The sequence below is a fragment of the Mobula hypostoma genome, chromosome 27 (genome assembly GCF_963921235.1).
Source record: "Mobula hypostoma chromosome 27, sMobHyp1.1, whole genome shotgun sequence".
NCBI lineage: Eukaryota > Metazoa > Chordata > Chondrichthyes > Myliobatiformes > Myliobatidae > Mobula > Mobula hypostoma.
Genome location: NC_086123.1, coordinates 32,806,512 through 32,867,459, shown reverse-complemented (window position 1 = coordinate 32,867,459; position 60,948 = coordinate 32,806,512). Strand labels below are relative to the sequence as shown.

At 44.3% G+C, this 60,948-nt stretch overlaps 1 protein-coding gene and 1 long non-coding RNA gene across 3 annotated transcripts; both read right to left on the bottom strand.

The window, feature by feature from the left end:
* Positions 1–19,999: 19,999 nt before the first annotated feature.
* LOC134338387 (uncharacterized) lies at positions 20,000–31,435 on the bottom strand. Its single transcript, XR_010016218.1, has 3 exons — positions 29,489–31,435; positions 25,843–25,979; positions 20,000–21,100 (listed from the first exon to the last, which is right to left on the bottom strand). It is a non-coding gene; the product is annotated as an uncharacterized LOC134338387 (long non-coding RNA).
* A 5,230-nt stretch (positions 31,436–36,665) lies between these two features.
* Positions 36,666–40,673, bottom strand: aplnra (apelin receptor a). 2 transcript variants are annotated; one of them, XR_010016217.1, is made up of 2 exons: positions 39,322–40,671; positions 36,666–38,836 (listed from the first exon to the last, which is right to left on the bottom strand). XR_010016217.1 is itself a non-coding variant. In XM_063034179.1 (2 exons), exons 1-2 carry the CDS (start codon positions 40,622–40,624, stop codon positions 38,806–38,808), a joined length of 1,029 nt encoding a protein of 342 aa, XP_062890249.1. In that variant the 5' UTR covers positions 40,625–40,673; the 3' UTR covers positions 36,666–38,805. The 2 variants fall into 2 exon arrangements, 1 of the variants encoding a protein (XP_062890249.1); XM_063034179.1 differs by having other exon boundaries at positions 39,627–40,673.
* Between the last annotated feature and the right edge of the window lie 20,275 nt (positions 40,674–60,948).

The window sequence follows — 60,948 nt, the reverse complement described above, 5'->3', positions numbered from 1 at the left end:
TGTCTCAAACTTTTAACCTTTCCTTTCAACCTAACAGGAACATAAAGATTCTGAACCCTCAAAATTTCACCTTTAAATGACCTCCATTTCACTGTTACATCCTTCCCATAAAACAAATTGTCCCAATCCACTCCTTCTACGTCCTTTCAAAGTTAGCCTTTCTCCAATCAAAACTCTCAATCCTAGGGCCAGTCCTATCCTTCCCCATAATTACACTGAAACTAATGGTATTGTATACGGTTATATCAAGTCCATAAGCCCTGGAGATTCACCCGCTAATGACATACAACTCCTAGACTCTGCTTTTGCCAGCATGGAAGACGGCGATGAATTATTTGCCAAATTCAGGTACACCGTACAGACCACGGGTGAAAAACCGTCCGACTACCTACAACGGCTGTAGGTAGCATTGACACTGACTGCAAAAAGCTGTGAAGTGGCTAACAAGCAACTCTTAAAGCAGTTTTGTAGGGGATGTTGGGACCGCTCCCCTATGTTAGAGCAGCAACTGGAACAGGAAAACAAAACCCTCCATCGTTTACCCAGCTAGTCACATTTCTACCAGAACCGCACACATGAAACAGCATTTAGGAACAGTCAAACAACGCGCTGTTATACAGTCTCAGACCTCAGGTGCCTGTAAAGAAGATGTAGCACAGCCAACTACAATTACTTCTCAACTTACTAAACAAATCGCTGAGCTTCAAAGTCAGCTAGCTACGCCAACCACAAAACAGCAGAAGGTAAAAGCGAGCTCTAAGGTAGCAAGTGATAAGCCATTAAAAGGAAAGGCTGACACAAAAGATAAACAAGAGTCCACTGACAAAACAAAACCTTGGTACTGTTTTAAATGTGGCAAAGATGGGCTCATAGCCAACTCTTGCTGGTATGAACCCAACCCTGCATCAGCGGCAGAAAAGAGAAGACAGTTTGAAAAGAGACGGAGTGAGAGGGAGTCGCGTTATGTTACTCTTAAACCTCATTTTTAAACTAAAGTAGCTACTGATGCTGGACAACCAGGGGCTGATGTTGACAAAGCATGTCCCAAAATCCCCAAGAATTTGCTTGGTGAAACAAAGTTCCCAGAAAGAGCGAAAACACGTCTTGAAGTTTACTGTAAGTTATCTGGTGAACTCAGGTGTTGTGGTTGAAGTTAGCGCTGTCGTTGGGCAAGCTATATATGAGAGTCGTCCTGTCCAACAGACAGACCCTGCCACAGATGTCGCCATTGCATATGTTCGATCTTTAAGGATGCATTCAAATGCTATACCTGACAGTTACGTGTAAGGAGTTCACTGTGGGGGATTACCAGCCATTTCTCATCTCTGATGCTGAGGTTACAGATTCCCAGTTAGCAGATCCTTGTGTTAGGGAAGTCATCAAGCAGAAACATCCCCTTCTGTGAGAAACGCAATCCCTAGACAGCCCTACCTTCTCGGAGAATGGGACCGTCTATAGCTAAAAGATAGAATTCTTTACAGGAAAATAATTATCCACAGGTAAAACAATATACCAGCTTATTTTACCTGAAAAGTTCCAATCTGATGACTTTGGTCACATGCATATTGACCATATCCTGGATTTAGTCAGCAGCCGATTCTATTGATCCAAGATGGCTGCTGAGGAGGATCACAAGATTAAAACATGCGGTCGATGCGTAAGAAGAAAGACCTTGCCTGAGAAAGCTGCTCCTAGTGCATACTGTGACTACTTGATCCTTGCAGCACGTATGTATGGACTTTCTGGATGTGTTAGTAATGACTGATCATTTCACTACGCCTAACCAAAAAGCCAGGATGGTTGTAAAGTGCCAGTGGGAGCATTTCATCCCGCATTATAGTTATCTCGAGCGCCTACACAGCGATAGAGGGCCCGACTTCGAATCCCATTTGATTAAAGGATTGGGTGAGATAGCTGGAATTCAAAAAGTCAGAACTACGCCATATCATCCCAGAAGAAACCCTGTTGAACAGTTTAACAGGACCCTCCTAAAGGAGGAGGGGAGGAGAAGATGGCGCGTGACGCAGTGCACGCGGCCGCTCCGAAATGATACCGTATTTGTTAAGTAGGTTCCGTGCACAATCCTGATTTGATGGAGGCGGACGTGAGAAGCACAGAGGAACATCTGGAGAAACTTCTGAAATGCCCGCTTCGCTGCCGCTGCTACTGTGCGATCGAGAATCTCCGGAGGGGAAGGCCCCAAATCCTCGGCTTTGCCGGTTGCTTGGCAGCCGGGGCCGGGGTCGAAGTGCTCGGCAGAGATGATACTCAGTGCTCAGTGTCAGAGGGCTGGTTGGAGGCTCGAAGTTTTCGGACGGACTCCAGAGTCGGCTGTGGTCGGGTGCTTCCAGGAAGCTGCATCGGCAAGTTTGCGGCGCTGGAGGTTCATGGCAGGGAGAGTTTTTTTTTCTTCCTTCTACCGTCTGCGTGAGATGATGGGACTTTTGAGAGACTTTGAGACTTTTTTTACCGTGCCCATGGTCTGTTCTTTATCAAATTACAGTATTGCTTTGCACTGTTGTAACTATATGTTATAATTATGTGGTTTTTGTCAGTTTTTTTAGCCTTGGTTTGTCTTCTGTTTCTGTGATATCATTCTGGAGGAACATTGTATCATTTCTTAATGCATGCATTACTAAATGACAATAAAAGAGGACTGCCTGTCCTCATAATCTAATCTAATGATGTGTTGGGAACCCTGGAGACCCTGGCGAGAATTTGTGAAACCCCTAGTCCTTGCTTATAATTGTACTAGGAATGAGAGGACTGACTTTAATCGGTATGAACTGATGTTCGGATGCTAAACCAGACTTCCTGTTGACTTAGCTTTCAGACTACCCTTGAAAGACAAAACATGGTACATTACGCTCTCAGTATGTACAAAATTTGAAATCTCATCTTGAAGAAAGCTTCAAGATAGCCATGGGGAGCCCACAGAAAATGGCAGACCGAAACAAGACCAGGTATGACAAACATATGACGGCTTCCGAGTTGAAAGGAGGAGACGAGTGCTCGTAAGGAATCCGCGCCTATGAAGTGAAAACAAATTTACTGATAAATGGGAAGAAATAGTCTCTGTAGTGGCGAGCCAAGCTGGTGATCTGCTGGTCTGCAAGCTACGTCCTGAGAATCAGTCTGAGCCAATAAGAACATTACTAAGGGATCTATTCCTCCCTTGTGGATTTCTTCCTTCTCAAGATGATGAACAACTTTCTTCCGTCCCTGTTCCCAAGTACACAACTGGCAGGAGTACTAAGAATGAACAGTCGGTTGAAGAGGAAGAAACTCCAATTGACTCTGAAGAAGATGAGGATGAGGTTTATTACCTCAGACCAAAACTTGACATTGTAGAAGAACCTTCTAAGGGTCAAGAAACCCGTGAACAGTCACACAAAGGAATAGTGGGCTCCAAAGCAGCCATTTACAACCACTCCAGTTGCAGACCCAGTGCTGGAACCCCAAAGAAATGCAAGTTACACACCTGAGGTAGAGGAATCCACAGTAGAAAGTAACTGGCCTGCCAGTTCTGAAGAAAACCCTGTGGAAGAAACAACAAACGAAGAAATGCATAATCAGTGTATCCCACCTGACAACAGAAGTCTGGAAATGTACTCAATCGCAAGTGAGTTTGAGCTTCGACAAGAAAAAGGGACATGATGAAGTGTTGACTAGAAGAGACAGGACAAATGAGAATTCTCACAAAGTGGAGCCCGAACTCAGGAGGTCTTCTAGACACAGAAAAACCTAGAAGTCTAGCATATCCTGAGCTAGGAAAGCTTATAGTGACAATAGCTCAGTCCCTTTTCCAGGCTCTGAGCTCAGTATCGTAGAGTCTCTTCCGGATTTCGCAAATGAAGAACACCCCAAGCCCATTACAGTGGAACCTGTGGCCATATGCAAAGGGACTTGCATAAATTGAAAGGGAGACTGTGTAATCTGGGTTAATTAAACCCAAAGATGTAATATTAGAAAGCTCCACCTGTGGAGAGATGAAAACAAGGTTTACCGAATTTATAAAAAAGAGCTTGGGGAGAAAAAGCTATGCGAGAACAAGGCGCGGCTGACGCATGTGTGGACAAGCCAGAGAAACGCAGCTAACTGTTAGAAACTAACTAAAGATATAAACTGTTAAAAGTGGAATTAGTAGTGAGTATCTTTACCCTACTTACTTGGAAACCTCAGGGCAAAACCCCTGGAGGAGAGACAATATTGATTAAAGGTTTATTGAAGTTATGTCTATAACAAGCAGCAGCTATAGCGAGACAATATCGGCGGAGACGAGGGTCCAAGATCTCTTCTGCGTCACCAGGAATTAGATTGTTAAATCATACCAAGGGATTTGGTCAAGTTTTTTTTGTATAAGTTTTGTGAATCGACTTTCCGTGGATGATCCACTATTTCATCCAATGAACCAAAAACAAAGATGGTGAACCACACGACTGAAGAACCATCATGAGAATGAATTGTTTCAAGATGTAGGGGATTTAATACCATTGGGTGGTTAAGTTTATTTCTCATTTGAAGGATCTGAATTTGATTTTCCGCAGGAACTGATTATTTTTGCAAAGACTTTAATATGTTATTGAATGAGATTTACTTTGTTTAAAAGTTGTGATGTAGGAGAATTTGTCGTGAAAGGAGTTGAGTTGTATATATGGCCTTATAGTCTTATATATTTTTTGGGGTTAAATTTGAACTTGTAGACATACTGATCCTGAACTGAAGCTGAAGTTAACCGTAATACTCAAGAATAGGATTTCAATTAGTCTTCTAACTAACTAGGGATAAATAGAAAGGCAATTGTTGATCTGTAAACCTTTAAATAGGGAATAACACAAGATCTAATTAGGGAAATTGGAGTAACAAAGGTCATTCTAATAAAACTCCCTGATTCTAACTGAAAAGGAACCTGGTTTTTGTTTGATATCTGACATTTGGAATCTAAGCAGAATGTTGGAATTTTGAATTGTTCATACTCATGTAAATATTTTGTATATATTGCTATTTTTTATAAACAAACTTGCCTCCAGATGTGTGTTTTCTATTCACTGCCTCCCTTTGATTCCAAGAGCTTCTGATCTAGTGCACTACTACACAATTTGATTTTCTCATAAAGACCGCACCGACCAGTCACACGTGATAAAGACAAGCGCTCTACAGATGTTACACTGATGGATGAAGGGTAGTAACAGTTTCCTGAACCTGGTGGTGTGAGTCCTGAGGCTCCTGTACCCTCTTCCTGATGACAGCAGCAAGAAGGGATTTGACCAGTGGGCATACCTGATGATGGATGCTACTTTCCTGAATGGGAAATCCTATAAGAAGTAGTGGGTAATGCCCTCCCCACCATTCAGCACATCTACACGGAGTGCTGTCGCAGGAAAGCAGCGTCCACTATCATGGATCCCCACCACACAGGTCATGCTCTCTTCTCACTGCTGCCATCAGGAAGGAGGTACAGGAGCCTCAGGGCTCACACCACCAGGTTCAGGAACAGTTATTACCCCTCAACCATCAGGCTCTTGAACCAAAGGGGATAACTTCACTTCAACTTTTCTTGCCCCATCATTGAAATGTTCCCACAACCTATGGACTCACTTTCAAGGACTCTTCATCTCATGTTCTCGATATTAATTCTTATTTATTTATTATTATTTCTTCCTTTTTATATTTGCACAGTGTTGTCTTTTGCACGCTAGCTGAACACCCAAGTTGGTGCAGTCTTTGATTGATTCTGTTATAGTTGTCATTCTATAGATTTATTGAGTATGCCCACAAGAAAATTAATCTCAGGGTTGTGTATGGAGACATATTTGTTCTTTGATAATAAAATTACTTTGAACTTTGAACATCTCAAGAGAGCTTAGGAGTTCGATGACGCCTAACGGCAACTCTTTTGCTTGCATCTTCAGAAACAGCTCTATTTCCATCTTTAATATCTCTATCTTGCCCTTTCAGGGTTCTTTTGAAGACCCTGACCTGGAGTTACACGCTGACTTCGGTTCTTTGTGGGAATGGGACTCGTTCTCGGGGTCTCGCGACTGGCTGCTATTCGACATGCCAAGGATGCAGCCCAGAAGACTAGCGCACCTTCAGGGTTCCGTGATTTTGTGGCTCTGGATGTGGGTTGTCTTGAGGTTGGTGTCACCGCAGGAATCCGGTGTGTCGTGGGAGATGGAAGATCGAAAGCAGCAAGCTGGCTGCTGGCTATATGCCCAGAGACCCCAGCTCTTTGGGCACAGAGCTCGGAAGGAGCAACACATCAGACTTTTAACATCGTAAATCAGCGAGTTGTTTGTTATGTCTCACCTCTCGCTGTGAAATAGGGACACTTCTTTTTCCCTTATTAGGGAGAGAGAGAGAGCCTGTGGTATGTTGACTACCGGGTGAATGAGTAGTCTTTGGGGTACTGCAAGTCTGTGTCTTTACTGATGCTTTGCTGCATGCTTGAGTGCCCGGTGGGGGGCACTGATGCTTTTTTGCTGGTGGGGGACGGGGAGGGTCGTTGCTTTGCTGCTGCTTGTGCATGGGAGGGGGGAGCTGGGGGGGGCTTTGGGGTTCTAATGTTGAACTATCATTTATTCTTTGGGGCACTCTGTTTTCATGGATGTTTGCAAAGAAAAAGAACTTCAGGATGTATACTGTATACATTTCTCTGACAATAATTGTACCCTTGAAACCCTTTCAGTGTTGGCAGTAAAGAACTGGATGCTCACAAGCTCTGGACAACTAATCCAATAGAGTCTTGGCCAGCTTCCCTCACTCTACTCTCATCATTTAGGTCGTCCAGAACTGCTGCCTGTATTTCAGCTCACTCATCTACATCAGCCCTATAAACAACGACCTACAGTGGTTCCCAGTCAAGCAATAGCTCCATTTTGACATTCTCGAAGGCCTCTTCTGATCTCTGTATTCCCCTCCAGCCATACAACCTTCTCCTTGTATAATAACTCCTTTCAGTGGCCTGACATCAGCTATTGCTCCTGTGAGGTGCCTCAGAGACCTAACAGCGCCTTTACAAATCTATGGTTGAATTGAGCAAAGTTGAGACATCGGGGCCAGACACTAGAGGGTGCTCCGAGACTGCGAGAACAGTGCGGATTTTGCATTGAATCTGAGGTGTTTAATTCTTCTACCTCATAATTCAGAGACATTCTTTTGCTTCAGGAAATATAATTACCTGTTGATGTGCATGAAACAATTTTAATGAAACTAAAGTTTAGGAGCAGACAAGGAGAACATACAGAGCCATCGCATCTGTGTGGGCACAGATTCAGTAACATCATTGAATCAGAGTCAGAATCAGGTTTATTATCACTGAGAAGATTAAACAGAATAAAGCACCTGGTCCAGATGACATACCAGCAGAACTACTGAAAGCAACAGGCACCTCAGTGGCCCACATTTTGCACCGCATTGTCCGTGCCATCTGGAAGACTGGCAAATGGCCAACAGACTGGTGCAAATTGTCTACATTCCAATTCCCAAGAAAGGAGACCTCCTGCAGTGCAGTAATTACAGAACAATTTCATTGATATCACACGCCAGCAAGGTTCTTCTCATAATCATTCTGAGAGACTAAAGAACTATGTAGATAGAGAAATTGCACTCTAACAGGCTGGCTTCAGGAGTGGCTGAGATACCAGGGACCAGCTCTTCAACATGCGCCTAATAATGGAGAAAATGAAAGAGTCAATACCACCCGTACATCTGCTTTATAGACTACTCAAAGGCGTTTCACTGTGTTCAATACACCAAACTGTGGACGTCAATGATTCAACTGGGCATGGCACCACACCTAGTGGCTCTTCTAGAAACACCGTATGCTACGCAATCCTCCAGCCTTCGGACCACATCTGGCAAGACTGAATCATTCTGCAATGGGAAAGGAGTCCGCCAAGGCTGCATCCTTTCTCCACACCTCTTTAACATCTAAACTGAGATGATCATGAGACTGGCAATTCCAGACAACACTGGCATTAAAACAGGAGGAAGAACCACCAGTAATTTGAGATATGCAGGTGACACAGCCCAGCTAGACACAACAGAAGAAGACCTACAAGCACTACTCAATAATGTTGCAAGAGTCTCCGCAGAATTTGGATTGCTGATGAATGACAAAAAGACCAAAGTTATGGTGATGAGCAAAACTGCAAATCAAGCTGACATCTGCATCGGAAGTGACAAGATCGAACAAGTGTCCTCCTTTATATACCTCGGTGCAGAACTAAATGACACAAACGAATGCAGCGAGGAAATAAGGCGAAGGCTAGCAACGGCAAACACAAGCACTACCAAACTCTGGAACATCTGGAAAGATAGATCTGTGAGCACTGACACCACGATACTCCTCCTCAGGAGTCTTGTCTGGCCAGTAACCCTGTATGGCTGTGAAACATGGACCCAAAAAGCAGCTGATGAAGAGAAGTTGACAGCATTTGAGATGTGGACATACAGACCGATCCTCAGGGTATCATACATTGAAAGGAGATCCAACAATTTCATTCCTAGAAAGGACTGGCACAAAACCAATACTTCTGGAAACCATTATCCAAAGGAAACAGCGCTATTTTGGACACATCTCAAGAACTGACGACACACTGGAGCGCACTGTGTGCTTGACGGCAGAGCAGAAGGAAGCCGCTCCCGAGGCAGACTGAGGACAACCTGGATCGACAACATCAAGAAGTGGACCAGCCTCACCGCCAGAGATGCAGGAGGCTTGACTGCCGACAGACCGCAGTGGAAGAAAGCGGTCTCCGAGACTCTGGCAGGGTATGGCACCTGATGATAATGATGATCACCGGCATGTGACGTGAAATTTGTTAATTTAGCAGCGGCAGTTCAATGCAATCTAGCAGAGAGAGAGAAAATAATAACAAATAAAATAAAACACAATAAATAAACAAGTAAATAAATTATGTATATTTAATAGATTTTAAAATATGTATATTAATAAACAGAAATACTGTATATTAAAAAAAGTGAGGTAGTGTCCAAAGTTTCAATGTCCATTTAGGAATCCGATGGCAGAGGGGAAGAAGCTGTTCCTGAATCGCTGAGTGTGTGCCTTCAGGCTTCTGTATCTCCTACCTGATGGTAACAGTGAGAAAAGGGCATGTCCTGGGTGCTGGAGGTCCTTAACAATGGACACTGCCTTTTTGAGACACCGCTCCCTGAAGATGTCCTGGGTACTTTGTAGGCTAGTACCCAAGATAGAGCTGACTAGATCTACAACCTTCCACAGCTTCTTTCGGTCCTGTGCAGTAGTCCCTCCGTATCAGACTGTGATGCAGCCTGTCAGAATGCTCTCCACAGTACATCTATAGAAGTTTTTGAGTGTATTTGTTGACATGCCAAATCTCTTCAAACTCCTAGTAAAGTATAGCCGCTGTCTTGCCTTCTTTATAACTACATCGATGTGTTGGGACCAGGTTAGATCTTCAGTGATCTTGACACCCAGGAACTTGAAACTGCTCACTCTCTCCACTTCTGATCCCTCTATGAGGATTGGTATGTGTTCCTTCGTCTTACCCTTCCTGAAGTCCACAATCAGCTCTTTCATCTTACTGACATTGAGTGCCAGGTTGTTGCTGCGACACCACTCCACTAGTTGGCATATCTCGCTCCTGTACGCCCTCTCGTCACCACCTGAGATTGTACCAACAATGGTTGTATCGTCAGCAAATTTGTAGTTGGTATTTGAGCTATGCCTAGCCATACAGTCATGTGTATATAGAGAGTAGAGCAGTGGGCTAAGCACACACCCCTGAGGTGAGCCAGTGCTGATCGTCAGCGAGGAGGATATGTTATCACCAATCTGCACAGACTGTGGTTTTCCAGTTAGGGAGTTGAGGATCCAATTGCAGAGGGAGGTACAGAAGCCCAGGTTCTGCAACTTCTCAATCAGGATTGTGGGAATGATGGTATTAAATGCTGAGCTATAGTCGATGAACAGCATCCTGACATAGGTTTTTGTGTTATCTAAAGCTGGGTGGAGAGCCATTGAGATTGTGTCTGCTGTTGACCTATTGTGGCGATAGGCAAATTGCAATGGGTCCAGGTCCTTGCTGAGGCAGGAGTTCAGTCTATTCATAACCAACCTCTCAAATCATTTCATCACCGTCGATGTGAGTGCTACTGGGCGATAGTCATTAAGGCAGCTCACATTATTCTTCTTAGGCACTGGTATTATTGTCGCCCTTTGGAAGCAAGTGGGAACTTCTGCCCGTAGCAGTGAGAAGTTGAAAATGTCCTTGAATACTCCCGCTAGTTGGTTGACACAGGCTCTCAGAGCCTTACCAGGTACTCCATCGGGACCTTCCGCCTTACGAGGGGAGCAGTTTGCTATGCTTGACTGATCCATGTCAGCGTGTATGGCCCTTACAGGCCTCCTTACACTCCTTGTACTTATACCCCATCCATGTAAGTTGTTCTGCTTTGTTTTACGTGGAGAGGCTGCGCAGTAATAGAACCTTTTGGCCTAAGGAGCCCATGCTGCCCAATTGCTTTTACTGCTAATAGATAGTTCTTTCATAATGATGAGATCAGTTTATCGACCCTGGTACTATCGAAAATGGATCTCAGGGTGGAGATTCGTCTCTACCAAAGGAGGTGTAAGGCACTCCTTCCCTCGGTGAGCCTGCAGGTCACCCTTGGGTGAGGTGGGGCACCTGCTTAGCCCCTGATCAGGGTCACGTGAAGCCATGGGAGCAGGTGGTGGATGGTCGTACGAGCAGCTGGTGCACATCACAAGTCCTGGTTATGTGACCACTGACACCGGGCTGACAATCTCTGAAGAGTCTTGTGGTCAGGGCTCTGGGCTCACCCATCTTGTAAAGACACTGCCCAGAAGAAGACAATGGCAAACCACTTCTGCAGAAAAAAAACAATCATGGTCATGGAAAGGCCATGGTTGCTCATGTCATACAACATGGCACATAGGGATAATGATTGGTACCGAAAAATATCCTGGTGCTAGCCTAGGCTTTGGAGAAGTGTTCCTGCGATGTATGGCTGAATAAGCTTGAGGAGTGGGGTACGAACATCTTGAGGGCGAGGCCAAAAACCAGTTCAAAATGAATGGGTATCATCCGTGACTTACAGCCTGGACTACCATTCGTTATTATGCTGACCGGTGGTGTAGCGGCATCAGCATTGGGTTTCAAGGCGAGTGGTCCCCGGTTCAAATCCAGCCGGATCCTTTCACACTTTCTATCTGTGCTGGATTGAGCGATCAATGCTGAAGAAATGGCAGGGTTGTCACCGGCTGTGCCGCAGGGTGCAGAGACGAATAACAAAACCTTTCATTAAGATAGTCGCAAACATGAGAGATTCAGCAGACGCTGGAGACCCAAAGCAACACACACACAGACACACACACATAATGCTGGAGGAACTCAGCAGGTCAGGCAGCATCTATAGAAATGAATAAACAGTCGACATCTTGGGCCGAGACGCTTCTTCAGGACTTATGATAGTGCTTGATTTTCTCACTCATGATTTCCAGTACAATCTCCACATCACTTAATGCCCCAGGATCTGTCCGTCTCTATTCTGAGTGAACCAAACTGAGATTCACCACTCTCTAACTGACCCAACCCTGAGTTTTATATATATAAAAAATCTCCTCTTATCGTAAATGGCCTACCTGTATTCTTAAACAGTGCACTCTGGTCACAGACAACCGTCAGGGAATTCAGCTTAACGATATCTAAACTGGGTGCCATGGTAACGTAGCGGTTAGTGCAATGCTATTACAGCTTGGGACATCGGAGTCCGCGTTTAATTCTGGCACCGTCTGTAAGGAGTCTCTGTTCGTCCTCCCTGTGGAATGCGTGGGTCCCCACCAATTGTCCAAAGACGTAGAGGGTGGGTAAACGGGTCAGTGTAAATTGCCCTGTGATTAGTTTAGGCTTAACCAGGTCTGTCAAAGCCTGGCTCGAAGGGCTGGAAGGATGTGGATGCGACAGCTAGCATTCCAGCGACCCAGGTTCAATTTTGCTGCTGTTTATAAGGAATCTGTCTGTTTGCCCATGGCCTCTGGGTGCTCCAGTTTCCTGCCTCTATCCAGAGACGTGCGGGTTAGTAGGTTAATTGGCCACCTGAGTGTAATTGGGCAGTGCGGGCTCGTTAGGCTGGAAGGGCCTGTGCCATGCTGTATCTCTAAATAAAAATAAAAACAATAAATAAACAGTCAAACCATCAGAATCGGGATGTTTCAATGAGACTCTAATTGAAATTCCAACCTGGTGAAGATTTCCAATGATTTTGTTATGGTTATTATTCTATAGATTTATTGAGTATGCCTGCAAGAAAATGAATCTAGGATTGTATATGGTGGTGTATATGTACTCTGATAATATATTTACTTTGCACTTTTGAACTTCAAAACCTCTTCTCATTCATCTAAACTTGAGAGAACATAGTCCCAGTATATTCAATCTCTTCTGATACAACAAACCCACCTTCTCTAGAACTAGTCGAGTGAGCTGTTGCTGTCCTCTCTCAACAGCATGTCTCCTCTTTCCTAAGTCTTGAGCTCTGAACTGTACACCAGGCTTCAGGTACGTAATTATCCAGACCCTATATAATTGCAATTAGAGTTCCTCACACCTGATTTCAAACACTCTTTGTATAGTAACTATGATCACATCCCAAACAGCTGCTATATCAGTTGGTAATACTCTTTCCACAGCAGTTATTTAATCAAAGCATCATGAAGATTAGATGCAGAAAATTCAAAGAATTTGGTGTTGCAGGAATATTTGCAGCAGCAACATTTTGTACCAATTATTCCTAAGGCTGTTTCATCAATCATACCCACATCAACTTACTATTCCAGGCTCGAAACATCGACTGTTTACTCGTTTCCATACACGCTGCCTGACCTGCTGTGTTCCTCCAGCATTTTATGTATGCTGCTTTGAATTTCCAGCACCTGCAGCCTTCCTCATGCTAGTGAGACTGTTAGTCTTGTTCCTTATTCTATTAGGCACCAGTTGTTTCATAAATGCCGAGTCCATTATCGCAACACATTTATGAGACTGGAATAATACCAGAAGAGATGAAAAAATCAGTATTTATCACTCTTCCTAAGAAATCTGGGGCAATAGAATGTGAATTACATAGACCCGTAAGTTTAATGAGTCATATCACCAAGATACTTCTAAGAATCTTGATGACAAGAGCTAAAAGTAAGATACAAGCTGAAATAGGTAAAGAACAATGTGGTTTTGTGAAAGACAAAGGTACAAGAAATGCGATAGTGATGTTAAGGATACTATCGGAACGAGCTATTCAAGTGCAAAAAGATTTGTTTGTTTGTTTTATTGACTACACAAAAGCATTTGATAAAGTGAAGCACAATAAGTTATTTGACATATTACAGGAAACTCTAGATCTAGATTCGAAAGACCTCCGCCTAATCAGAAATCTGTACTGGGAACAAACTGCCGCTGTAAGAATAGATGGAGACGTGAGTCAGCTTATGAAAATCAAGAGAGGAGTTAAAGGGTGTGTTTTCTCCCCTGATTTGTTTAATGTGTCAGGGAAACAATATTACAACAAATAAGAGACATCTAGGGAATCAAAGTTGGTGGTGAAAGCATCAATAATTTCAGATATGTGGATTACACAGTGTTAATTGCAAGAACGGAGGAAGAATTACAAAACTTAATTGATACAGTTGTTGAAGAAAGTGCAAAAATCGGTCTATCTATCAATTGCAAACAGACAGAATGTATGGTGATATCCAAAAAGAAGGAGAATCCTATCTACAGGCTGAGAATAAATGGGGAAGACATACAACAAGTACAGAACTTTTTCTACTGGAAGCTGGGTGACATCAGGTGCGACATGGACGTTAAAAGAAGAATAGAAATGGCAAAAGACACCTTTACGAGAATGAAGAGTATACTGACCAATACTAAACTAGGCATGACAACCCACCTCAGAGTACTGAAGTGTTACGTTTATCCAGTTATGTTATATGGCTTAGAATGTTGGACAATATCTAGTAACATGAGGAAACAAATTGTAGCAGCAGAGATGTGGTTTTTGAGGAGGATGCAAAGAATATCATCGATGAAATGAATATCTAATGAGGATGTCATGAATAGAGCAAACACAAAAAGAGAAATGATGTATGAGATCAAGAAAAGGCAATGTAACTTCATTGGACATGTGATTAGGAAAGAGGAGTTAGAATGCATGGTAATTATGGGAAAGATTGAAGGGAAGAAAGCAAGAGGAAGACAAAGACAAATGATGATGGAGACAGCAGCCAGAGAACTGGAAATGAATACCAATGAATTACAGGAAACTCTAGATCTAGATTCGAAAGACCACTTGATCCACTTGACCCGAAACAGGAGTGTGTGGGCCATGGCAGTCAAAGCTCAAACTGGGCATGACACCTGATGATGATGATGATGATGATGATGCGTGGCTGAGGGATTGGAGCAGGGGGCAGGAATTCAAGTTTTTGGATCATTGGGACCTCTTTTGGCACAGGCGGGACCTGTACAAAAAGGACAGGTTACACTTGAATCCTAAGGGGACCAATATCCTGGCAGGGAGATTAGCGAGGGCTACTGAGGTGACTTTAAACTAGAATGGTTGGGGGGTGGGAATCAAATTAAAGAGGCTAGGCGAGAGGAGGTTAGTTCACAACAGGGGATGGGAATGAGTGCAGATAGACAGAGGGGTGTAAAGTGAGGGTAGAAGCAAAAAGTAGTAAGGAGAAAAGTAAAAGTGGCAGGCCGACAAATCCAGGGCAAGCATCAAAAAGGGCCACTTTTCAACATAATTGTATAAGGGCTAGGAGAGTCGTAAAAGAGCGCCTGAAGGCTTTGCGTGTCAATGCAAGGAGCATTCGTAACAAGGTGGATGAATTGAAAGTGCAGATTGTTATTAATGATTATGATATAGTTGGGATCACAGAGACAAGGCTCCAGGGTGACCAAGGATGGGAGCTCAACGTTCAGGGTTATTCAATATTCAGGAGGGATAGACATGAAAGAAAAGGAGGTGGGGTGGCGTTGCTGGTTAGAGAGGAGATTAACGCAATAGAAAGGAAGGACATAAGCTGGGAAGATGTGGAATCGATATGGGTAGAGCTGCGTAACACTAAGGGGCAGAAGACGCTGGTGGGAGTTGTGTGCAGGCCACCTAACAGTAGTAGTGAGGTCGGAGATGGTATTAAACAGGAAATTAGAAATGTGTGCAATAAAGGAACAGCAGTTATAATGGGTGACTTCAATCTACATGTAGATTGGGTGAACCAAATTGGTAAAGGTGCTGAGGAAGAGGATTTCTTGGAATGTATGCGGGATGGTTTTTTGAACCAACATGTCGAGGAACCAACTAGAGAGCAGGCTATTCTGGACTGGGTTTTGAGCAATGAGGAAGGGTTAATTAGCAATCTTGTCGTGAGAGGCCCCTTGGGTAAGAGTGACCATAATATGGTGGAATTCTTCATTAAGATGGAGAGTGACATAGTTAATTCAGAAACAAAGGTTCTGAACTTAAAGAGGGGTAACTTTGAAGGTATGAGACGTGAATTAGCTAAGATAGACTGGCAAATGACACTTAAAGGATTGATGGTGGATATGCAATGGCAAGCATTTAAAGATTGCATGGATGAACTACAACAATTGTTTATTCCAGTTTGGCAAAAGAATAAATCAAGGAAGGTAGTGCACCCGTGGCTGACAAGAGAAATTAGGGATAGTATCAATTCCAAAGAAGAAGCATACAAATTAGCCAGAAAAAGTGGCTCACCTGAGGACTGGGAGAAATTCAGAGTTCAGCAGAGGAGGACAAAGGGCTTAATTAGGAAGGGGAAAAAAGATTATGAGAGAAAACTGGCAGGGAACATAAAAACTGACTGTAAAAGCTTTTATAGATATGTAAAAAGGAAAAGACTGGTAAAGACAAATGTAGGTCCCCTGCAGACAGAAACAGGTGAATTGATTATGGGGAGCAAGGACATGGCAGACCAATTGAATAATTACTTTGGTTCTGTCTTCACTAAGGAGGACATAAATAATCTTCCAGAAATAGTAGGGGACAGAGGGTCCAGTGAGATGGAGGAACTGAGCGAAATACATGTTAGTAGGGAAGTGGTGTTAGGTAAATTGAAGGGATTAAAGACAGATAAATCCCCAGGGCCGGATGGTCTGCATCCCAGAGTGCTTAAGGAAGTAGCTCAAGAAATAGTGGATGCATTAGTGATGATTTTTCAAAACTCGTTAGATTCTGGACTAGTTCCTGAGGATTGGAGGGTGGCTAATGTAACCCTACTTTTTAAAAAAGGAGGGAGAGAGAAACCGGGGAATTATAGACCGGTTAGCCTAACGTCGGTGGTGGGGAAACTGCTGGAGTCAGTTATCAAAGATGTGATAACAGCACATTTGGAAAGCGGTGAAATCATCGGACAAAGTCAGCATGGATTTGTGAAAGGAAAATCATGTCTGACGAATCTCATAGAATTTTTTGAGGATGTAACTAGTAGAGTGGATAGGGGAGAAACAGTGGATGTGGTATATTTGGATTTTCAAAAGGCTTTTGACAAGATCCCACGCAGGAGATTAGTGTGCAAGCTTAAAGCACACAGTATTGGGGGTAAGGTATTGGTGTGGGTGGAGAATTGGTTAGCAGACAGGAAGCAAAGAGTGGGAATAAACGGGACCTTTTCAGAATGGCAGGCAGTGACTAGTGGGGTACCGCAAGGCTCAGTGCTGGGACCCCAGTTGTTTACAATATATATTAATGACTTGGATGAGGGAATTAAATGCAGCATCTCCAAGTTTGCGGATGACACGAAGCTGGGTGGCAGTGTTAGCTATGAGGAGGATGCTAAGAGGATGCAGTGTGACTTGAATAGGTTGGGTGAGTGGGCAAATTCATGGCAGATGCAATTTAATGTGGATAAATGTGAAGTTATCCACTTTGGTGGCAAAAATAGGAAAACAGATTATTATCTGAATGGTGGCCGATTAGGAAAAGGGGAGGTGCAACGAGACCTGGGTGTCATTATACACCAGTCATTGAAAGTGGGCATGCAGGTACAGCAGGCGGTGAAAAAGGCGAATGGTATGCTGGCATTTATAGCGAGAGGATTCGAGTACAGGAACAGGGAGGTACTACTGCAGTTGTACAAAGCCTTGGTGAGACCACACCTGGAGTATTGTGTACAGTTTTGGTTCCCTAATCTGAGGAAAGACATCCTTGCCATAGAGGGAGTACAAAGAAGGTTCACCAGATTGATTCCTGGGATGGCAGGACTTTCATATGAAGAAAGACTGGATGAACTGGGCTTGTACTCGTTGGAATTTAGAAGATTGAGGGGGGATCTGATTGAAACGTATAAAATTCTGAAGGGATTGGACAGGCTAGATGCAGGAAGATTATTCCCGATGTTGGGGAAGTCCAGAACGAGGGGTCACAGTTTGAGGATAAAGGGGAAGCCTTTTAGGACCGAGATTAGGAAAAACTTCTTCACACAGAGAGTGGTGAATCTGTGGAATTCTCTGCCACAGGAAACTGTTGAGGCCAGTTCATTGGCTATATTTAAGAGGGAGTTAGATATGGCCCTTGTGGCTACGGGGATCAGGGGGTATGGAGGGAAGGCTGGTGCAGGGTTCTGAGTTGGATGATCAGCCATGATCATAATAAATGGCGGTGCAGGCTCGAAGGGCCGAATGGCCTACTCCTGCACCTATTTCCTATGTTTCTATGATGACTATCAGAACAATAATTCCTCATCACACACAAAATGCTGGAGGAGCTCCTCAGGTCGGGCAACATCTATGGAAATGGGTAAACAGTCGAGGTTTCAGACCAAGGCCCTTCTTCAGGACTTCAGGAAGGGGAAAGACACTGGAATAAAAAGGCCGGAGGGGGGGGAAGGAGGATAGCTGGAAGGTGATGGGTGAAGCTGGGTGGCTAGGACAGGTGAAGGGCTGGAGAAGAAGGTATCTGAGAGGAGATGAGAGTGGACCATAGGAGAAAGGGAAGGAGGAGGGCAACGGGGGAGGTGATAGGCAGATACGAAAAGATAAGTAGAAGACGGGAGGGGGAGGGATATTTTTATCGGAAGGAGAAGTCGATGTTCATGCCATCAGGTTGGAGGCTAACCAGACGGAATATAAGGTGTTGCTCCTCCACCTTGATGGAGACCTCATCCTTTTTTTAAACATAAAATGCCCTGAACTTCAGCAAGAACAATCCAACAAATCTCAGAACAAAGGCCGTCTTTAAATGGACTTTATTCTTTAATAACCTAACAAAACAAAGGATATCATATTAAAATAGATGATGACACTCCTAGATGTCCACTAAGATCTCAACACCTGGCACCAAAGTCCCAGACCATTACAAGGGAGAGCATGTGCTCTGTTTCCTGGGCAGAGAGAAGTTAGCAGAAGAGAGGGAGATGGAGAGATGGCAGCACCAGACAAGGTCACCCTCCACCATCAAACACAATCCCAGTACGTCCGTCCTGTGGCTCTGGCTCCTGTTTCAAACATCACACTGAAACAAGGCTTAACACGAAGTGCTGGATGTGCCCTGTAACATCTATGCCTGGTCCAATCAAAACAAGGACATTTTAAGAAAACCTATATTTGTGATTCCAATATATTGTAATCCATATATATCATATATCCTACTGTAGTCTGTATTCTTTTATGTAAGAAATCAATAAAAATATTGAAAAAGAAAGCAAAAAAAACCTCCATCCCTTCATCTATGTTAGAACTTGTCTAGTTCAGGAGAAAACTATCAGGAGGCCCCTGGTTTACATACACCACCGTGTCCAATGAACGTAGGGTATGTCAGATGCCCCTGAGTTGCAGGTTAGAAAGAGCAGAAAAGGCAGGGAACAGTACTGGGCATTCAGTCTCCTGAGTACAGATTCAGAGAGAGGACAGTGGAAAGAGAAAGGTCAAAGGTAATTTATTATCAAAGTTAATTTATGTTATACAACTGTGAGATTCGTCTCCTTACAGGCAGCCACTGAACAAAGAAACCAGGTAGAACTCATTAAAAATAGAAGACCAATGAACAGGGAGAAAAAAAACAAACAAACCGTGTAGACGACAGAAGTAAGCCAATAACTGAAGTTGAGTTTGGAGCCGTGGAGCCTTGGGAGAAAGGAAAGTGTAGGCACAAGAGATTCTGCAGTTGCTGGAAATCCAGAGCAACAAAATGCCGGAGGAACTCAGCAGGTCAGACAGCATCTGTGGAGGGGAGTCAGAACGGGTGAGGTTTCGGGCCGAGACCCCTCATGTGTGTGGAGGGCTGTAGAAAGCAGTGTAAGCTTGTGATCAGATGGTGGAGAACTGCAGTCAGCACGTCTGAAACAAGAGCAGCCATTCGTGCCTGCTCCCACACATAGAAAGTACGTGACACACCTTTTACCTCAGCTTCACCTCCCTTTTAACAGCTGATTCCTTTGATATCCAAAGACTTACTAATCTCTGCCTTGCATGAGTCAGTAAGTGAGTTGAATCCCCTGTGTAAAGGAATTTTTCTCCTTCTCTGTCCTGAGTGGCCTTTCCCTGTGTTTTGAGAACGTGACCCCTGGTTCGAGCCTCCCCACCCAGGGTCGACATCGTCCTCCCCACGGCTGTGGAAGGTGTGAATGTGAAGTTTGCTGTTAGGCTGCCAAAGGTTGGTATTTTGAGTCACACTCACCGGCGTCCACCAGCCAGCTGCTGAACCCCTCTGCCAATAAAACAGGGAGGAAGGGAAGGATTTCTGTATTCATTACAGGATGGAGAGAGAAAATCAGGTAAAGCTAAACAGAGTCTCAGTTTACATGGAGAGCATGAGCAAAGTTAGACATTACTTCACCTACATGGCAACTCTGAGTATTTTTACCTGGCTGCGTTTCAAAGATTCAAATTCAAAGACTCAATGTACATTTATTGTCAAAGTGTGCATGCAGTATACAACCCTGAAATTCATTTTCCTGCAGACAGTCGTGGGAACAAAGAAACACCATGGACCCCATTCAAAGAAAGCATCAAACACCCGACGTGCAAAAAAAAGAACAAATCGCGCAAATGACAAAAAATGACAAATAACACATGGAATATTAAACATCAAACTGCGGAGTCCTTGCAACAGTCTGGGAATGGTCAGTTTAGTTCAGTTCAGTTAGATTTAGCGCTGCGTCGTTAGTTGACTGCAGGACCAGAGCCCGTCCGCCCCGTTCGATGTCACGCAAAATAGCAACAAATAACAGAGTAACCAAAAACCAGAAACACACATAGCATCAGGTGTTTGCTTGAGTGGTTTATTTTTCACTGGCTGAGAGCAGAGATTGGTCCAAAGAATTGGATCAGACTGAGTCGGATGTAGGTTGCTGATAGGTCTGCTCGGATCATCTAGAAAACAATGGATGTACAGTTGGATCTTGGTAAGTGCTAGAAACAATCAAAGAGACAGATAGAATTCTCTTTGGTTTGCTGACATCACTTACGTTTTCCTCTTCTGAAGCCACTTAAATAATGGCTAGGATGCATTACATATACCTCACTATGAAAATACTGTACTAAAATAATTTATACCAAACACAATAAAAATATGGTGGGAAAGAGAGAATTACTTGAACCAGCAGATCAATAATTTAGTTAATAGACACCTCCCCAGATTAATGAAGAGATTATATTTCTAAAGAACCTTTATCATGTGAAAATTTGTTAGGCAGGAGGTCACTTTCCATTGTGGAAAAAGTTTAGTTAGGTGCCTGATGCTAAGATGGTTGTGGTGGTGGGTTGGAGAAGAAGATAGAGGCAGGTTACTGGCTAGCCGGTGCAGAGAGGACCCAGTTCGTGACTCACAACAGCTGGTCGGATCTGTTCTGCCTTTCTGTGTGGGTGAGTTTGCTGACTGCTCCGCTGGCGTTCTTCTCTGCCAGCTGATTGCTCATCCCCTGGCGGTGGCATGGGTACTTGACGAAGATGGTGGCTTGGTGGCATAGTGCATGGCAGCTCATTCCCCTGGTCGCATGGTGCCTCATGACTTTATGGGGTCTCGTTGTATTCCAGAAAGGTGAAATGAGTTCCTCCGCATTTGACAGGTATCTTCACTAAAAAAGAAATCAGATTAAATTTTTAAAAGTTAAGATAGATTCTGAGTGATTTAGATTCAGAGATACAGCACAGTAATAGGCCCTTCCGGTCTAACACGCCTGTGCTGCCTAATTACACCCATGTGACTAATTAAACTACTAACCAGTATGTCTTTGGACTTTGGGAGGAAACCAGAGCACCCGGAGGAAACTACATGGTCATGGGGAGAACGTACAAACTCCTTACAGACAGCTTTGGAATTGAACCAGGGTGACTGGCACTCAAATAGTGTCACGTAAACGGCTATGCTACCCTGCTATTTGTTACACAGAGATCTGAGCAAGGGTTTTTTTTAATTTCAAAAATAAATTTTATTCATAAAAAGCTATTTGTAAGAAATACAAAATCAGTCCATGCCTTTCTTTACATTCAGGACGTCCCCCAGTATACGCATTCACAATGTTATCGGGGCGATACGTTTGTACTGTTAGTGCAAGGTGCCACTGGTCAGCAAGTACTTGTCACCAGAGTAGCTCCTTCCTGCAGGCCGGGCAGCATCTGTGGAAAAAAGTACAGTCGACATTTCGTGCTGAGACCTTTCGGCAGGACTGGACTTCCTCCAGCGTTCTGTGTGTGTCACTCATTAACCAGAGGTGATCTGCACCGAGTCCTAATGCAAAGGCATGATGAAGATCACACTGTGAGAGGACACCTTGATCTGATTGTAAACGTTTGCTCCAAAATATTTCAGTTTCGCAACTTCCTCACCGAAATATGTGTAACACTTCCTAGGCACAGCTAAGTTTGGCTTCAAAGGCAATTTGAAAAACTCCAAAAGGCCAGATGATGCACAGACAATAGACTTAAATGATCAACACTTTTAATTATCTTCAAAGTAACTGACTCGACAGTTTGTTGTCATAACCACTACTGGTAATTCTAGGACCTAGAATGGTATTTCAAACAATGGCAGCCTCTATGATACAAAAGTGATACATTTTGCCAGGAAAACCCGATCTTACAATTGATCATTGTTCATGAAAACAATATGTAAATACTGACACTATTCAGATCAATGGATGAATCTTCTGATAGAGGTTATGAACGGTCAATTTTCACTCAGCAACTTCCATTCGAGGATTTCCCAGTTACAGCCATTCATGTTGCTTGGGAAACACAGCAAAATGCACCACAGAAATGAATCTACAAACGCACTTTGAGAGAATGGTCCAGTCTGGGCAAGAGTCCAGATGAAAGTTTACTGCCTTTCCAAGCAGAATGTTTGGATTGTCAGATGACCAGTGCAGTTTAAAAACATGGACCAAGAGCATTTATGCCAAGGATTCTTCGAAATGCAGTCTAGCCAAGCGACAAACAGAATTGGCAGCATCTGGCCAAAGCTGAAAGATGTGAAAATATGCAGGCAACAGTGGAAATCAGCAACTTGACCTCTCATACCGGTGCGGGTCCATCTTCACCAAGCAGAGAATAACAGTTCTCTCGTTCTCAAAATGGACAGACATCAAACCACACTTGAAAGCTAACAGGACACGCCATTGAAGAACTCAGTTGGGTATTTGCTATACATGGTACGCTGGCAGAATTTGTGTCTAGCAACAGATCATTGTTTACCACATTTATCAGATAATGGAATGGCATCAAATATTCATTCATCCTGCATTCATTGCTGCTAAGAACTCATGAGTCACCTCCTCCTCCAGGCAGAGTGAGGCCAAATTTACTCTCAGGAGTCAGACAGGATTTGGGATCTTTCAAACTTCTGTGAAGCTGCAGAGCAAAGCACACGAGTCTCTCGGGGGGATATAACCTTTCAGGGAATTCAAACCTATCCCCATCTCCACCAGCCAGGCAAGTATTCCAGAACGGCCATTGTCTGCTTTGTGTCTACTGGCTTGGACTCACTAAATGCTGTAAGGATTCTGTAGCCTCTGTCCGATGGTAGTCGTGAGAAGAAGGCATGGTCCAGATGGTGGGAGGCTTTGATGATGGATGCTGCTTTCAAAGTTCAAAGTCAATTTATTATCAAAGCCCATATATGTCACCATATACAACTCACAGATTCATTTTCTTGCAGGCATACTCAATAAATCCATAGAATAATAACTATAACAGAATCAATGAAAGACCACACCAAATTAGACGTTCAAGTGGTGTGCAAAAGACAACAAACTGCAAATCCAAAAAGAAAGAAATAATAATAATAAATAAATAAGCAATAAATATCAAGAAATGAAGAGTCCTTGAAAGTGAGTCTATAGGTTGTGGGAACATTTACTTACTTTACTTTATTGTTGCCAAACAATTGATACTAGAGCATACAATCATCACAGCGATATTTGATTCTGCGCTTCGCACTCCCTGGAGTACAAATCGATAGTAAATATTAAAAATTTAAATTATAAATCATAAATAGAAAATAGAAAAGGGAAGGTAAGGTAGTGCAAAAATAACTGAGAGGCAAGTCCGGATATTTGGAGGGTACGGCCCAGATCCGGGTCAGGATCCGTTCATCAGTCTTATCACAGTTGGAAAGAAGCTGTTCCCAAATCTGGCCGTACGAGTCTTCAAGCTCCTGAGCCTTCTCCCGAAGGGAAGAGGGACAAAAAGTGTGTTGGCTGGGTGGGTTGTGTCCTTGATTATCCTGACAGCACTGCTCCGACAGCGTGCGGTGTAAAGTGAGTCCAAGGACAGAAGATTGGTTCGTGTGATGTGCTGCGCCGTGTTCAGTGATGGGGCAAGTGAAGTTATCCCCTTTGGTTCAAGAGCCTGATGATTGAGGGGTAGTAACAGTTCCTGAACCTGGTGGGGTGAGTCCTGAGGCTCCTGTACCTTCCACCTGATGGCAACAGTGAGAAGAGAGCATGTCCTGGGTGGTGGGGGTCCCTGATGAGGGATGCTGTTTTCCTGTGACAGTGCCCCTGCAGATGTGCTCAGTGATGGGGAGGGCTTTTCCTGTGATGGACTGGGCTGTATTCTCATGCGCTCGAGTTTTCTCTCACATCCCAAAGGTAAGCCGAAGTGATTGAGTGGAGTAGTTGGGTAGTAGCAGAATTGAGAAGAGTCGGTGAACAAACAAGAGAACAGGTTGCACAGAACTGCTGTGGAATTCATTATCACAGGCTCCTGTGGAGACCAGGGCACTGTGTGTGTTTAGGGAGGAGGTTGACAGGTTCTTGATTAATCAGGGTGTGAAAGCTTACAGGGAGAAGGCAGGAGAAAGGAGTTGGCAGGGAAATGGATCTGCCATGATGAAATGGCGGAGCGGACTGGATGGGCTGAATGGCCTAATTCTGCTCCTATTTCTTATGGTCTAATTGAATATGTCCCTGTTGATTTCATTATCACTGTTGGAGAAATATCTGGAGGTACTGGAACGATATGTGTGAAGATGAATCTTTTCCGGATGTCGAGGTGGGTGTCAGCTGCTGTTGAACAAGCATTCTGTTTGGTTTTGTGGCTTCCGTGACCTGCAGATATTCTTCTTTTCATTTAGAGCAGGGGTTACCAATCTTTTTTGATGCCATGGCCTCCTTCCATTAACCGAGGGGTCTGTGGATCTTAAGCTGGGAACCCGTGGAGTAGAGACTGCCTTAGGTCAGATTGGGAACAGGAATTGGGTTCTATTATTTCCGTGGATGACTGGGGGCAGATTTTACAATTAGTCAATACTTCCTCTATCTGTGCTAAACATTCCCTAATTCAATTTAAAGTTGTACATAGAGCACATATGTCCAAAGATAAATTAGCTCGCATTCATTCTCACATTAATCCTTTTTGTGATAGATGTCCGGGGCAGATAGCCTCTTTAACTCATATGTTTTGGTCTTGTCCTACTCTGGAAACTTTTTGGAGAGACATTTTTAATATTATCTCAAAGGTATTGAATATAGATATCTCTCCTCACCCTATTACTGCTATCTTTGGACTACCTAAAATTTCCAGTAATCTTTCCCCTTCAGCCCGTAGAATGATTGCATTTCTTACTTTAATGGCGAAAAGATGTATCTTACAACATTGGAAAGAGCCTAATGCTCCAACTACCTTTTTTTGGTTTTCCCAGATGATATTATGCTTAAATTTGGAGAAAATTAGAAGTAATCTTTATGATTCCTCACTTAAATTTGAACAGACCTGGAGATCTTTTATTCAATATTTTCATTTAATGTAATTTTTTTTCTCTTTTGTTCCATATTTATATTCCCTTCTTGCCTTTTTTTTTAACTGTTTTTAATGGAGGTCGGGTTTGAGGACGTGATTTTAAGTTCTTTAACTCTACTTGGTTCTGAGTTAGCCCATTGCTTTGCTTTGCTTTTAGTTAGTTGCATGGTGGGGTTTTTTTGGGGTTTTTTTTCCTTTTCTCTATTGATATATATATAAATTAGTATACTATTATTTTACCATATTATTTTATGTTTAAATTGCACTGTTTGTATCAATTTTTTCTTCTGTATTAATATCTCCTGTAATTTCTAACAGTGTATTAGTGCCTTTATGGTTTACCCTTAGTATATTTATCCAATAAAAAGATTTTAAAAGAAAGAAAGAAGGAGACTGCCAGCCCTCCTGCCATAATCCAAACTTCACTCAAAACAGTCCACGGCCATCATCACTCTCATCCCAATCACCTCTCTCCTTTCACGGGATAAGGTAGTTAAAAATAAGGGCTGTTGGAGCCCAAAAAAAGGCCTCTTTATTGATGCTGTGGGTATAATAAGCAACTATGAATTCTGAATCTTACCATCATTTAGGCTTTGGAACATTGGTGAAGTGCTGCAGTTTATCAGATAATCCCACTCACAGTTTAACGTCAGTGGCCAGTCACCTGAATGTGAATCGAGAGACTGCCCAGCCACTGGAAAGGGTGGGCTCCAATCCCTATGGAAACAAGGTGAAAAACAATCAAAATGGGGTCTGAGGATAGAGGTCAGAAACAAAAACCTGTGCCGAACATGTACTTACTTTAGGAATTACCTGGGATTACCAACGGCCCTCTATTTTTCTAAGCTCCTTGTACCTATCCAGGAGTCACTTAAAAGACCCCATTGTATTTGCCACCACCACCATTGCTGGCAACCCATTCCACGCACTCATCACTCTCTGCATAAAAAACTTACTCCTGACATCTCCTCTGTACCTACTTCTAAGCACCTTAAAACTGTGCCCTCTCATGCTAGCCATTTCAGCCCTGGGAAAAAGCCTCCAACTATCCACATGATCATTGCATCTTATTATCTTATACATAATAATAAAAAAACTGTAATTACAGTAAGAAGTGTATATATTCATCATCATTATGTGCCGTGTCATATGACGTGGGTGATCGTGGTCTTTCCATGACCACGATTGTTCCTGGGAAATTTTTCTACAGAAGTGTTTGCCATTGCCTCCTTCTGGGCAGTGTCCTTACAAGATGGGTGACCCCAGCCATTATCAATACTTTTCAGAGATTGTCTGCCTGGCGTCAGTGGTCGCATAACCAGGACTTGTGATGTGCACCAGCTGCTCATACGACCATCCACCACCTGCTCCCATGGCTTCATGTGACCATGATCGGGGCGGGGGGTGTCTAGGCAGGGGCTACACCTTGCCCGAGGGTGAGCTGCAGGCTAGTGAAAGGAAGGAGCACCTTACACCTCCTTTGCTGAAGATGCATCTCCACGCCACCACCTGATATATATATATATATATATATATAAAGAAAGTTAAATTAAGTAAGTAGTGTCAAAAGAGAGAAAAAAGTAGAGAGGTGGTGTTCATGGGTTCAATGTCCATTCAGAATTCTGATGGCAGAGGGGAAGAAGCTGTTCCTGAATCACTGAGCGTGTGCTTTACCTCCTTCCTAATGGTAGCAATGAGAAGAAGGCATGTCCTGGGTGATGGGGTTCCTTAACGATGGATGTCATCTTTCTGAGGCATCGCTCCTTGGGGATGCTGGGGAGGCTAGTCCCATGATGGAGCCAACTGAGTTTACAATTTTCTGCAGCTTACCACGATCCTGTGCAGTAGCCCCCTCCACCCATACCAGACGGTGGTTCAGCCAGTCAGAATGCTCTCCACAGAACATCTGTAGAAATTTGCGAGTATCTTTGGTGACGTACCAAATCTCCTCAAACTCCTAATGAAATATGTTGTGCCTTCTTTATAGCTGCATCGATATGTTGGGCCCAGGATTGATCCTCAGAGATGTTGACACCCAGGAACTTAAAATTCCTCACCCTTTCCACTTCTGATCCCTCGATGAGGACTACTGGATGCAGGAGAGGCTAGTGCCCATGATAGAGCTAACTGAACTTACAGCTTACTTTGATCTTGTGCAGTCTTCCAGGTGAAATGCTGAAGCAAAGTCCAAACTACTCTCAGAGTTGGATGTAAAAGATCTCATGGCATGATATCAAATAATACCACTGGATCTATCCCAAGTGTTCGAGTCCATATTAATCCCTCCTCAACATCAATGGAAAAGATCATCTGATTATTATCAAACAGTTGTTTAGGGGACAATGAAAACTCTGCTGGAGGAAGTCAGCAGGTCGAACAACGTCGACCCAAAACGTGGGCCTTCCCTTCCCCCCACTCCCCCACAGATGCTGCTCGACCTGCTGAACTTGTTCAGCACTTTGCCTGTTGCTCCGGATTCCAGCATCTGCGGTTGCTTGCGTCTCCAGCTGTTTGTGGGAGCATGCTTTGTGTAAATTAGCTGTGGTGTTTCCTGCCTTAACAGTAACTACACGTAATTATAAAATACTTTGTGATGTGATGAAAGACATTTTATAAACACAAGTCTTTCTTTGCCTGGCTCCTCTAATGAGGTCTTTCAGATCTCTGGTTCCCTCCACCCTCTTTTCCCTTTGGAAAGTTTTCCAAGCCTTCCCTTATGAGTGGAGTGTTATACGTTTGAAAATGATGGCTGGGATTGTTTTCAGACCTGGTAATGTGTTGCATTATGGGTTTAACATTTCCCTATCCCTCCCCCTTTCCACAATTTACACTCTTTAATAAATCTGAGCCCATTTACTAAAGCAAATGTTGGTTCTTTCAGGAACAGCTTCTGACAGGAGTGTGTTCAAACCCTTTGAAAGAAGCCTCCTTGAACAAGTCAACATTGTGTGTTTTTCCCTTCCAAAGCCAAAATAAACGAATGAAGCAGGGCCTAAAACCGTGTCTCCAAGGATACGCGGTTCTCAGGAAATCCCTGACAGCTGGCTCGCTTTGGAATAAAAGTCTTTATCTTTGAGCGGTGAGACTGGCCATTTTTTTTTCAAATCTCGCTCCATTCTGTTTAGATTCCAGTCCCTTCCTGAGGACAAGGAGGAAAGTGGCAGAGGGCCGAGTTCTAGGCACAGAGACAACCCAATGCACACAGGTCCCTTTTATGAGGGGAAATCAACAAGCACAAGTCAGAAATAGTGGCTCAGGGGAAGAGGAAGCCACTTGTCAACGCAGACCAGATATCCCTGATTTTCTTTTTGTAGGAGTCAGCAGATTTCCAAACAAACTTTGCTGAGCTTTTATCAGTGATTATTCCCACTTCAATGAGCCAGAGGTAGAATGTGAGGGGCCTGTTTGAAGGCGTGTGATGGTGAAAGGAGCTAAAAACAGACTCTGGTTGCAATAAACTGAGTGTTTCGTGGCCAAATTCTTTACCATCTGTCTCTGGAAAGGAAATGGCCTGATTTTATGTCGTTGCCATTTTTTTAAAGCACTAGTGATTATTTGGGACTCTGCACAGGGAAAGCCCCACGCAATTTAGATTCAGAATCAGAATCAAGTTTAATATCACCCGCATGTGTCGTGAAATTCGTTGTTATGTGGCAGCAGTACGTTGTAATACATAATAATAAAACTGTAAATTAGAGCAAAACTGTGAATTATATATATATATGTTAAATTAATTAAGTAGTGCGAAAAAAAAGTAGTGAGGTAGTATTCATGGGTTCAATGTTCATTCAGAAATCAGATGGCAGAGGGCAAGAAGCTGTTCCTGAATCACTGAGTGTGTGCCTTCAGGCTCCTGTACCTCCTCCCTGATGGCAGCAATGAGAAGAGGGCATGTCCTGGGTGATGGGGGTCCTTAATGATGGACGCCACCTTTTTGAGGCCTCACTCCTTAGAGGTGTCCTGGATGCTGGGCAGGCTACTGCCCATGATGGAGCTGACTGAGTTTTCAACTCTCTGCAGCTTATTTTGATCCTGTGCGGGATTCTCTACGCAAATAATTTTGAAATCATTTTTTAATATCCTCTCTCCTTTGGGGTTGAGGATGACTTGCCCCCACTCCAGCTTTATGGATTCTGGTGAGACTGATCTCGTCTATTTCCCACACCCCCGCTTTCACCCCTTCCTCCTCCTGGACACAACAGGATCAGATTTCCCCAGGTCCTTACCTTCCTCCCGATCATTCTCGTGGACCGTCTTCACAACTTCTGCCAGCTCCAACAAGATTCCAGCACCGGACGTCTCACATACTCTCAGCATTGCAATCTGTATACTATGTTCAATGTCTCCTCTGCACTGGAGAAGCCAAACACACGTGGGGCAATCTCTCTGCAGAACACCTGTGCTCAGTCCGTGGGAGTGACCCTGAGCTTCCACTTAAAGATTCAAACTGATTAAAGAAGAAAGATTAGCTTTATTTGTAGTTTTATCTGCAGATATGGAACTAGACTGAACTGAATATGCCCGGACTCTTGTAAATTTTTGAGTTTTATATTGTGTGTTTTACTCTCTTTTTTCATTGCTGTTTATGCATTTCTGTGTATTTTTTGTGCAGGGGGAGGGTTGAAGTTCATCTTTGAATGGTTTCCATGGTTTTTTTGTTTTATGGCTGTCTATGGGGAATCTCAGGGTCATATACTGTGTACGTACTTTGAATCTTTGAACGTACGTTGTAACATTGGGTGGCGGGGTGGAGATAAGTCTCTCTCTCTACCAAAGGAGGTGTAAGGTGCTCCTTCCCTCCGCTAGCCTGCAGGACACCCTGGGCAAGGCGTAGCACCTGCTCAGCACCCCCCCCCCCCACCCCCTGATCAGGGTCAGGTGAAGCCATGGGAGCAGGCCTTCTCAAAGGCAACTGTGTCTCCAACTGAGCTCCCAAAAGAAGGACTCTTGTTATTGAAATTCAGTTAATTTCTCTTTCTTGATGCTCCAAAAAACTAAATACTTTGAAATGTGGTACTTTGAAAAGCATGGGAAATACAATCATCAGCAAGCAAGCTCCCACAAATCAATAAAATGTTCATGACCTGAGGGCCTTTACTTTAAACAATGCTTACTGAGTGATAAATAATGGGTGAGACGCCAGGGATAACTCCCATCCTTCCCTGCAAGCTCTGGAATGGGACATTTTACATCCACCTGTGGGAGCAGATAGGGTTTCATTTGATGGTCCCAACCAAAAAGACTTGACTGCTTCTTGGACAAGAAGCAACTAGTTGTTCAGTGAAAGGTCAAGAGTATAAAATTCTAATTTAACAACAGGAGACAGTTGGTGAGCAGTTTATTGCTGCAGGTTTTACCCACTTGGACACAAGTAACATAGCTTTCCTTCTTTTCTCCTCCATCCAGTTTTCATATGCAGTCCTTAAGCCTGCATGAATATTTCTTCCATGTGCTCATCTTTATCCTTCAGTCCTCAACCAAGGGTCTTTTAGTCAATGGCCATTTGGTCTTTCATTTCGTGAGCTTTGTTGTTGTTCCTTTCCGTGCCTTGTGGCACGTCCGGCGGCAACGTTACTGTTTCTTTAGCATTTATCTGAAGTGCTCGCTCGATGCTCAATCCCAGCGTGCAAGGAGTTGGCCGTATTCGAACCTGGGGCCATTTACCTCGAAGGGCCGGAGCTGATCCCACTACACCACTGGCCGGCTTCACTTTCATTAGCTTCAGTGGACAAAGGAGCCATCCCGGGTCAGACCTCATGGTGGACGGGGCACGAGCTACCACTCCACCCTCACAGAGATCATTCACACAGGCTCCTAGGCTGTTCTTCCTGCGGACCTCTGAGCTTGTACACAGGACTTCAAATACCCTTCTCTCTGCCAGCTCAATGGCAGTGGAAGTTTCACCTGGGTTGGCTTTGTTAGCGATGTTTGTAAGCGACAAGCTGGCAGCTGGTATTCATCGACCGTCACTGCACAGAGAGGCCATCTCAACAAAGGAGTATTTACAACGGGTCCAGGTCTGCTGCATCTCCTTGGGTAATAACAAAAACAAAGAAGCTTATCACAGATAACAGTAACACCGGCCCAGGAATGGTTTACACATTAACTTCTGTTTTTAGCCCTTTGCATCATGCCTCAGAAAGGCATTGTCCATCATTAAGGACCCCACAACCCTGGACATGCCTTGTTCTCACTGTTACCATCAGGGAGCAGGTACAAAACCTGAAGGCACACACTCAGTGATTCAGGAACAGTTTCTTTCCCTCTGCCATCTGATCTCTGAATAGACATTGAACCCATGAACACTACCTCACTACTTTTTTAAATTTATGTTTTTGCACTAACTTAATTTAACTATTTGATATACATATATATTCTTACTGTAACTAACAGTTTTTCCCTCTCTATTGCTGCAAAGTTAATAAATTTCACAACATTAAACCTGATTCTGATTTTGATTCTATCAATCATAATTATATGACTAATCACAAATAGGAGATCAAGGGATGTGTTGAATACTAATGGTAGAATTCCCTCAATTCAGCAGAGACATATGTTTACGGTCAGATTTGTAGAATAAGATTAGGAACTTTCCAAAGCAGGCAAACCCAATCACCGAGATCAAGAAGAGGTTGCTGGATTTTAAAAATTCCATTGATAATGATGTCAGAAGGTGAACAGGATTTGCTAAGGGTTATTTATGAGCAATGCCTGAATGCATGTGGTATTAATGCTATTTGTTACTTATCTAATGATGCTGTCTCAGGCAGAGGCTGTTTTGTGACTTGATGAATTGTAAATTGAACGGACACTGTGCAGGTAAAAGCGAGAAGCTCATTAGCAAAGTTAACGGAGGGAATGTTGTAGGTGTGGAAGTTTAATCCCGGTCCTAGACTGAGATCATTACCCTTCAACAAGCACAACCATGTTTCTTTGAGCCAGGAGTGACTTCAGCAACTGGAATTGCTTTGTCCTGTGACCTCCGCTAACATCAGACGTATTTCAGTGCTGCTTTCATCTCAATGACAGTCACTCTTACGTCAGCGTGGAAACCAACTATTCCAGCACTGATTGCACCAAGGCTTAATACAGTCCAGACGAGTTGTCATGGTGAAATCACGTCTTTCCCCTTCCTGTCCAGTCCTGAAGAAGTGTCTCGGTCCAAAACGTCGACTGTTTATTCATTTCCATAGTTGCAGCCTGACCTTCTGAGTTCCTCCAGCACTTTCTGTGTGTTGCTCTAAGAAGTGTTGTGCTTATCATTGGTTAGGACACACTTTATGAGAAATGCTTGAAATGCCTAGATGGAGTGGACATGAAGAAGATGTCTTCCAATAGTGCGGGAGTCTGCGACCAATGGGCACACCTCAGAATTCAAGGTCATCTCTTTAGAACAGAGATGAGGGTGAATTTCTTTACAGAGGGTGGTGAATCTGTGGAATTCATTGCCACAGATATATGTGGAAGTAAAATCATTGGCTATATTTAAAATGGAGGTTGATAGGTTCTTGATTAGTTGAAGGTTATAGGAGAAGGTAGGGAAAATATCTCATTGATGATCCAGTGCAGAGCAGACTCACTGGGTTGAGTGGTCTCACTCTGCTCCTATATCTTATGGAGAACATTTCTGATAACTCCATCTGTCACGTTGCTGATAATTGAAAACAGATTGATGTCCGGTGACCTTCTCTAACATCAGCAGCGGTAACTGACAGAGCGCAGATCAGTTTCATTTTTATAGCCAGGAGCTTGGAAACCAGGAGAGGATCCGGTTACTCAAGTCTTCAGCAGTACAACTCCACGTGCTTTCAGGACTAGCAAGTACAGTTACGTGTTCTCCTGATGACTGAATGACATGAGAGCAAACATTAGCTGAAGACATTTATGAAAGTGAGGATCTCAAAAGGATTTTCATGAGATCTTAATCAATCAACACTAAGGGCTGAAAGATTGAGTTTTGAATGCAAGTTCTGCAAAGACCCATTTCTGACGATAGGCTCATTGTTGCAGTAAGATGCAGTGCAGGTAGAAAGTTCACAGCCTTATCTATTGAAAGTTATTTTGAGTATTTGCCTGCATGTAGACCTGTGCTGTGGTTTCACCATGTTAACGATTAATGATGATGATTTCCAAAAAAAACCTTCAGTTTTCCTCTCAGAACCAGAGTTGTTAAATGTACTAAGCAAATTAACTAAAACTTTCAGTGACCGAGGGATCTAATAGGAGAAATGTACTTGGGTGTCTTAAAAATAGTAGAAGTACACCTTACTAGAAAGCGTTAGCGTACAAGTGGCTAACAGAAAGTTATATTTTTTATCGATATTCAGCATGGAATAGGCCCTTCAAGCCACACTGCCCAGCAATCCCCCGATTTAATCCGAGCCTAATCACAAGACAATCTACAATAACCAATTTAATCTGCCAACGGGTACGTCTTTGGACTGTGGGAGGAAACCAGAGCACCCAGAGGAAACTCATGTGGTCACAGGGAGAACGTACAAACTCCTTACAGGCAGCAGCGGGAATTGAACCTGGTTTGCTGCTACTGCTACTGTCTCAAATCCTTTGTTAAACCAAAGTACTTCATCTTGACACATAAAGCTGGTTTTGTTAGAAACCATGTCCTGCTGAAGGGCACATCAAAGTTGCTGGTGAACGCAGCAGGCCAGGCAGCATCTCTAGGAAGAGGTACAGTCGACGTTTCAGGCCAAGACCCTTCCTCAGGACTAACTGAAGGAAGAGTTAGTAAGAGATTTGAAAGTGGGAGGGGGAGGGGGAGATCCAAAATGATAGGAGAAGACAGGAGGGGGAGGGATGGAGCCAAGAACTGGATAGGTGATTGGCAAAGGGGATATGAGAGGATCATGGGACAGGATGCCTAGGGAGAAAGAAAAGGGGGAGTGGGAAGCCCAGAGGATGGGCAAGGGGTATAGTGAGAGGGACAGAGGGAGAAAAAGGAGAGAGAGAAAAAGAACATGTGTATATAAATAAATAACGGATGGGGTACGAGGGGGAGGTGGGGCATTAGCGGAAGTTTGAGAAGTCAATGTTCATGCCATCAGGTTGGAGGCTACCCAGACGAAATACAAGGTGTTGTTCCTCCAACCTGAGTGTGGCTTCATCTAAACAGTAGAGGAGGCCGTGGATAGACATGTCAGAATGGGAATGGGACGTGGAATTAAAACGTGTGGCCACTGGGAGATCCTGCTTTCTCTGGCGGACAGAGCGTAGGTGTTCAGCAAAACGGTCTCCCAGTCTGCGTCGGATCTCACCAATATATAGAAGGCTGCATCGGGAGCACCGGATGCAGTATATCACCCCAGCCGACTCACAGGTGAAGTGTCGCCTCACCTGGAAGGACTGTCTGGGGCCCTGAATGGTTGTGAGGGAGGAAGTGTAAGGGCATGTGTAGCACTTGTTCCGCTTACAAGGATAAGTGCCAGGAGGGAGATCGGTTGGGAGGGATGGGGGTATGAATGGACAAGAGAGTCACGTAGGGAGCGATCCCTGCGGAAAGCGGAGGTGGGGGAGGGAAAGATGTGCTTAGTGGTGGGATCTCATTGGAGGTGGCGGAAGTTACGGAGAATATGTTGGACCCGGAGGCTGGTGGGGTGGCAGGTGAGGACAAGGGGAACCCTATTCCTAGTGGGGTGGCGGGAGGATGGAGTGAGAGCAGATGTGCGTGAAATGGGGGAGATGCATTTAAGAGCTGGAAAGTTGATCAGAATGTGAATGAGATGTGGAATTAAAATGTGTGGTCACTGGGAGACCCTGCTTTCTCTGGCGGACTGAGCGTAGGTGTTCAGCGAAACGGTCTCCCATCCTGCGTCGGGTCTCGGGTCTTCCAGTGGCCACACATTTTAATTCCACATCCCATTCCCATTCTGACATGTCTATCCACAGCCTCCTCTACTGTCAAGATGAAGCCACATTCAGGTTGGAGGAACAACACCTTATATTCCGTCTGGGTAGCCTCCAACCTGATGGCATGGACATTGACTTCTTTAACTTCCGTTAATGCCCCACCTCCCCAACGTCCCCCCATCCGTTATTCATTTATTTATTATATATATAATTTTATTTATTTTTATTTTTTTCTCTCTCCTTTTTCTCCCTCTGTCCCTCTCACTATACTCCTTGCCCATCTTCTGGGCTTCACCCCTCCCCCTTTCTTTCTCCCTAGGCCTCCCATCCCATGATCCTCTCATATCCATTTTGCCAATCAACTCTTAGCTCCATCCCTCCCCCTCCCACTTTCAAATCGCTTACTAACTCTTCTTTCTATTAGTCCTGACGAAGGATCTCGGCCCGAAACATCGACTGTACCTCTTCCTATAGATGCTGCCTGGCCTGCTGCATTCACCAGCAATTTTTATGTGTTTTGTTTAAAATTATCATTCTATTCAGATAGGCTTTTTCCATTGAGAGTGGGGGAGATTCAAACAAGAGGACATGAGTTGAGAGTTAAAGGGCAAAAGTTTAGGGGTAACATGAGGGGGAACTTCTTTATTCAGAGAGTGGTAGCTGTGTGGAACGAGCTTCCAGCAGAAGTGGTAGAGGCAGGTTCGATATTGTCATTTAAAGTAAAATTGGATAGGTTTATGGACAGGAAAGGAATGGAGGGTTATGGGCTGAGTGCAGGTCGGTGGGACTAGGTGAGAGTAAGAGTTTGACTAGAAGGGCCGAGATGGCTGAGATGCTGTAATTGTTATATGGTTATATCAATGTGAACTGCTTTGGGGCTGCTGGTCTCCACTCTCGTTGCTGCAGAGGAGCGACCTCTCTCTCCCTCACTGAGAGACAGCTTGTCTGAGATACTGAAGTGCAAGGTCATGGTCTGTAGTTTTTGATGGACTCTAGATCTTTGGGGGCTTTTGCTATGGTGGGCATGGTGGGGTTGGGGTGGCGGTGATTTGGCTGCTGCAAATGGGGGAAGGGGGCTTCAGGGTTCATTCATTCTATGTGGTTTCTTGTTTTGTGGATGTCTGCAAAGAGTAAGAATTTCAGGTTGTGTACGGTATACAGTCTCTGATATTAAATTAAACCATTTGAACCATTCGATGCCAAGTTTCAGAGGTGCTATGTCATGCGTGTTCTTTGCTAAAACCGTACCAGACTGCTTCTGTAAAACACGACAGAAAGAGAGGGAGAGTAAAAATATTCGAGAAACTTGGTGAAATAAATCATAATTTAGACACTAGCAAATGTGTGTGATGGAGGATTGCTGAAAAATGGAACATACTTTCACAAATGTAATTAGCATGTAATTAAGAATTAGCAAATGAATGACCCGTGAGAAGTAGGCACGGTCTGGGGAAGTGTAAGAAACAAACTATAAAATGCAGATTACATTTCAAATATCAATATTATAAATCACAATAAAAAGCACACACCATAGCATGTTTGAAGCTTTATTCTCCAATTGGAGAGCTTTATTTTGTAGGAAGACACAGATATGCATTATACAATAATAAGACACACTGTTGTAAATGTAACAAGATGTCAAACTGATCCACAGTCAGACAGTGATATAAAAGTCCAGAAATAATTGATATTAAACAAATATAAAGCAATATGTAGCCATATCAAATATTATGGCAAATGAAATCTCCAGTTTCTTACCGGTTCTTATAAATGATCACACCAACTCATACAATCACAACACTTGCAGTTGGTACACAATTCAAAAATTCTTCTGTGCTCATAATTAAGCCAAACGTGAAAGGTTCTTTCCACAGAACTCAGCAGTAACAAAACATTTTGGCAACAACAAAAGCTCTAGAAGGCACTACAAAATGAAAATAGTTCATCTTCTCATTAAAATAATGAACCCCATTATAACTCTGACCAAAATATGCAAATAGAGTATCACAAGCAGGCAGTTAATTGTGTACTTTGTCCTGGTTAGTAGGGTCTCCAATGAAAGCACTTGCAATTGTTAAAGTACAAATGTTTACCTTTGGGTGTGCATTCTCTCCGGCCAGGTACACAAGACCACAAGATATAGGAGCGGAATTGGGCTATTCGGCCCATCGTGTCTGCTCCTATATACCTGGTCCAGCAAAGCTGGCAACAGACAAGCTGCTTTTATTTTACCTGAGAACTATGCTGTTGTCTTTAACTCTCAAAATTTAAGTGGGAGGCAGATTAAGAGAAAAAAAAACATTTACAAGATACAGATCCATTAACAATCTGTTGCATTTTTAAAATTTATTATTTTATTTTATTGAGATATAGTGTGGAACAGGCCCTTCCGGCTCTTGGAACCACACTGCCCAGTGACCCCCGATTTAACCCTGGCCTGATCACGGGACAATTTACAATGACCAATTAACCATTACATTCAGAGCACCCAGAGGAAACCCACGTGGGTCGTGGAGGGAAGCTCCAAACTCCTTACAGGCGATGGCAGGAATCGAACCCGGGTCACTGGTATAGTAAAGCGTTGTGCTAACCACTTCGCCCCACTTGAGTGGAACTTAATCAATTTAAAAGATGCTCAAGGCTCACTGATTAAATATTATGCTGCTGTAAGGAATTAGCTGCCTCTTTGTAACACAGGAGCATACAAGAGTGATCAGAGATTCCTCACTCTTTCAGCTATTCCTACAAAGGAGTTTCCTTTTCAGTCTGCACCAAAATTATTAAAATAGTTTTTTCCCCCTTATTTTACTAGGCTCACGTTTCCAGCATTTGTTTTTAATTCAGGTTACAACTTGAAGCAAGGGTGAGGTACTAAACGGGTTGCAGAGCACCAGTGAAACTCTGTCGAGGCGAGAGCCGCAAGTTTGTGTGCTCGGTGAGGCTGTTCGGCCCGTCGCGTTCCCGGCAGAGCAAAATAAAATAGAGCTATTCAGGACGCTTGGGATGACAGCTGGTTATACAGATGCTAACATTAAAGCTGTAGCTCTCTCCTTTGTTAGGTTTGACTGCATAATTTGCTTTACAGGAGCAGCATGTGTGGTCACCCAGCCCAGACTGGCATCTGCCGTCAGGAACACAGAGCGCTTTGTGCGTACTGTTTCCACGCGTCCAGTCAAATAGACGGCACACTGTCTGAAGCCAGCCTCCAGAAAACTGAGAACCCAGATTAATTTTAAGTCACTTGTATGTCCCTGATAATCTATCTCGGGTATCATTGGTTAGTTGTGTCGACAGGCAAAGATGACGAACAGTGTAAGTACAAGGACTCGAGGTTACATGAACAGAGCCACGGCGAGGAATTTGTGTCACAAAATATTAATAAGCAGGAACGATATATTTTTTTAAAAGTCACTGGTCGCTTTAACGCTTAGATCCCTGATTTATCATGAGTGAAAAATACACAGTGAAGGTTTCATGTGTTTCTGTCAGCCATTATTAAATTGTAAACCAGCAAAAGCAGGTTATATTTATAAAATATATCTCAGCTTTCCATCCGGGTTTTCAGCACAAGCTGTAGCCAAAAGCAAAATAAATATACATGTTTACCCAAACAGTCGCTTCTTCAGGCAAGGGCACAGTTCTGCATTCACTCCCCACCCTCAGATACCGCCGCTCGGGGCTACCAGCCGGGTGGGATCCACTTGGGAGCGCTGTGGGAAAGCCAGAGAGCAAACGTTCAGAGCTCCCGCCACCGCTCGCACGTATCAGGGCGGAGCGGCAAGTTCACGCCGACATCGCAACTACCGTCCGGGGGTGAGGCGCGGTGCGTGGGGTGCGGGGTGGGGGGGCCGTCCTTGCAGAGCGCCCGACTGTGCCGGGGGGACCGAAGGGGGTGATGGGGGGGAGAGGAATAAAAGGGGAGCTGAAATGTTGGGGTGGGGGGCGCAGCGGAGAGGGTGAGGGAACATCCCGCAAAGAGAGAGAGAGAGAACATCTTTCAGAAGAAACCGGCTTCTGTCTCAGGAGCACATAACCCCACCTCCCCATTCCAACCCCAACCCCCAGTTATCAAACAGACGTAAGCATCAGGACAACTCATTTCTTTAACCATCTCCTAGAATGAGGCTACCGACAGCATTATTTCCAGGGGCGTGGGAGATCATTGATTAACCCCCGGCTGGAGAACTGGCCGTACCTAAAACGACGGCCCCCACGCCCCGAACTGCCTCACTTCACTCGGTGTAGTGGACAGAGCCGGGAGGCGGGTAGGGGTGGGGGAGCTGCTGCAGGTTCCAGGCCAAGAAGTTGTCCCGGTTTGGGTGGGGAGATCGGAGTCACCGAGTGGAAGCAGTGAATGGGCAGAGTACTTGGGAGTAGTCTGGACTCCCTGATGCCGCAGGGCGCTACACCTTAGTGGCGGAGGAGGGAGCCTCGCTTTTGGTCGGGTTGCTCATGCTGGTGGAGATGGAGGTGATGGAGACGTGCAGAGCTTTCTTTAACCTGGAGCAGCGCAGCACGGACAGACACTGGGATCGGAAACGCTGGTCGAAGAAGGCGTAGAGAAACGGGTTGAGACAGCTGTTGATGTAGGCAAGGCAAGTGGCGTAAGGGTGGGCCACCTGGAGGAAGACATCTAACGAGCAGTGGTTGGAGATGACATCCAGCCAGAACAGGGCATCGAGGGTCTTGATAACGTGGAAGGGAAGCCAGCAGATGGCAAAAACCAACACCAGGGCGCTGATGATCTTCAGCAGACGCTTCTTCTTCTGCTCTTCTTTCTTGACGTTCTGGAAATGCCTGGTGACGGTGTTGGCGATGGCGCAGTAGAAGGTGGACATCAGTAGGAAGGGTAGGATGAAGCCCAAGAAGCTAGCGAAAAGGCTGAGCCCCCCGATCCAAAGATGCTCGGTGTCTTCACTCGCCACCCAGGTATAGTCCATGGCGCACACGGTTATGTTCTCCTTTTCCTCTGTTTTCCGCAGGAGTAAGGCAGGGAGGGCCAGCAGCCCCGCCAGGACCCAGATGGCAGCCAAGCAGAGCAGTGTAGTGCGGCTGGAACGCAGCTTGTTGCTGGACAGGGAGTGCACGATGGCCAGGTACCGGTCAAAGCTGAGGCAGGTCAGGCAGAAGACGCTGGCGTACATGTTGATCATCACAACGTAGCTGCTGACTTTACAGAGCAACCAGCCGAAGGGCCAGTGATAGTCTAGAGCGGCGTACACAGCCCACAGAGGTAGGGTCACCACAAAGGCCAAGTCCGCCAGCGCCAGGTTCCCGATGTAGGTGTCAGCCGATCTCCTCTTGGTGCGAGATCTCCACACCGTGCAGATGACCACTCCATTTCCCGACAGTCCGAAGACAAAAACCAGCATGTAGAGCACCGGAACCACCGAGGTAGAGTGCTCCCAGTCGGTGTAATTGCACACCTCACTCTCGTTTGCGCAGAGACCGTCCACCAGGTAACTGCCGTTCTCCATCTCAATCATACAGTCAACCATCGTGAAGTCTCTCCAAAAAATCGCCGCGCTTTTGGGCTTGCTGTGAGAGTTGATATACCCCAGGTTCCGCCCCCACCGGTGGACCCCCCTCCCAGGATAACGCCAATCAGCAATTCCGAAGGGGGAAGATTCGATTACGCAGTACTTACCAACGCCAATCCTTAAAGAGACATTCACGAGGCTTGTTTACAAACAGCCTCACAGTAGAACTCCCTCCCTAATGATGCTCCTTCAGCATTGAGAATGTTTGTATCGGGTTCGGAATGTGGAACTGACAATGGAGCGGGGGGCTGTGCGGAATAATTAGAACTACCTCCGTTCCTCAATAAGAAAATGAAATCCTTTAAAATGGTCAATTCAGTTTGCATTTAGCAAATTAGCGGGCAGAAGCCCTGAGATCACAAGCGGTACTGAGATTACACTGCAAGAACCAGGCAGTAACAAATTAACCGCAAAGGGCAGGCGACACCTAACCCAAGGCTGCACCCAAAGCATTGAGACACTTTTAAATCGCAGAATTAAAGGCAGCACCCAAAGCATTGAGACACTTTTAAATCGCAGAATTAAAGTCAAGGCAACATCCGAAGCACTAAGCCTCTTTTAAAGCGCAGATTTAATACAGGCCCCTGCACAGTTGTGAGTTTAGAGGGAGACGGGAGAGACAGTCAACTGTGAAAATGCTGCCCTATCAAATAGAAAACTAACCCGTGATAACGTGGAATAACAGACTGGGATCTAGATAGTAAAATAAAACAAAAACATTGACTGGAGTTTGACTGGATCTCGGGGGGTGCGAAATACTTTGGGTCCGAGAAATTAAGCGTGAAAAGTCACCGAGAGAGAACATATTTGTATTACATCAGCGACCTTTCATAGAACAAATTTGAAGGACCTTGTTACTGACGCACTAAAAGAGGCTGCAAAGATCAAAACACACAAAAAATTCTGTCAATGGTACCAAGTCTCCTCGTTGTGCAAAAGTTTTTGCAATCAATGAAAGTTGTAAGTGATCAGTGGCGATTACTTCTACCGACACTGGCCACTACATCGCTTCACCATGTTCACAGTTGATGGGCTTTTGTTCCATTTTCTGCAACAGTATGGACCACGAGCTGGGAAGTCCGGCGAACTGAAAGCGGATCTGCGGGTGGTATGGAGATGATGGCCCGAATGGCCTCCTCCTGCGCTGTAAATGTGTAGGTGTGTAACGCGGGTGTAACCGATGGATGTGACCGTGAACCTCGTCACAGCTGAGCTTCTGTGAAGCGTAGCATTCACAAAACACACGCAAAGCGCATTTTTTTTCATATCTGAGGGGTATTAAAGTTATTATCATTAAACACATACAAAAAAATAGAAAGACAGCATGTATATCCATCAACAAGTATTGTTTTCAGACATGCAACATCGACACCAGTTTCCAGTATTTTCGCAATTGGTCGTACTCCAACAGTGTTGGTAGGAGCCCCGAGACTCAGAACTTGGAGATCATCTTTGCAGGATTGATTGATCTCATTGGAGCGGAAAGTGGGAATGATTTGCAAGCAACAGCTTGGACATCTCCATCAGATGTCATGCTTACAATGGTTATCTAGCCATTACTGGTCCAGATTCCATGTCAATAATGTCAGCCAAACCGCATCGGCTTTCCTTGTCAACACACCGCGAAACTGGCAGCAACTGCGATTTAGTAGAGATGCGAAAATTGCCGTGAATGCTTCAATTTTTCTCCGCTCTCCGCTCTCTGCTCTGTTTTCAGCCTTTGCCAGTGGGATTAGGAGAAATCATCTACACTGACTTTTACAACAAACTTTAACTGGTGAATTATTTAGTGTATGTTCTGAACGTTGCAGTGTTAAAGGGAAAGGAGAAAGTTTAAAAGAGATGTGCTCGGGCGATTAGTCTTACCCAAACAGGCGCACACAGAATGGGAGGTGTCTGAGGCGGTGGGAGCAGATACGATGGTGGCGTTTCAGAAGTCTTTAGACAAACATCTGAAGATGAAAGGAATGGGGTGGAGGTTGGGGGGGGTGTGATATGGATCCTGAGCAGGCCGATGGGATCAGTTTTTCAGTCGGTATCCCGGCCGGCGCAGACATCGTGTGCCGAAAGGCCTTCTCCGCTCCACGCTTCCAGCTTCTAATAGATGGCACTTGTCGGAGATTCAGTGGCTCGATCGCTTCACAATTTTCACCGGCAGGTTCTTAGAGTCATCAGGTCATAGAAATAAACGTACAGCACAGAAACAGGCCCATCGGCCCATCTAGTCCGTGCCGAACCGTTTTTAAACTGCCTCCGCCCGTCGACCTCCACCGGGACCACACAGCCCTCCGTACCCCTACCATCCATGTACCTACCCAAACTTCCCTTAAATCCAGCTCGCATGCACCCCTTGCGCCGGCAGCTCAATCTCAGGACACTCTGAGTGAAGAATATTCCCCTTAAACTTCTCACCTTTCACCCTTAACCCATGACCTCTAGTCGTGGTCCCACCCAGCTCAGTGGGAAAGCCTGCTTGCATTTATCCTATCTGCACCCTTCATAATGTAGTATATCTGTATCAAATCTCCTCTCAATCTTATACGTTCCAAGGAATACAGTCCTATTCTATTCAATCTTACCTTATAACTCAGGTCCTCCAGACCCAGCAACATCCTTGTACACTTTCACTTGTTTCATTTTCTGCAGCCGTGTGGACCAAGAACCCAGAAGTCCATCTAAACCTGAAAGCGGATCTGCGGGCCGTACAGACATGATAGCCCGAATGGCCTCCTCCGGTGTTATAAGTGTCTAGGTGTGTTACCGTGTGTCTAGGATGCAGCAGGCCATAATATGTGGCATAAATATTAGGTTTTAAAATTTAAAAAGTGGGATTTATAACATTCCAGCCTCTACCTTTATTATAAGTGCATGATCCTATATTGTTCAGAGTTCTGTAATTTGTAATGTAATTAAATATGGTTTTTATTCCCTCTGGGTTTGCTGCTGGGTAGGAATTCTTTCACATAATTGGCTACTCAGCCAGCTTGATTGACATCACAGCTGATGAATACCACAGAGCCCTTTGAACTGATACCTCACAATAACCAATGCTGGGAAAAATATTCTCAGCACGGATTCCTAAATCTTTGTGGGAACTGCCTTAGAGATCATTTGTAAATCTTCCTTCATCTCTGACTTTAAGTTCCAGCCCATCGCTAAAAGAGCATGAAGTGTGGGCTGTGGCATGTCTGCAGAGGTAAATTTGCCATCTGGTGAGGTCAGTAAAAGAGTTTGTTGCCACCTAGTCTTTCATTTTCATGAACACCTACATGGGCCTCCGAGCAGTGGGAGGCAAGGTAGTGTGGTGGTTAGCACAACGCTTTTCAGTACCAGCAGTCCGGGTTCAATTCGCACTGCTGTCTGTAAGGAGTTTGTACGTTCTTCCCGTGACCACTTGGGTTTTCTCCTCATACTCCAATTTCCTCCCACAATCCAAAATTGTAAGCATGCCACGTTAGTGCCAGAAGCACGGAGACACTTGTGCACTGGCTGTTCCGGAATATTCTCAAACTGTGCTGCTCGTTGACATAAACGATGCATTTCACTGTACGTGTCGATGTACACCTGGTGTGGAAAGCCGGTATTAATGATCATGGAACCGTCACCAGACATGGAGAGTTTGGAGAGCTGATGTATAAACGCAACCCAAACTTTGTCTCTACAGTTTGTGAGATCAGCAAACCCTGAGGGAAAATACTCGCACTAATTCAGGTAAATCAGTTCTGAGAATTATATTGACAATGCACTTCCCACCACTTCTGTAAGGAATTACATTCTCCCGGTGACTGTGTAGGTTTCCTCCAGGTGCTCTGGTTTCCTCCCACAGTCCAAAGATGTACCAGCTGGTAGGTCAATTTGTCATTGTAAATTGTCCCATGATTAGACTAGAATTACATCGGGGGTTGTTGGGCAGCGCAACTCAAAGGACTGGAATCCTTGCTGTATCTCAATTAAGAGAGTCATATGGTCATAGAAAGGTACAGCACCGAAACAGCCCTTCAGATCATCTACTCCATGCCAAACCATTTACAGTAAGCTACCTACTCCCATTGAACTGCACTGGGACCACAGTCTCCATACCCCTACCATGAATGTACCTAACCAAACTTCTCTTAAATGTTGAAATCAAGTTCACATGAACCATTTGCGCTGGCAGCTCGTTCCACTCTCATGACCCTCTGAGTGAAGAACCTGTTCCCCTTAAACTTTTCACCTTTCACCCTTAACTCATGACCTCTAGTTGTAGTCCCACCCAGGCTCAGTGGGAAGAGTCTGCTTGTATTTACATTATCTATGCCCGTCATAATTTTATATTTCTCTTTCAAATCTCTCATTCTTCTACGTTCCAAGGAATCAGAAAGTCCTAACCTATTCAAACCTTTCCTTCTAAACTCAGGTCTTCTAGACCTGGAAACATCCTTGTAAATTTTCTCTGCGCTCTTTCAGTCTTGTTGACATCTTTCCTACAGTAGGTGACCAAAACTGTACACAATACTCCAAATTAGGCCTCGCCAACATCTTATACAACTTCAGCATAGCATCTCAATGCCTGTACTCAATATTTTGATTTATGAAATAATAAATAAATAAAATAATGTAAGAGTAGAGAAGACAAAAGAACTCTACAAATATAGGAATGTACAGATTGAAAATCTACACTTGATAAGAATGAGTGCATTCAATTATGTTTTAACCATTGAATCGGCAAGGGAGATCTTTGTTCCAATATGGCACCATCTTGTTTTGCCACCATTGGCTCAGTCAAAAAGGCAGAGGGACTGGTGAGTTATTACAGGCTTGGTGGAGATCACCAGTCCATCTCTAGCTGCAAAAATGGCACCAATTTGATCCATGTAGTGTGTTCCAATAGTATGCAATCAGTTACTGCTAAGGCCTTCCAAGGGTCTAATCTATGTGTTCAAAATTCAAATTTATTATCCAAGTCGCCATATACTGTGCTACCCTGAGGTTCATTTCCTTGCAGGCATTCACAGTAAACACAAAGACGTACAACAGAATCAACAATAAACTACACACAAACAACAAATGGAAGGGTAATGACGGTTCCTGAACCTGGTGGTGTTTGACCTGAGGCTCCTGCATCTCCTTCCCGACGGCAACAGATGGTGGAAAGACTTACGGTCCCAGTGCAGATTGATGGGAGCAGGCAGCTTAAATGGTTCAGCATGGACTAGATGGCCTGAAGGGTTTGTTTCAATGCTGTACTTTTCTATGGAAGTATGACATTTTTCTCTGAGCACATGGGTGTCCCTTGTGTTTGAACAGGTAGTCCAAAAGACCACTTGAGCCTCATAAAACCATGGGAAAGTGGATCTGTTGGCATAGCTAAGTATGGGACAGGAAGGGAGAGGGAACTTGGTGGGGAAGAGGGCAGGAAATATACACGAGGATGTGTCAACTGAGTACCAGTTCAGCTCTGTATAGATTAGTTATTCTGACTACAGAGGACAAGTGCTGTTAGTATGGTGGCAGACTAATTCTGCAGCTCCAAAGGTGGCAAGACCCTTAATAGTTACACGCAAAGACCCAAGTCATTCTTCGGGTGTGAGTCCTGAAATCCTATGACTCAGGTTTTGGTAATTTGTTTGTGGTGCCTTCCTGGTGCAGAGTTGAACAGACTGTCTGCCATGTTGGATCTTTAGACATATACTTGAGCATGAACAAATTGGTCATATGGGTGTCATGGGCCAGCATGGGCTCGATGGACCAGAAGGGCCTGTTACTGTGCTGTATCTCTAAATAAAGTTCCTACGCCACATAGATTGGGATTCCAAATCGATCTTTGCCTGATACGCCATTCAGGGTTTGGGGTCCTTGTCCCAGCTCATAGTGGTCGTGTGAGAATGTGAGAAGTAAAAGCTTGTGAGCAGTTTGCAGAAATTAATGGCTGAGAATTTATTCAGGATGATGCAAGGCTGCCATTATCTATAAACATTGCAGAAAGAAGTTTTTTTTAAAAAAACTAACAATTTCATTAACTGAGGCCAAACAGGTAAAAATAAAAAAGACAGAAAGGTGAAAAGAGGCAAAAATAAAAGGAAACGGGAAATCCATTGGTCTGAGATTTCTATGATATTACAGTGAAGCCTAATGTAAGCTTAAGGGACAGATCATCTTCTGACTGGACACATTAGAGTCTTCTGGACTCAATCTTGTCTTCAGAAGCCTGTGGTCCCACAGCACCAGGTTCAGGAAGAGTTATTACCCTATAACAGGGGCTCCTATCCTTTTCTTTATGCCATGGACCCAAGCTAGTAACAGAGGGGTCTGTGGGCACTCAGCTGGGAACTCCTGATCTACAACTATCAGGCTCCTGAACCATCATGGTTAACTTCACTCACCACTACTCTGAACTGATCCTATGACGTACAGATTCGCTATCAAGGACTTGTCGCAACTCATGCGTTGGTTTTATTTACACAGTTTCCCTTCTTTTGCACATTGGCTGTTTGTCAGTCTTTATGTAACGTTTGAGTTCCTCCAGTGTTTTGTTCCTGTTGCTCAAGATATCCAACACCTCAGAATCAGGTTTAATATCACTGGCATATGTCATGAAATTTGTTGTCTTTGTGGCAGCAGCACAATAATAGAGAGAAAAAAACTCTGAATTACAGTAAGTATATATATAGTTAAATAAGTAGCACATTTTAAATTTAAAAAGTAGAGAGGTAGTGTCCATTGTTGCAATGAGCGAATGAAACAAACCCAAGTGCAGGACACAGGCACGGAGATTGAGTTAGGATGCTTAAGCGGACGTGAACGTTGAACAGCAAACAGGAGGGATCTTGACACGGAGCCTTGACACAGAGAGACGGAATTTCATAGGTAAATCTTGAAACTGGAGCAAAACTTGGAACACAGGGTCCTAAGCGGCCAGGAAACGTTAATCACCACACAAGCAAAACCAACGATCTGGCGACTAGTGGTTGTAACGCCGGGGTTCTTATGCCGCAGGTCTTGATGGAAACCAGGTGTGCCATCATCAAAGAGAATTAGAAGCAACTCGGAAATTAACGTTTGGAACCGTGGCACAATCAAAGGAAATTAGGAGAAAGACAGGGAATTAACGATCGGGACCGTGACATCCATTGTCAATGTCCATTCAGAAAACTGAAGGCGGGGTGGGGGGTGGAAAAAGCTGTTCCTGAATCATTGAGTGTGAGTCTTCAGGCCCCTGTACTTCCCTAATGGCAGCAGTGAGAAGAGGGCATATCCTGGGTGGTGGGGGTCCTTGATGATGGATGCAGAATCTCCTGCAATCTTTTTCTGTATATACTTAGTTTTTCATAAAATTCTGTTTTTCTCTGTCAATTCCTGGAAGAGAATAAATCTCAAGGTAGAGTATGGTACTTTGTAAATTGATCTGTACTTACTGTCTCAATGTTGCCATTCACACTTTGATCACCTTTACAGCTTATCCATGTAGTCACTCTGGTGTCACCCTTTCAGAGACCATTCTTTCTTCAACCCCCTCCCCACCCAACATCCCAGCAGCTCAATGAGCTCCAATTCACCTGAAAACGTTAACTTTCCTCTTCCCGAAGGTGTGTTCTGACCCCCTATTACCTTTTTTTTTAACATTTTCTGTTTTTAAACCTTTCAAATAAATGATCAAGGGTGGAGAGCAAAACCCCTAAATTGAGTTCTGACGTAGCAATCGAAAGTCAAAGCGGACAACAAGAGATTCTGCAGATGCTGGAAATCCAGAGCAACACACGCAAAATGCCGGGAGAACTCGGCGGGTCAGGCAGCGTCTATGGAAAAGAACAAACCGTCAATGTTTCAGCTTAAGACCCTTCATCAAAGCAGAGCAAATGAAAGTAAAATTGTTTCCTATGTATACGTCATCGTATTTATTTATTGAGATACAGTCCTTTCCAAACCAAGGAACCACACCGTCCAGCAAATCCCGACTTAACCCCAACGACCAATTAACTACTAACAGGTGGGTCTTTGGACTGTGTGAGGAAACCCGGCGGAAACCCCCGCGGTCCCGGGGAGAAGGTACATCCTTCAGGGCAGAGGCGGGAATTGAACCCGGGTCACCTGCTCTGTAATACATCGTGCTAACCACGATGCCACCGTCCCGTCCGTAGACCACACCGAAAATCATTTCCTTGCAGGTATTTACAGGAAAATCAAGGGATATAATAGAATTTATGGAAAAAAAAGACCTCCACATCAACAAAATCACAAGTGATTCTGCAGATGCTGGAAATCCAGGGCAACACAGACAAAATGCTGGAGGAAATCAGCAGGTCAGGCGGCAACTATGAAAATGAATGAACAATCGGCATTTCGGGCCGAGGCCCTTCATCATTATAAAATATATTAAAAAAAACTAATGTGCAAAGGATAAATTGTGCAAACTTTTAAAAAAAACAGAGAACGTGAATTGTAGGATCCGTGAACGTGAGCCTGAATCACCCAGATTGTGTCGAAGGCTCTTTCTTTCTCTGGGGCATTTCGAATGTGTTTATTTCTCGCTTGTAGCTACCCCTGGATCCGAGCAAAGAAAATCTTTTATCCAGCTTGTGTGATTGATAGCCCTGGAAGGTGCTGACGGACTGAAGCAACGCGGCAGCGCTCCCGCAGTTAACGGGCTGCTCGCCCTGTGATGATACTCCGCCGAGACCTTTAAGGTCACTTCCTACACACAGGGTGTCCATCTCACATTATCGGGGGGGGGGCATCTAGGGGAGGGGTTGTTGTTGGGGATAAGTAAACCTTATTAAAGGAAGATAGGCAGCAAGCTGCTTCCTTTGCTGTCCGAAGCTGGATTTCCCCAGGAGATTTATGTATTAGAAAAAACAGACTCGTTTAAATGGCATTTTCTATTTTCGCCCAACTTGTTTTTGCAAGAAAAACAAACAGCGTGAATAAAAGTTCCGCCTTTCTTGCTTTCTTAAAATTTAATCTAAAACTGCCTGCAATTACTGTTTGATATTTTAAGGCAGCGTTTGAAGTATGGCGATAATTAAACTTGCGGAAAGATTGCAAAGCGATCCCGCCTTGGGGAATTATTAGATACTTGGATGCCATGATCGATTTAAGAGGAAGCCGGTTCGCATTTGAACGCTGAAAATAATAGTGGGCACGGATAGGGACAGCTTGTTATTTGACTGCTAGAATGCTTTGCTGGCCTAATTATCTCCCTTATCCCGCTGACCTACATTACAATGCAAGATCCGGGAAATGCTAGAAAAGCACGCAAGCATTGTCGCAGGTTGGATCGAATAACACTGCCCAAATAAATAACCTCCACTAAGCCTGCAGAATCGATCTGTCGTGAATTTCCCTTCATGCCTACTAGAGGCATACCGTTTTATCCCCCTTGAGTATGTTTGTTAGAAATATATAAAATAAAACTGGTACACGGAACAGCCGCAAAGGTCGGCGAGAGAAACCGCCCCGAGCGGCCAGATAAGGAGAAGATAGATTGGCTTAAGGACGGGGAGAAGATGGGGACACTGGGGCTGGGACGCTTTTAATGTCGAGAGAATGTCTTTGATGTTGGCATTTGAACAGCAGGTGATGATATTGACAGGAACCAGTTGTTGTGACAAGGGGCTGACATCTTCTAATGGGTTGGTGCTAGTCCAAGCAACTGTTAGAGAGTATACTGACATTAAAGTTTCTGAGTTAAGGCCACATACCATAAGACCACAAGATACAGGAGCAGAATTAGACCATTTGGCCTATCGAGACTTCTCCACCATTTCATCACGGCTAATCCATTTCCCTCTCAGCCCCAGTCTCCTGCCTTCTCCCCGTATCCCTTCATGCCCTGACTAATCAGAATCAGGTTGATCATCACCGGCATGAGTCGTGAAATTAACCCAGCAGCGGCAGTTTAATACATTACATAACATAGAAGAAAAAAATAAGTAAATCAGTCTATGTATGTTGAATAGATTAAAAATTGTGCAAAAACATAAATAATATATATTTAAAACGTGAGGTAGTGTTCATGTGCTCAACGTCCATTTAGGGATCGGATGGCAGAGGGGAAGAAGCTGTTCCTGAGTCGCTGAGTGTGTGCCTTCAGGCTTCTGTATCTCCTACCTGATGGTAGCAGTGAGAAAAGGGCTTGCCCTGGGTGCTGAGGGATTTATCAACCTCTGCCTTAAATATACCCAATGACTTGGCCTCCACAGCCACCTGTGACAATGAAACATATAAGATTATTACAGGATTGGACACACTGGAGGCAGGAAGCATATTCCTGCTGATGGGTGAGTCCAGAACCAGAGGCCACAGTTTAAGAATAAGGGGTAGGCCACTTAGAACGGAGTTGAGGAAAAACTTTTTCACCCAGAGAGTGGTGGATGTATGGAATGCTCTGCCCCAGAAGGCTGTGGAGGCCAAGTCTCTGGATGCTTTCAAAAAAGAGATGGATAGAGCTCTTAAAGATAGTGGAATCAAAGGTTATGGGGATAAGGCAGGAACTGGATACTGATTGTGGATGATCAGCCATGATCACAGTGAATGGCGGTGATGGCTTGAAGGGCTGAATGGGCTACTCCTGCACCTATTGTCTATTGAATTCTTCGTTCTAAAAGAAGAACACTACAACACAGGTACAGGCCTTTTGGCCCATAATGTTGTGCCAAACCAATTAAATGAATAAACAAGTGTCCAAATCTCTCCTGCTAACACAATGTTCATATACTTCAATTTTCCTCACAGTCATGTTCCTGTCTAAAATGCTGTGCTATTCTGGAGCCCAAACAGTCCTTCCAAGTGAGGCAACACTTCACCTGTGAATCTGCTAGGGTCGCCTATTGTGTCCAGTGCTCCCAATGCTATTGAGACCAGTAGAACCCCACCTTTTTATTCTGGTATCTTCCCCCTTCCTTTTTCAGTCCTGACGGCCAGAAACGTTGACCATTTGTTCATTTCCACAGATGTTGCCCAACCTGCTGAGTTCCTCCAGCATTTTGTGTGTGTTGCTGAACATTAAGAATTGGAGCCCACACAATAAATTGAAATGTCAATGGAAGTACCTCGAAGCTAAGTATCTTTCTGTTGGTCAGTTGATAACAAGACAAAATATTGCAATAATGCAGCATTTTAAAGGTTATGAAAAAATATGTTCCAAGGCAATTTTCAGTCAGAACTAGAGGAGTGATGAGAGACTACAGATGTTGGAAACCTGGAACAACACACAAGGGAGCTGAAGGAACTCAGCAGGTCAGAAGTCCCGACGAAAGGTCTTGACCTGAAACATGAACCATCAATTTCCCTCCATGGATGCTGCCCGACCCACTAAGTTCCTTCAGCTCCTCTGAGTGATGATTGGAACTTGGGGGTTGGTTAAAAGCTGATTTTTAAAATGGTTCTTAGAAGAAAGAGCAGGAGAGTTGAAGAGGTTGAGTAAAGGATTTCTAGAGCTTATGGCTTAGACAGCATCAGTGGAGGGCTACAAAAGCACAAGAGATCGGAGTTGGAGGAGCATGGATTTTCAAAGGGTTGTAGAAACAGTGTGGCAGGGTGGAGATACGTCTCCACCAAAGGAGGTGTAAGGTGCTCCTTCCCTCCACTAGCTTGCAGGTCACCCTTGGGCAAGGTGGAGCAATTGCTTAGCCCACCCACCCTCCCTGATCAGGGTCACATGAAGCCATGGGAGCAGGTGGTGGACGGTCGTATGAGCAGCTGGTGCATATCACAAGCCCTGATTATGTGACCACTGACGCCAGGCAGACAATCTCTGAAGAGTATTGATAATGGTTGGGGTCACCTGTCTTGTAAAGACACTGCCCAGAAGAAAGAAATGGCAAACCACTTCTGTAGAAAAATTTGCCAAGACCAATCAAGGCCACGTTTGCCCATGTCATACGACACGACAGAGACAGAGAGGGCCAAGGCCATGGAAGGATTTGAACACAAGGATGAGAATTTTATTTTCGAACAGCTGGTGGAACTTCTATTTACAGATTATTTACAAATTTGCAGTTCCATCATGGTTACTTGCCTCTGTAGAGTCCAAGACATCTTCAAGGAGCGGTGCCTCAGGAAGGCGGCATCCATCATTAAGGACCCCTACCACTGAGGACATTCCCCTTTCTCATTCTTCCATCAGAAAGGAGGTAAACCAAGATTGGACTCATAAGTCACTAGAGAGCCCATAAGTAGATCAACAGAACGAAAACCATCATCCTCGACCTCGAGGGATAGCCACAACAACAGAAACCTGAAAGCACACACTCAATGATTCAGGAACAGCTTCTTCCTCTCTGCAGTCTGATTTTTAAATTGATACTGAACCTATGAACACTACCTCACTACTTTGTTTTTCTGTCTTTGCACCTCTTGTTTTAGCTTAACTATTTAATATAGATATAGACACCCACTGTAATTCAGTTTTCCCCATATTTATCATGTATTGTATTTTATTGCTGCTGCAAAGTTATCAAATTTCAGGGCACATGCCGGTAATATTAAAACTGATTCTGGTTCTGATGATCTATGAATCGGGGCAGAGAATTTATTACTAATTACAACCTATATGTAATCTTATCTTGTTCATTGAAATTGCTGAAATCCGGTGCTGAGGTATTCACTGAATGTGTAAAATCATTGAACTATATGGTAAATTATTCAGGAGCAAACTTGTTACCACACATTAACACATGTAAACAAGAAGAAAAGCTCATTATTAATTGTATCTCATTCTCAATGCATTGGTGAGGATGTTTTCAAAGACTTGATTAATTTAAATTGGAACGAAACTGTGCGGGGGAGGGAGAGCTTTAAATCCATTCACAGGAAGTCTATTAGAAAAGATGATGAAGAGTGAATTTGCAATTGGTTAAAAGTTAAATGTGAACTTTCTACCATTTTCCCTTAAAATTTCTTCTGTTTTACCTTTCTGATAACTTTGTCATCAGAATTTGGTTGAGGTTCCATTGAGAAAACTCTGGTACTTGACTGAAATAGTCAACTTTCATATGGCGGTTTGAACTGTCAATGGGCTTTGACCTTGTAAGAGTTTCAAAGGAATCAAAGTACATTTATTATCGAAGTATGTATGCAATATATAATTGAATTTATCATCCCACAGACAGCCATGAAACAAAGAAGAACAATGTTCAAAGAAATAAATCAACCCCCCCACACGTGAATCGCACAAACGGCAACAAAAACAAGTGAAAACACAGAATATAAAATACAAAATCGAAAGGCACGTTCAGTTCAGCTCGGTGTTTGTTATCTGCATGCTGCTCTGATTCAAAAATCGCCCAAACTAGCAAAAAAGGAGCAACTGGAACAACTAGAAACACATCATAAACTTGAATTAGAGTCCCAATCCAGAAACTGTGTCGATCAAACCTCGCTCTGGCACTGGGTTCTGATAGCACGGGGGGGGGCGGGTTGGGAGGGTTGGGGGTGAGAGAGAGAGAGAGAAAGGATGTTGGGAATGGTGAGGCTGGAGTGCCAAGTGTGGGGAGTGGGACAGGTGGCAGAGAAGGAGTGCCAGGTGGGGGGTGGTACATGTACAGACACACCCAGCCCTGAGCCACCAGGCAAGGTCATTTGATTCCAAACAATTAGTTTATCAATCATTATAGAACATCTCTCTGGTGCTTCCTGCTCACTCCCCTTCTCCCAACCAGGATTTCCTCTCTCCCTGCCCCCTTCACACTCTCTGTCCACAATAGAGACCCATATCAGAATCAGGTTTATCATCACTCACATATGCCATGAATTTTTTTTGTGGCAGCAGTACAGTGCAATACATAAAATTAAGTCAGTACTGTACAAAGTTTTAGGCACCTAGCTGTATATATATATATATATATATATGCACCCAAGACTCTACCTATCAAAATGCAAGTCAATTGCACATGGATAAATTTCCAGGGGGATTAAATATGAAAGAAGTGTTGAAGTCTTTGTAAGGGTTCTTAAGTCTCACTTCAAACTGGCATTCCTTCCAGTTCTTGGCTGGAAATCCAAGGCTATTTCCCTGAAATAGTTTTAGTAGGCCACAAGTAGTTCAAAGGGCCTTAGTACCAAGTAATATCAGGAAAACGGCCTCTCATGAATTTCCTTTAAAATAGAGACTATATTCGGTGAATGTGGATAAGTTAAAGACATTAGATATGTGCATATCTGGACACTGAGAGGTAAATCTTCTAATCAAACTGTTCAGTTTCTGAAAGTTACAACTTTTAAAGTTCCTGCAAATTCTTAAATGTTTGCTGGGCAAGTTTAAGATGTGACTGCAGGTTCTGATGAGACATTTCCTTTAGAGTTTGTAAGTTATGGGCATGTTATGTTGATATCAGAAGCATGGTGACCCTTGTGGGCTGCTCCCTGTGGACTGCGTCTGTCGTTCACATAAACAATGCATTTCACATTATGTTTCAACTTACATATGACAAATAAAGCTGATTAAAAAACATCTTTAATCTTTCTACGTGGCAGAAACAATTAGAAGCTTGCTTAATCACCTCTGTGGGGCAGGATAGAGAGAAATCTAGCCGGATATTGTCTTTAAATTCGCCAGTTCATACAGAGGTGAATGGAACAGGAGGAGGTTACACGTGGGATACTCAGTTTGCAGAAGTCACACCAAGAGTGGAGATAGAACAGGGGCGCCACATTAACGTAGCCGTTACTGCGACAGTATTGCAGCTCAGGGTGGAGTTCAGAGTTCAGAGGACCCGGAGCAAACCCATGCATTCCACGGATTGGCGGGGGGGGGGGGACACACACACAGAGCACAGAGTCCTTACAGGGCGGCGCCAGAATTGAACTGCGAACTCGGGAGAACCCTGCGTTGTAACTCTGCAGTACCACCCATCCTGCAGCCGAATAGCTGATTGGGATTTTGCTGTTAAGAGCAACATATGATTAAGGCACCAATTCCAACAGCGTAGTTTCTTTATTTTCCTGTGAATGCCTGCAGGAAAATGAATCTCAGGGCTGCATACGGTGACATAAACGTACTTTGATAATAAATTTACCTTGACCCCGACAGCACTGCACCGGAGCCCTCATTAGCCTCTTCAACAAGTAAAGTGGGAGAATATTTCTTGTTGAAGGGATGTAGTTTGTGCCGGTGGAGTTTGGAAAGATGGGCGCAGCCCGATCATGTCTGATTCCAAAGGCCGCATGGTTAAAATCCTCGGCCGGTCGTGTGAAGAGCACTGTCACTTACAAATCTCCTCTACCCTGAATCTCAGTTTGGCCACTAGATCTTCATCTCCACTGTTATTACTGGTTCCCTCCACACCGCCCCCCAGCGTCAGTGACAAGACCAGATCACATTTTCCACGTTTCCCGTGCTCCCCCTCATCGCTCTGCCTGGATGGGAGGGTGCAACCCGGAGTGGGAGAAGCCCTGAGACGAAAGGATGAAATTTAGTTTGAGTAAGGGGCCTCCCTACCAACAAGCCTACCTCCGTAAGAAAGAGGGTGACTCCCATTATAGATCATCTCATTCCTAAACTGAGGATTTATAGTAAGAGTCCTCGTGCATAAACATGATGTAATATACACAACTGCAGAGGATTTTAGTTAAAAGGTGAGAATGGCTCCTTCTGGTGGGGTTTGTACATTGTTGTTAAATAATTATAGAAGATAATGGTATACAGGTAACTAACAGACTTTCTCTGACTTGAATGGCAGTAAAATTAAAGATACACCACAGAATCATACTGCCTCACTGTTGAACTGGTCACAGCAACATTAGGACATCGGAAGTCCTGGTCCAAACTGAAACCCATCGAACGTTGAAAGGCCTTGGTAGAGTGAATGTGGAGAGGATGGTTCCTGTGGTGGGGGAGTCTAAGACCAGAGGACCCTGCCTCGGAATAGAGAGACGTCCTTTTGGAACAGAGGTGAGGAGGAGTTTCTTTAGCCAGGGAGTGGTGAACCTGTGGAATTCATTGCTGCTGGTAGCTGTAAAGGCCAAGTCACTGGGTGCATTTAAGGTAGAGGTTGATAGATTTTTGATTTGTCAGGGCATTAAGGGATATGGGGGAAGGTACGGAATTGGGGCTGAGAGGGAAAATGGATCAGCCATGATGGAATAGACTCGATGGGCCAAATGGCCTAATTCTACTCCTGTATCCTACAGTCTAAATCACTATTCTGAGGCTTCCATTGGAATCAAATGTTTCACGAGATCTGATAGTGGCTGCACTTAACCTACTTTGGCAAAATCATAAACTTCTGACCATTGAAGAAAGAAGCTTCTGGAATGAAGACACAAGAGGATGCAGATATCGAAAAAACTGAATGTTGACAACTAAAATTTTTACAAACTTCTAAAGATGTGTCATGGAGAGTATATTGACTGTCTGCATCACAGCCTGGTATAGAAACACCAATTCCTTTGAACAGAAAATCCTACAAAAAAGTAGTGGATACGACCCAGTCCTTCACGGGTCAAACTCTCCCTTCCATTGAGCACATCTACACAGAGTGTTGTCACAGGAAAGCAGCATCTATCATCAGGGACCCCCACCACCCAGGACATGCTCTCTTTTCACTGCTGCCATTAGGAAGAAGGTACAGGAGCCTCCGGACACACCACCAGGTTCAGGAACAGTTATTACTCCTCAACCATCAGGAAGAAGGTACAGGAGCCTCCGGACTCACACCAACAGGTTCAGGAACAGTTATTACCCCTCAAATATCAGGCTCTTGAAGCAAAGGGGATAACTTCACTCAATTTATGGCAGGAGGTAGTACGTGGCATAATTTCCATCTGCTGGTGATTTTGCTGTGCCAAACGTGTTTCAGCTTTTTTGTAATTGTAACTGCTGTATTGATGTTAACACATTTTGCTGCATAACTTATTTGTTAGTTTACACTAGAAACATTCTTCAACTCAAATTCCTCACAAAGAAAACAGATAAGAAGTTGTTGAAAAACGCCTGTCTAATCTGTTTTGCCAGCTGTAACATTCCTCTCTGACAGTAATCTCCCCTGTAGCAACAGCAGAGCTTCAGTTATCTGGAGATACAGTACAGTAACAGGCCCTTCCGGTCTACGAGCCTCTGCCACCCTCCCTGACAGCAATCCCCCCTGTAGCAACAGCAGAGCTTTAGTTACCTGGAGTTACAGCACGGTAACAGGCCTTTCAGGCCTACGAGCCTCTGCCACCCTCTCTGACAGCAATCCCCCCTGTAGCAACAGCAGAGCTTTAGTTACCTGGAGTTACAGCACGGTAACAGGCCTTTCAGGCCTACGAGCCTCTGCCACCCTCTCTGACAGCAAGCCCCCCTGTAGCAACAGTAGAGCTTTAGTTACCTGGAGTTACAGCACGGTAACAGGCCTTTCAGGCCTACGAGCCTCTGTCACCCTCTCTGACAGCAAGCCCCCCTGTAGCAACAGTAGAGCTTTAGTTACCTGGAGTTACAGCACGGTAACAGGCCTTTCAGGCCTACGAGCCTCTGCCACCCTCTCTGACAGCAATCCCCCCTGTAGCAACAGCAGAGCTTTAGTTACCTGGAGTTACAGTACGGTAACAGGCCTTTCAGGCCTACGAGCCTCTGCCACCCAATTCCACCCACGTGACCAGTTACCCTACTTGCGCCTTTGGAATGTGGGAGGAAACCGGAGCAGCTGAAGGAAACTCATGTGGTGACGGGGAGAGCGTACAACCTCCTTGCAGACGGCGGTGGAGTTGAACCTGGATCACTGGCTCTGTAATAGTGTTACACTGAACACCACTCCACCGCGCTGCCCCAGGGACTGCTTACTAACACCGGAGAAAGCAGGAGTTTGCATTTAGATCATTAAAACACCGTAATGACATTATAAAATCAATTACTAAGTTAACATTGCTCATTAAAACTGGGATTTGATGTATCCAAACGGCTTGGTTAATCTTTAGTCATGGGTAGTGGGATGGAGATACATTTCACAACTGCTTTGGAAATAGGCCTCTGCCAAAGGAGGTGTAAGGTGCTCCTTCCCTCCACTAGCCTGCAGGTCACCCTTGGGCAAGGTGCTACTGCTTAGCCCCCTGATCAGGGTCACATGAAGCCATGAGAGGAGGTGGTTGATGGTTGTATGAGCAGCTGGTGCTTATCACAAGTCCTGGCTTTGTGACCACCGATGCCAGGCAGACAACCTCCGAGGAGTATTGATAATGGCTGGGGTCACCCATCTTGTAAAGGCCCTGCCCAGAAGAAGACACTGACACACTACTTCTATAGAAAAAAATTGCCAAGAGCAATCATGGTCGTGGAAAGATGATGTTTAGCCAAGTTATAGGACACGACACATAATGAACGAGTGAATCTTTAAGTAGGGAACTGCAAAGGTCAGGTACAGGTCGAATCGAGGGGGTGGGGCTCAGGCTTGAGAGAGGAATGAGCCGATGTTGGGTCATTGGTACAGCAGACTTGGGATCGAATTGAAGTGGCAGGCCCAGGTTCAAGAGTGGGGAATAAGGCGATGTTTGGCCAATTTTACTGCCAGGCCAGATTGAAAAGTTCATGGTGTCGGGCCCCAAGGTGAGGGATGGACTGGTGTGCAACTGGCTTCTCTGTGAGGTTTACTCGTCTCTGTGCTGAAACGAGGCAACTAATGGGCTTCTGGATCCGCTGCAGCGATGAACTGGCTTCGGGGCTGTGGTGAACTTTAGGTCTGCGTGATATTTGTTTATGTTTGATTGTTTGCACGATTTGTTCTTTTATTTCACACATTGGGTGTTTGATGGTCTTTTTTAATGGGTTCTATTGGGTTTCTTTGTTTTGTGGCTGCCTGTAAGAAGACAAATCTCAAGGTTGTATAAAGTATACATACTTTGAGAATAAATCTACTTCAAACAACATACAAAGCTGAACAATCTCTTGGTTTGAAGTGATGATGGGAAATGCTTGTGTTTTGGATTGGATTACAAAATGGTTAACAGAAATCTATTGTGATATTGAAAATTTACTGTGGTCTAGTGCAGTGAGGGATTTCTAGAATTAACTCCTGCCTGAACAAGGGCATTGACCCACTGAAATTTGCCTACTGGCACTACAGGTCTTCAGCGGGCAATCTCACTGGCTCTTGGCTCCGTTTTGGAGCACCTAAACAACGGTAAAGCATACAGTACATCAAGCTGCTGTTTATCTATTACACCTCAGTGTTCAGCACCATCATTGCCGCAGTATTAATCAATAAGCTTCAAAACTGGGCCTCTGTACTTCCCTCTGCAACTGGATCCACATCTTCCTTATCAAGAGACGGCAGTCTGTGTGGACCAGAAATAACATCTCCTCCTCGCTGGCAATCAACACCGACACAGCGAGGGCATCTGGAGAGCCCCCTGATCTATTCTGACTACGTTCGTTGCTGTATGGCTAAGCGAGCTCAAATTCCATCTGTACATTTACAGATATCATCACTGTTGGTAAAATTTCAGGTGGCAATGAGGAGGCACTCAGGTAGGTAGATTGCCTGAGTGGCATCAGAGCAGAAAGCTCACACTCAGTGTTATCAAGTCTAAGGAAGTGATTGTAGACTTCAGTAAGGGGAAGTCAGAAGAACTCAAACCAGTCAGCACTGGAAAGCATCTGAAGGTCAAGTATATGTCGGGCCCAGGGTAGATCCTCCAACATGCTGATGTCCAGGGACTTGAAACTGCTAATGCAGTTAATTCTAGCAGTCTCTCAATGCACTACACCACAGAAAGTTTTTGATTACACAATATGAGGGGTGATTGATAAGTTTGTGGCCTAAGGTAGAAGGAGTCAATTTTAGAAAACCCAGCACATTTATTTTCCCTATGTTTACACACTTAGTCCAGCGGTCGTGGAGCATACGGATCCCTTCTTTGTAGAAGTCGGCATCTTGGACCTCCAGAAAGTGGTCCACAGCAGGGGTGATTGATACGTTCGTGGCCTAAGGTAGAAGGAGATGAGGAGAAACTTCAAACTTTCTGCATTTTCTCTCAAAGAGTTGAACTGCACGTGCATGTAACGAGAGCTGTATGACTCGTCTCCTTCTACCCCAGGCCACGAACTTATCAATCACTCCTGCTGTGGACCTCTTCTACAAAGAAGGGATCCGTAAGCTCCACGACTGCTGGACTAAGTGTATAAATGTAGGAGGGGACTATGTTGAAAAATAAATGTGCCAGGTTTTCTAAAATTGACTGCTTCTACCTTGGGCCGTGAACTTATCAATCACCCCGCGTAGATTTCTGATTCTCTGTGGCTCTATTCCTTTGGGAGTTTGAGGAGACTCTGTAGATATGTGGTGGAGAGCACTCAGAGTGGTTGTGTCACAGCTTGGTAGGGAGGCTCCGAC

Coding starts and splice junctions, on each gene's coding strand:
- aplnra (XM_063034179.1), bottom strand. CDS start 40,624: ATGGTTGACTGTATGATTGAGATGGAGAACGGCAGTTACCTGGTGGAC. Junction 38,837..39,626: donor TCCGTGCTGCGCTGCTCCAG/GTTAAAGAAAGC, acceptor GCTTTCCCACAG/CGCTCCCAAGTGGATCCCAC.